General features: G+C 35.7%; 1 protein-coding gene, 1 long non-coding RNA gene and 1 other non-coding gene across 4 annotated transcripts; 1 reads left to right on the top strand and 2 right to left on the bottom strand.

Moving 5' to 3' along the window:
* Positions 1 to 14310: 14310 nt before the first annotated feature.
* LOC127119346 (WAT1-related protein At3g28050) lies at positions 14311 to 34573 on the bottom strand. 2 transcript variants are annotated; one of them, XM_051049569.1, is made up of 6 exons: positions 34164 to 34573; positions 33972 to 34085; positions 30367 to 30607; positions 14889 to 15047; positions 14648 to 14799; positions 14311 to 14549 (listed from the first exon to the last, which is right to left on the bottom strand). In XM_051049569.1, exons 1-6 carry the CDS (start codon positions 34406 to 34408, stop codon positions 14384 to 14386), a joined length of 1077 nt encoding a protein of 358 aa, XP_050905526.1. In that variant the 5' UTR covers positions 34409 to 34573; the 3' UTR covers positions 14311 to 14383. The 2 variants fall into 2 exon arrangements, with proteins under 2 accessions (XP_050905526.1, XP_050905527.1); XM_051049570.1 differs by having other exon boundaries at positions 33972 to 34077; positions 34164 to 34309.
* Positions 34574 to 40314: 5741 nt separating this feature from the next.
* Positions 40315 to 40421, bottom strand: LOC127124538 (small nucleolar RNA R71). Its single transcript, XR_007804018.1, has one exon. It is a non-coding gene; the product is annotated as a small nucleolar RNA R71 (small nucleolar RNA).
* Positions 40422 to 50171: 9750 nt separating this feature from the next.
* LOC127119345 (uncharacterized) lies at positions 50172 to 52105 on the top strand. Its single transcript, XR_007802761.1, has 2 exons — positions 50172 to 50544; positions 51837 to 52105. It is a non-coding gene; the product is annotated as an uncharacterized LOC127119345 (long non-coding RNA).
* Positions 52106 to 72089: the final 19984 nt, after the last annotated feature.

The following is a 72089-nucleotide window of genomic DNA, read 5'->3' as shown; positions in this document are numbered from 1 at the left end:
CAAACATGTCAAACTACTTCAGAAGTTCCTTGGTGTACTTACTCTTATGGATGTAAGTTCCTTCTAAACTTTGATTGATCTGAATCCCCATAAAGAACTTGAGTTCTCCCATCAGACTCATCTCAAACTCTGCCTGCATAGACTTATAAAATTCTTTACACAAAGTAGCATTAGCATAACCAAATATCATGTCATCAACATAAATGTGAACAACAAGAATTTCATTTTTGAATGAGTTACAGAATAATGTTGTATCAACTTTCCCTCTAGTGAAATCATTTTCTAAAAGAAAATTTCTTAGTCTTTCATACCATGCTCTGGGAACTTGTTTCAGACCATACAATGATTTCTTCAATTTGAAAACAAAATCTAGATTTTTAGGATTTTCAAAGCCAGTGGGTGGTGTATATACACTTCTTCAGTAATGTAACCATTCATAAATGAACTCTTAACATCCATATGATATAAGATGATGTTATGATTGACTGCAAAAGAGATTAAGAGACGAATAGACTCTAACTTGAAAATTGGTGCAAAGTTTTCTATATAGTCAATCCATTTTTGCTGACTATAATCTTGTGCAACCAGTCGAGCCTTGTTTCTAACTACCTCTCTCTGTTCGTTCAACTTATTCCTGAAAACCCACTTGGTTCCAATAACGTGAGTTCCTTTGGGTCTTTGAACTAGATCACATACATCATTTCTTGAGAATTGATTGAGTTCCTCTTGCATAGCCAAAATCCATTATGTGTTATGAAGTGCTTCATCAATTGATGTAGGATCTATCAGAGACACCAAACCCAAAAGACTTTCTTTTGAAGGCTTGAATGAGGATCTGGTTCAGCCTTGTCACCCATAATCAATTCTTCAGAATGTGAAGATCTTTGTTTGTGTCTTCTAAGAGTAGAATGATCTTAAACACGTTCTGGTTTAGGAGCTTCAGAGTCTTTAGCTTTAGCTTCTTTGGCTTCTGAATTCTTTCCTTCAGAACCTGAGTAAGTGATCTCCAGATCTGCAAATTTCTCAACTACCTTTGACTTTTCAGAGTCAAGCTTATCATTGAATGTAACATGAACTGATTCTTGAACAATATATGTCTCAATGTTATACACTTTATAGCCTTTTGAGCGTTCAGAGTATCCTAATATGATGCCCTTATGTGCCTTAGAATCAAAATTGCTCATATTTTCTTTAGTGTTCAACATCAAATAAGAACATCCAAAAGGATGAAAATATGAAATGTTAGGATTCATATTCTTCCACAATTCATTTGGAGTCTTACCCATAATAGGTCTTATAGAGATCATGTTTTGAATATAACATGTTGTTTCGACTGCCTCTACCCAAAAGTGTTTGTCCATATTAGTCTCGTTGATCATGGTTCTAGCCATCTCTTGTAGAGTCTTATTCTTCCTCTCTACAACTCCATTTAGTTGTGGGGTTCTAGGGAAGGAGAAATATGGGAAATGTCATTTGCATCAAAGATTTTTTCAACATCTTTGTTTTCAAATTCTCCATCATGATCACTTCTAACTTTTAAAATTATGAGATCTTTCTCATTTTTCACTTGAGAGTTGAAGGTAGAAAATACAGAATGTGACTCATCCTTGTGTCTGAGAAATTACACCCATGTCCATCTATTGTAGTCATCAATAATGACTAGTTCATACTTCTTACCATTGACAAACGAAGTTTTCACTGGACCAAACAAGTCAATATGAAGAAGCTCCAATGGTGTGGAGGTTGAAACAACATTCTTATCCTTGAAAGACGTTTTAGAAAACTTTCCTTTCTGACATACTTCACAAAGAGCATCTGAAGCAAACTTCAGATTTGGAAGACCTCTGACTAAATTAAGGTTGTTTAGCTGAGAAATCCTCCTTATGCTAACATGGCCCAATCGTCTATGCCATGTCCATTGCTCTTCATTCACAAAATATGACATGTTACATTTTGATTTTTCAAATAAAAAAGTCTTATCTTTTAAATGTTGTTCTTCCTCTTTCCATTGAAAAGAACAGAGCCATCCTTTTGACTGACAGCTTTACAAGACTTTTGTTTGAAAATAATATGATAATCGTTGACAATCAATTGACTTATGGACAACAGATTATGCATTAATCCTTCAACTAAAAGAACATTAGTAATGGAAGGAAGTGTACCATTACCTAATTTTCCTGGGGTAATGATATTCCCTTTCTGATCACCTTTGAAATCGACGATGCCTTCAGACTTAAGTTCCAGGCTTTGGAACATATGCCATTCTCGTCATGTGCCGCGAGCATCCAAAATCCAGGTACCATGACTGGTGTCTTAACTCCACTGCTAAGGATATCTGCAACATATACTATTTTATCCTTAGGTACCCATATCTTTCTGGGTCCTTTTGAGTTAGTCTTCTCAGATTTCTTAACAAACTTAGGCTTCTATGTAGGATATTTATACATGAATACATGATTTGAACGGACATGAGGTTTTGTTTTAGCCTTCGGTTTAGAAATGGTTCTACCTTTAGGCCTAACATCATTTTGTTTCCAAGAAGGATAAATATGTGACTTAAGAGTATTTGGCTTGTCATATTTTTAAGAATTAGATTCGTCATCAGAATCATAACCAATACCCTTTGTCCCATTTATGCTAACGCCATAAATTATGAAAGCCATTCGGCTTCTATTCGGGCTTCTAGCAAGAAATTTCTATAAAGATTTATCATATTTATTTATGATATCTCTATAATCTGTAGAGGCTTTAGAAATAATTCTCTTTCAAGTTTGAGACTCTTGCATTGAGGCACAAGATTGTTGTTTTTCAAAATAATATTTTCTTCACTCAAACTTGAAAAATCTTTCTGAAGCTTATAATAAGCTTCTGATTCAGATACATGAATCTTCTTCAGATCCTTGTATTTGTCCAGAGAATTCTATAATTTTCCAGAACTTTTGATAAACTAGATTCAAGCTCAAAATGAGATAGTTTAGAAAATACCTCTTCAGAATCTGACTCAGATTTTGACTTTGATTGAATCATTTCTGCATAAGCTTCTATGCAAGCCATCAACGCCATGTTAGCCTGCTATTCTTTAGGATCATCCTCTGAAGAATCTGAATCATCCCATATTGACATTAAACCCTTGATTTTCCTCTAAAGTTATTCCATGGACTTTCTTTCTTTAACTTGGGACATTCATTCTTGAAGTGGCCAGGCTCCCTGCACTCAAAGCATGTGAGTTCTTTGCCAGTTCCAACCTTATTGGATCCAGAAATGGACTCAAAACGACCACATATCCTTCTTTATCCTCTGAACTTGTCTTGCCTTTTCTTCTAGAGTTGATTAACTCGTCTGGACAGAAGAGACAATTTAACTTCTTCTTCTGATTCCTCTTCAGACTTTTCATTAGTTTTAGCTCGAAGAGCGTTAGTCTTCTCAAATCTTCCTAAAGACTTCAGAGTAAAAAACTTGCTCTTTCTCTTGGGCTCATCTTCCTTGAGCTCAATCTTGTGACTTTTTAAAGAACTAACAATTTCTTCAAGAGAAGTATTGTTAAGATCCTCTGATAACTTCAGAGTTGTTACCATAGGTCTCCAATGTTTAGGTAGACTATTGATGATCTTTATAACATGATCAACAGTAGAATGCCTTTTTTCCAGGACCTTAAGTCCTACAACAAAAGTCTAAAACCTTGAGAACATGTTCTGAATGGTTCCTTCATCCTCCATCTTGATTGCTTCATATTTTTGAATCAAGGCAAGAGTCTTGGTTTCTTTTACTTGAGCATTCCCTTCATATGTCATCATTAGAGAATCGAATATAGATTTAGAAGTATCTATGTTGGTGATTTTATCATACTTAGTGTATGAAATATCATTTAGCAAAATATTTCTTTCTTTCTAATGATTCTTATAGTCTTTCTTTTGTTGATCAATCATCTCTCTTCTTTCCAATTTATTGCCACTTGTATCTATTGGGTGTACATAGCTATCAACTACCATATACCATAGATCAACATCATGACCTAGAAATAATCTCTTTATTTTATCCTTCCAATATTCAAATATATCTCTATCAAAAACTAGAGGTTTAGCATTGTAATGATCTCTATCATTTGTTTGAGCAACTGGTGGGGGAAAGGAAACCATTGTGTTTCACGCTAGATCTTTATCTGACACTGTTAAGTGTTTGATATCTTATCAAAACCAGAACTGGAGCTTTGAAACCAATTTAAGGTGGAAAGAAACACAAGAAAAGGGGTTTGAATTGGGTTTTGAAAACAAAATCTTTTTCAAAACCAACTTAATATAGCAAAAATACGAACAAGAAAATAAAAAAGTTATTTTTATACTTGTTCGCTGATAACGAAGTTGCCTCCAGTCCACCCTACCAAGGTGATTTCAACTTCTCAAAAATAATTTAATCCACTATGATAAAAACCAGATTACATACACCACAAATACAAGTCATCCTTGTCTTCCTTGGTCTATCTGACTAAAACCTAGTCACTCAAGGAAACCACTCAAACAAATTTAAGATTTACAAGTTGTGTTTACAAAGAATGCTTCTAAGAAAGTAGAATAACACAAGTTAATACAATGAATATTTCTCACACAATAACGAGTAAAAACTCGTATGTGTTTACAAAACTATACACATAAACAATACGATTTCAATAAGACTGTCTGTAATAGTGTAGTTATGAGCATAATGAATTAGCGGTTTCTTCCAATCTTCAATTATCCTTTATATAGGCATATAAAAGAACCGTTGGAGGGTAGAATTGGAATATTGAATTACAACTGTCTTTTTCATAACAATTTGCATATGGGAGGCAAAATGGTACAGTAGTATTGTCCTTAGCCCACAAAATCAGGGTAGTGAAGGAAAGGGTGATCTTGTACTTTGTACTATTTCCCTAGCGTAAAACCTTTTAATATTATATTCTAATCTTCAGAGACTTCTGATGAAATGACGTTGAAGCATGCTTAGAAGAATCAAGAGACAATTTGACAGAATCTTCAGAACCTTGGTCTTCAGAGTCTTGACACAGTTCCTAATGCATATCCTAGATGTCGTACATGATGTCATTACACCAGGGTCAACATATTATCACACCACAAATAATTTTAAGATTTAAATAACAACACGATAAAAAATAACACAGGTAGTTGTTAACCCAGTTCTTTGCAACGTCTCCTACATCTAGGGCCTACCAAGTCAGGAAGGAAATCCACTATCACGTAATTAGTTTGAAGTTCTTAACAACCTCAGGTTTTACAAATTTCTCACATAATCTCTACCTATGGATGTTTCTATCTAAGACTCTCTTAGATATGAGACCCATCTCACTTCCCTTCAACCATACAACAACTTATAATAGAAAAATATAATCCATCCTTGCTTAAAAGCTTCAGAGGGATTGAAAGTTACCATTCAATAAACCATGTCCAATTCAAGCATCAAGGATATATTTGAATGGCTCACAAAACACAAAGACACGAAAACCTAATTTAGACAATATTTTGCACTACTCAGATGCCTCATTAGGTTTAGAAATGATCTATAGATAGCAGTGGAAAGACATGGGCTTCGGGCTTGATTCATAACAGGTCCAAGGACTCTACACAATCTTCTGTAGATTTGATTTCAATCAGATCAGATGTTTTCTAAAATGTTTTGACATCTTTACTTCGTAAACAAGTCAAGGTAAAAGTCTTTTGCTTTTTAGAAAACACTCTACATATTTCGTGAACTAAATCTACAGAGTATCTTCAAATATACCATAAAAGGAAACAAATCTCACAAGATACTAAAATAGGTCATACTCTAATATTGAACCAACATGTCAGGACATTTTGTTTAACATCTGACAATAATACTTGTTTTTCCAAAATGCAACCAATCACTACATATCAGACCTAACAATCTCCCCCTTTAGAAAATTTTGGCTAAAACAGTCTTTGCATATACCAACGGGAATGAGGGAAAGCATAATAGTAATAAACCCTCATGCAAACAACCAAAATCCTTTTTACCCCATGAACACTAGAGGCAGCTGTAACGAAAACAATTGCCTCATACTAGAGAGAAAAACTCTCACACGAAAATAAATTCTCTTTAGGAAGCATGTCAGGACATTGTTACTGACATTATTAACATCATCAGCCCATTCATAACAGCACATAAAATAAATGCTCCCCCTGAGTAGCAGATCCAGGGGTAAGAGCTACCCCAAGAGTTACTCCCCCTTCATACATGTTCCCCCTTAGTAAGGAAAGAGTAACAAATCAGATCAATAATCATAACAATCAATCATAACTATAATCACAACTATCTATTCCCCTTTTTTAGACATAAAGTTGACAAGAAAAACCAAACATCAGAGTTACCATATCAGTCAAAAGAGAGTTCACAAACCAAACATAACCAAGAGCACTTTAAAATGCAAAAATATTCAGGGCATAACCCACACAAAAAAAACATAAGAATAACCAACACTCAGAAGAACCAGAGTGCTCCAGTCCTCATCAGTGTCGGTAGTGTCTTCATCATCACTTGCACCATAACCTTCTTCATTTGCCTCTTATTCCCTTGTTCCATCACCTTTAAACATTCCTTCTTCTTCTTCAGACAAGGCCTTTATCAAAATTTTAGTCTTTCTTTTTCTCTCAGTACAACTTTTGATAGTTTCATCCAAGGTCTTGCAGGTATCTTTTAGCTCATCAAGGATGCTTGTTCTAGTAGTAGGTCTGGAAGATGTCTGTCCAGATGTCATGACAATGTATGGAACATGTTTCATAGTGAACAAACTATAATGTAATGAGACAGGATGGTCCCTTTTGCAGATGTTGACATGACTGATTAGGATACTTGGGTGTTGACTCAGAATAACACCACATATCAATTAGGGAAAAGCTATTGGCATCTTCACAGCATAAGAGGCAACATGCTTCACAGTTTGATCAAAGACATAGGATCCAAAATCAAAACTTTACTTGTCCCTACAATATAAATTAACTTACCTAGTCCTATAGAAATGTTGGAAGTGTGACTGGTTGGTACCCAATTAGCAACTCCAATTATGTGAAGTACAACATACTTCACACTCAAGGCATTTGCGGACCGCTTCCCTTTCCTTTGCCATTCCTTTACTTGTTTAGTAGTAATCTCTCTACAAATAACATTGTTAGAGACTTCTACTTCAGCTTATTCTTCTTCATTTCTGCCCAAAATCCTATTTATTATTTCAGGAGAAAAATCCACGCATCTTCCTCTGACATACACTTTTCTAAATTTCTGGCTCCTCTTGTTATCACATTCCTTAGAGATGTTCACAATAAATTCTTTAAAAGGCATTTCATAACACTTTCTAAACTCAGTTATAATTTTTATACATCCTAGTAAATCGGTCTTAAGGATAATCCCCCTAGCAAGTATCCTTGGAACTCATTCCCCAAGCAGAAAATACTTTGCAACATTGTACCCAGTATGCTCGAACGATATACAATTTCCTTACCAGATCCTTGCAAGGATTTCTAAAGACTTTCCTCGACACTTGTGCTCCTTATGGAACCTTTCCTAGAATCCTATTCCCAAGTAGACAATCATGATTATATGACACCAGTCTTCCCCAGTAGAGATATCGAGTTCCTCTCAATCTCCTTCTTACCCCGTTCTTCTCAAGAGAACTCCCTAGTAGAAGTTCTTGCTCTAGTACCACCCGTGATAATATCCTTCTTCCTCTGGTCATAACATGTACCTTTATTTCTTTTGTATCACGGTAGTGAGAGGTCGATTTAGAATCCCCACGGAATCCTAATAGGGATCTCTCCCTAAGTATAGAAGTACCTTTATACATTATTATTTTCATCTCTGGTTCTTACACCATTGTTCACGTTGGTTCTTACACCATTGTCATCCAGTCACTTTGGTTATTATATCATCGTCATTCATCCACTTCATTTCTTACACCATTATCATCCAGTCACTTCGGTTCATGCACTGTTGTCATCCAGTCACTTCGGTTCTTACACCATTACTCACTTTGATTCTTACACCATTTGAGTTTAGGGTTTTTACACCATTTATCATTTAATTTTACGGTTCTTACACTATTTATTATTTCATTTACAGATCTTACACCGTTTGTCATCTTGTTTTACGGTTCTTATACCGTTGTTATTTCTTTCGATTCTTAAACCAATATCACTACTCTTGGAACAAACCCCCATTTTCTTGCCAATGATGATTTATTTAGCATCGTTTCTTACACTGATGACGATTGAAGTCCAATCCCAAACTATATCACTATAGTTCCTCAAGTAGGTAAACTTATTGGTCTTCCCCAGTAAGTAACACTTCCACAAGAACCTTTTCAGTGAAGGATTTCCCCAGCAAACTCAATCACCGCGAGTCTTCCAAAATAACATATCCAGTAAACCGATCATCCTGAATGATCGTTATCAACTAGTGAACATGTGTTCATCTCTCACATCCCTAGCTTGGTAACCTATCCCACACACGGGATAAGCTCCATCAAATACATAGGATTCCACCAGGGTTTTATCAAACAACTAATGGAGGATCGTCACAAGCCTACCAGATTCCCGTAAAATGATCATATGAATCATATGTAATTTTCACCCAGAGGGGTTAAAACTAATCAAAAGGGTTCTACAAGGGTTTTATCTAGGGTTTCGTCAGGGTTCTACTCAAGGTTCTATAAGGGTTCCATTGAATGTTGGTTTGGATACCAACAAGGCATCAATGATTGATAAATTCTTGATAATCTCCAGAGTCTACTAACTTCGTGGTCAAAATTAGGATCCTCTATATATTTAATCATCTCCTTCCCGAAAAGATAAAGTTGATTAAATATGGGAAGTTGTCGTACCCCAAATTTTATCCATCCTTCATATGCTTTCTAGTGTCACTTAATTTCAAATAAATGAAATGGCATAATTGGTAGAAGAACATATGTAAGGAGCTACAAGGGAGAACTCTTTAGTTTGATTCTAACTTTCCCCACTTTTAGAGTTTTCACTCTTTCTGTTTTTACCTTCATTTACATTATTTTATAATTAAAAATTGTAAAATTTTATTATTTATTTATTTATTTTCAAATTTTTTATTATTTTATTTTTAATAATTTTTCATGTTTTTTAGTCTAAAAATCAAGGAAAATCAACATATAATCAAAAAATCAATGTCTTGTTATTATTACATTTATCATTTTATTTTTTATTTTCTTTATTATTACTATTTAAATGAGTTTTTATTCATTCTCAAAGGCCATGAGTTCATCCAGGATCATTGAATTGGCCATGAAGAAATAAACAAAATCAAATCAGATGAAATCATTTCAAAAATAGACAAATCTCATTCAATCCTTGATCTAATTTTTGTCTATATATAGCGCAAGTCTTTTACACTTTTTTCATCCACAGTTTATAAAAAATCACCATCCTTAAAGCTGTTTCTCTTCGCATCGAAGAACAACAACAGTAAAACTCTAATTTAAGCTTTAACCGTCCATGCAACATAAAAAAACAAGGAGAAGAGAGGCAGAAAGAGGAAAGAAAGAAAAAGAATGAGAAACTCCACCTTTGCTCAAACCAGGGAAATTCTCTTCCTTGTAGGTTGTTTCTCCATCCCTATTTACTTTTATTGTTGTTAAACTTTGTTGTCTTGATCTGTTGTTTAGTTGTATGTTTAGTTGTATGTTTTGACGTATGTTAGTACTAAGTCGTAACCGATTTTAAATAAAATTATAATAAAAATTTATTTTAATTCAAGAACCATAATTTATTTTAAATCAAATACCATAATCTTTTTGTAGATCAAGAACCACAATTTGTTTCACACCTAAATCAGAACTTATTTCAAAAAATATAATCATGTTTTAATTAAATTCAAATTAAAAATCGTATCAATTTTTTTACTAAAATCATAAATCAATTTTAAACATGTATCCTAAGTTAAACATTTTTTTAAAACTAATATCACAAATCAAAATTTGGAAATAAATATCATAAATTAAATTTTTTCTTGAAAAATATTCTGCATCATTTTTTTAAACTAATATCTTAAATCATTTTTTAAAACCTTTTTCAATTTATATCAATAACTTTGTAAACAATATCTTCATAAACACAAAAATGACAATTTTATATTTACTTTTATTATTAGATTTTTCTTTTCATCAAAATTAATTTAGGATGGTTTATTTGAATTATTAACATAAAAATTAGTTTGTTTCTTTCACCTTTTTCACTAATATTTAATTAATTACAAAAAATGTAAAAAAAAACATGTTATATTTTGTTTCAGCATGACATTTAAGTCACTTAATTAAAAATTAAAAATATCAAAAAAATAAAAATCTCATTTTTTCAATTAGATTATTTAGTTTTTAATTCGCAAATTTAAAAAAAAAACGTTAGATTGACTTAATTTCATTCATTAGTCTTAAATTAGAATTTCCCTTTTAGTCATCTAGTCATTAATAATAAAAAAGACAAAGAAAATATTTATTTTAATTCTAAAAATATAAAAAAAAACATCATAAATTATTTATTTAGCTATTTTATTACCATAAGATAAAATTTTAGAAATAAGTTCTTAAACCCAATGATAAATGATAGATAAAAAGAAAAACCCAAAATAATAAAAATATTCAAAACAATAAAAAAAATCTAAATCAAATTAAAACTATATTTTTCAAAATAAATAGATTGACAGGTGCCACACCTTATCAATCAAATAATCTAAAATCAATTAAACAAACTTTTCTCTGCCCCCGACGCGCTGAGATATTTTATTAATTAAAAAATAACAAACACACCAACATTTTATAGTCGAACTATGATACTCTAATCCCTCATAATGTTTGAGGGTACGTAGGTATAAAGTTGCAACACTCAAGTGAATACAATTATAAAAAGAAAATTGTGTCCCCTTTGTAATTAAATCAAGTCTTTTCTTAATAAATAATAAAAATATTTTTTTAAAAATAAATGAATAAGTAATCAAGCAAAGAATCAACTTTAGCGAACAAAAATCCTTAATCCTAGAACTAGAGAAGGCTTCAATTGAGTATAATGGAAGTGAGGGGTGCATAACACCTTCCTCTTGCTTAACTAACTCCTGAATCCTAGATCTTACCCTTAATTTTAGGTTTTATCATTATTTCACTGTTCCTTAGGAAGGAATAAAGGATGATGGCGACTCTATAATTTTCCAGTTGCGACAATGATTAACAAGCTGCTTTGGAGTTTATCTTCAAGGATTTAAGACAAAATTACAAATGCAACTTGATTTAGGGAACTTGATGACGAATCTCCTCCTCATTCCTCTAAGAAATCTCCCCACCTCTCTCTACCTCGATTCTTCACCCAAATTCTAATTATAAGAGAGAGAAATCAAGATGAAAAATGAGAAAAAAGGTTCCCATTTAGTCTTATATAATAAAAAAATGTTACGCACTACTTTCCCCACTCGACAAATAAATAATTAAAGACAAGCATATCACAATTAATTACCAAGCAGGATATTCCTCGCACAACCGAAAACCATTTCGAACCACATAATTTAAAGTTGAACCATTTGATAAGCAACGAAATTACAAAACACTTCGCATAAAAGCTCCAACAACATTATTAGTTTGAAAAACGATTCATCGTAGAATAAAATCAAACAAAAATATACGCAACATAAACAAACATAGGACAATCTGATCCCCTCGTATCCAATCACAATCATGTAATATAATGCAAAAAATGACTCGACTCATACTCGTCATGGTCCCCACTCTGAACTAGACTCACAACTTAACTCTATGTATGCATGCTGTACCGACTCAATATTTGGTTCTTCATATAAACTGAGTCCCAATATTTGCGAACCCCAAGCCCCCACTCAAGGTTTGGGACAAGTTACTAGTCCCCACTTTGAACAAGTGAACATGGCTCTTTCATAACAATAACATATATGATGAATGTCATATAAACATGCAATACAATGTCACTATAAATATACATAATTACTTGACAACAAATGATGCAAAACAACCTTATTCTTTATGTAAACAAATATATTCACTGCATCAGTAATAACTCACAGCTCAAATCAAACTTCTCATCAACTTATCAACAAGTATGCACAAAATTTACATCACATCATACTCGCATTTTTATCACCGATTTTCACACTTACACATATAACTCGTTTATGTATAGTTTCACTTCACAACACCCAATTAATTATATAATTTAACTAATTAACTCATGTTCGTCAAAATACACAAAACACTAGCCGATCATTGACTGCCCGACAAAACCACCCATAAAAACCAACTCAACTAGTCAAAAAACGCATTCTGACTCGTTGACGGGTAACCCGTTACCAGGATGACGTCGGTCATCCTTCTCATCACCCAACATGTCACACTGTGATAACCTAAAAAAATCATGTTATCCTGGAGGCCATGACGATCTCCCCATCATATGCTTGACGTCCGTCAACGCGTGAGCGTCATACGGCTAACGTCTGTCACCCTGATAACAAAAGCAGAATTTCGTTCTGCACTTGTAGAACCTCAAACTCACTCCAAACACTCTCAAACAGTGCATAAATATCACCCACATGATTACCACATAAAAGCATGTCAATTCCTATTAATCTAACATATTATTCAATTGATTTAACTACAAAATCTAGAATTTATTCTTGCTTTGAAAACACCAATTTCACATTCAAACTCATGTTTATGAACAAATAGCATATGCAACAATCACACAAATTACGATACAGGAATTTGTAATTAAAGCATGACATACAAACAAAATTATAATCATATTATTCATCACACAACTCAATCAACAAAAGGAGAAAAATTCTATTGGAGGTTAATGAAAATCTCTCTACCCTTTCATGAATTAAGCACTCATAGATGAAGAATCTCCCCTTACCTTGTAATTCCAGAAAAATCATTAAGGAAAACTTCAGTTGATCTCTTTTCTCAAGCCATAGCACTCGCTTTTCAAAATTCTTCTCTTCCAATATCCCTTGTTTTTTCGTCCTGATAAAATAACCTCTAAAACCCTAATTTGACTAACTTTAGAATATATATATTATCTTAATTTAATTTATCTTATTTGCACTTTTTGCCCAACTAAAGTTCAACTCTACTCCACTCACCATTAAACTCCCTTAATTCACAAAATTGGCTCATTTCTACATATTCTCTCTAATTTCCAATTAATTAGTTAGTTAATTACCACTAACCCGATTAATTAGCAAAAAAAACACCACAAATACTATCACCGACCAAACATATCATTTATTCACAAAAATAATTATTTAAATAAAAATACCCAATTAAATTAAATAAATTATTAAATAAGTGAATAATTAAATCGGAGTGTTACAACTCTCTTCCACTTAGAGAGTTTTTACCCTAAAAAATTATCTGACGAGAAAAACTTTGGATAAGACTCTCTTATCCTACTCTTGAGCTGCCACGTCACACTGCCACCAGCAGGACCTCCCGAAACAACTTCCACTAAAACGATGTCCTTACCTTGCATGAACACTGATTTTTTATTAAAACAAAGCTGGTTAAAGAAATGATAAAGTTGATTAATAAATACCCAGATATTAAAAATAATTTACAGTAATAAAATAAAATTGGTCAATAAAATATAAAAAATTGATAAATAAAGTTATGAAGTTGACTAATAAATATTTATATATATATAAATAATTTTTAGTAGCAAAATAAAATTGATTAATAAAATATTGATTAATAAATTATAAAATTGATTAATCAAACGATATTCTTTAATCTAAAATAAATAAATAAATTTTTACTTTTTTAATTATTTTATTATTATAATATTTCATCCGTGAATAGAAAAATACACCGTCATATATATTTTAATATAAAAATAACTTTTTTCTAATCATAGGTTCTATAACAACGAAGACATGATGACGTGGGACCATATTTGCATAGAGGTAAATTAAGTTGCATATACACAGTACAAGAAAAAAAATCACATGAGATGAAAAAAAGTTGCACAACAATCAAATTTATATTCTAATTAAAATATGGAACAAAATTCACGATAAAATAATACCATCGCAATTACCCTGTCGCAAATTTCTGAGGCCGAAATTTTAATGTCTGTCATTTGTTCAATATGGGGACAAAATTCTTAAATTACATCTCTATATCAGCGACGATTTTTCTACATTTTTAATCAATATTGAGACAAAGTTTGTGACCGTTATATAAAAAAATATTTAAAAAAGCACTAATATTACAGTTTGTGATTGATTAATTGCAGTAAACAAGTTGACTACAATATCATGGAAATAATCTTCAATAGTTTTATTTAGTGAAACAATAGCAATTACACTTATTATAAAATAAATCTGATAAAAGAGGGGCCAAAGAAGACGTGGGAATATTATTTTGGCTTGCTTTTTGTTCCTCTTGAGCTTGTGCCCACATCACAGCATAAAATCCAATGGCTATTATAGCAGCTCCAATCATGCTGCAACAATAAGTAAAACCAAATTTTGAATTAATACATTATTTAAATTATTTTTCACAAATTTGTTGTTCTTTAGTTAGATGTACTTATTTATATACCTTCCAAGATAAAGATTGTCTCCCAAAAATATTACCCCCGTGACAAGTGCAATGATCATTCCCAAAGGATTGAACATAGCTACATATATTGGTCCTTTCTTACGAAGCGCCCATGCAGAGACAACACTCCTCATTGAAACAAGAAAAATTGCCTATAAATAAAACCAAAAACATTATATGTAAACTATTTTGCACCTGCTTTTTTAAAATTCTCTTGACAACAATAAACTGTATAACTTACTGAATAACATATAGATACCAACTCCTTATCAGGTTTTAGTGTCCAAGCTTTAGAATTTCCCTCTGTAATGAAAGCTACAATTGCAGATAGGATTATCACCAAACTGCAACAAATGGTTGTTACCATTACCTCTTCAGGATAATCCCTCAAAATCCAAGTCTGTATATAGATGGAAAAGTAAAAAATGAAATAAGTTTTAGAATTGGTGTCCAATAGAGTAAGGCTTCATTCCCATAGGATTATATGAGCTGATGTAAATGAGGGAGAATGAGAAGGTTGTGGTTTACGTTAGATAAAACTTTTAGATTGAATGGATTCAGACTGTAATCGTGAACGAATCACTTTTTTTTATAGTATTTTAAACACTCTCAAATTTTTTAGAGTTTCTATGCAGGAATACCTATGATAATTCAACTTATACTCGAGTTTGCACAAGATGGATGAAAACTCGAATGTAGGAAAGAGAATCTGAAATTTTTCTTAAGAGGATATGTATCTTGTGATGTGATTTCTGAATTCGAAATGATTTATTTTTATATCATATTTGTGTTCTTTCACAAGGTTGCAACCCTTGATGAAACATCTTTTCAGCAACACTTTTAACAAAAGTTATGTTGTCTCACCTACAACAACGTTTTTCATGAGTTGCATATGATCAGTTTGCAACACTTTATGAAGTGTTATCAATTTTCGAATTCAAAATTCAAACTCAAGCAACAATCAAAAATAAGATCAACGGTCGTTTAACACATGCCGACCCAAGGTCGATCGTCTACTGCCGGAGCGCCATCGGCGCCGCCGTATAATATCGCGAGTAGCCTGGTTGCTCTGATGTGTCGTGCCTAAGTGCTCAAGTTCCACCTACAAGCCGCCTCTAACGCCTATACATCCATGCCCTCGGACCCGGTCTCGGAACCGGAGACGGTGTCGTCGGTGGTGACACATGCGAGCAGGTGTATGGAGGAAACAAATGGCATAATGCTTGAGACCACCAAACTTGTCCATGTGGTATTTTATCCTCTTTGTCATTTTTTTTGAGTTAACGAACATAACTCTTTATAAAAAGTTTTTAATGTGAGTGTCACTTTCTATGCAGGAATATTTTCCAAGCATTTATTAGCATTTACGCACTTCCTCTTTTTCTTGTCATATTGGAACATACCTATGAAATTTATTGTTCATAAATTACAACAATCTCCCATTTATTCTAATAATGACAAGACCAATTTCAGAAAACAGAAACAAACAATGTTAATATAGTTAAGTATCTTTCGATTTGACTTAACCTTAGTAAAGATAAATCAAAGTCTAATCACAAAGTTTAATTAGTCTATTCATAGTACTAATACCAATATGTGTTAATATAGAATTCCATAAAGAAATAGATTCAAGCATATAAGTAGAATTAGAATTTTTATTAAAAATATTATCAGTAGTATAAAGTTTGATCATTCCCTCAACGGCAATATCATTTTCCTACAAATACACCATTATAGGTGTATATTAGTTTGCCTAATTCATAAACAGTCTTAATTCCCGATTTTCCCAACAAGTCCCCACTAACAAGGTTCTTATTCATGTCGGGGACACGAAATACATTGACAAGATTGACTTTCTTTACTGAAGTGAAATTTAGTTCGACGGGTCATATTCCAACGACTCTAGATCGTACTTCATTTCCCAACTGCACTTCCTGTCCATCATGTACTTCAGAATAAGTTTTAAATGTTGTTTTTTCATAAGAAACATGCATGGTAGCACATGTATCATACCACCATTCTTGTATTTTTCCTTTGATTTCCATAATCTCGCTCACCGTAGCAATTATTCGTCATTGGCAGGAACAACATTAACTTCGTTTTTGGCCTTGTTATGCATGAAGTCTCGAGCAAAGTGGCATAGTTTGCCACACACATAACAACCTCCTTTTGATCCTTTTGGTATGCTAGACTTATTGAACTTTTTATGTTCCTTCTTAGGGCCAAGATGGTTCTTCATGCCATCATGTTTCCTCTTTCCTTTTGGAATTACATCATTTTCTTTAGAGTGTCCCGCAGATTCAAACTTGTCTTTATCCTTCGTCTCTTCCTCGATTAAAAGGTGTTTCTAAAGTTTCTCCAACGAGAAATCCTCAGAACTATGCAGCAATTTCTTCTTCTATCCTTTCCACGAAGGTAGAAATGATTACACCAACTTGAAAAGCTTCTGGAATGTCTATTTTTACAACTTTTATTTTATTCACGAGAACCTATAACTCGTGTTCTTGTGCAAGAATTTGCTTAGAGTCTAAAATTTTAAAATCAAAGTATTTAGATATTAAGAACTTTTTCATACCATCCTCTTCAACCTTGAATTTGAATTCAAGTGCTTTCCAGATCTCTGTTGCAGATTGGGTATTAGTGTATAGATCATATAAACGATCAGATAATGCATTCAGAATATATCCATGGCATAATCGTTCATCTTCCTTTTGTTTCTTTTGTTCCTTCTTAACTTTATCAGTGTCATTTTCGGTTGGTTCTAGAATTGGTGTCAAGTTAGGATCCAAAACATAGTGAATCTTCAAAGCAATTAAATAGAAACGTCATCTTGTCTTGCCAACGAGTGATATTTGTTCCATTTTTCAGCAACACTTTTATCAAAAGTTGTGTTAATTCGCCTACAACAACATTTTCCAAGAGTTACATATGTTTATTCTGCAACACTTTATAAAGTGTAAGTCCTCAAGTGTCACCTACAAGCCTCCACTAGCATCTTTATGCCCATGCCCTCGGACCCATAGCCAGTTTTGTCAGTGGCAACACCAGAGAACAGGTGTATGAAGGAGACAAGTGGCATAATGCTTGGAACCACCACATTTGTCCATGTGACACTTTATCCTTTTTTTTCTTTTGTTGAGTTAGTGAATATAATTCTTTATAAAGGGTTTTAATGTGAGTGTCATTTTCTATGTGGGACTATTTCCCAAGCATTTATTGACATTTATTCCCTTCCTCTTTTTCTTGTCATATTAGAACGTACCCATGGAATTTATTGTTCACAAATTACAGCATGCGTGTTAAGAATCCAAAAACTGGTGAATTCATTGGAGAACTCTAGTGAGAACATGATTGATCTAATATTCCTTGAGAAGGACGTGAGAGCTCTAAACCATCAATTTGATCATGTAGTTATATAAATGGAGGAATCAAGTTATATGGGGTATTGACTATTGAAGATCTTCAAGGATCATTACAAATTTGTGAATTAATAATTGTTTACAGGAAAGGTGTTAAAGAATCCGTTACAACATTGCAATGCCAAACATTGAAGATGAATGGTTAATATGATAAATTCAAAGGCAAGAAGAAGAAATTAAATTTGTACTAACTCAAAGGCAACATAATAATGGAGAAACTTGAATCCACCAAGAGAGTGGAAGAGACATCAAATCAGAATGATCTAAAGAATAAGCATATTCAGTCCTACAATTGTGAGAAATGGAACCATAATAATGATTATTACTGGTATGAAAAAGGAAAATAAAATATAAAGATAGTGGAAATGGTGAAAAATATGGTTTAGATGGTGAACTTGTGGTTTTTATGACACTCATTTATAAGGAAGACAAACAACCTTATATCAGTTTGATTAATGGAAAATCCTTGAAAGATGTACATGTAGAAAATATTTTTGCCAAGATAGGTGATGGTAAGAATGCAATTATATAAAACGTGTTGTTTGTTTATGGTATCAAGATTAAACTATTAAGTATTGTCCATTAATTGAAAAATGTTTCCTAATGACCATAAAGAATTATGCACTAGAGTTGTTTGATTCTTTAAATATCATTGTCTTGAGGTCATCTATAGCAAATAATAGAATCTTATAAACAAAGATTAGTGCAAATAAAGTTCATTACCTTCAAGAAGTGGTGAAAAACAAGATAACTTGGTTCTTTCTGGCATATATAAATGGTTTGGTTCCATAAACTTTAGATCCCTAATTTTGTTAGTATTTCAAGGAATTGTAACATATTTTGCCAAGATTTCAAATCCTAGAAAGATGAATTGTTTGATATGTTCAAAATTTTCAAGGTGTTAGTTAAAAATCAAAGTGACAAGAAGATAAAGGTGATAGAGGTGGTGAGTACACATCTAAATCATTTGAATCATATTGTGTTAATAATAATTTTAAACATAAGGTCACAAATCTATACACACCTCGACAAAATGGTTTGGTAGAAAAAAAGAGCATAATTATTTTAAACATGGCTAGATGCATATAGAAGCAAATGAACATGCCAAATTAATTTTGGGAAGTATAGAAGAAATAAACTAGGTAACAAAAATGAAGAAATGATTCTTGTTGGCTATCATGCAACTAGAGCCTATACATTAGACAATCCAGAAACTGAGAGGATTTTATTTAGTAGAGATATTTTCATAATTGAGTTTGAATCATGGGATTAGAAATTGAAAATCAACTCAAGTAAGCCAAAATTTAACTTATTATTATATGTTGATTAAGGTCTCATGATATGAAGAAAAAACTGTTGATAAAATTGACAAGCCTCGTAGAATAAAAGTGGTGTCAACTAGATTGTAGCATTCTAAGATGATGGATTGTAAATAAATATGAGATAAGTTGTATGGAAAGAAATCAAACTTGAGAACTTGTCAAGTTGCCGACATACAAGAAGGTCAATTGAATCAAATTGGTATATAAAAGTGAAACAAAATCTTGATGGATCCATTTCAAAATACAAGGAAAGATTGGTACTATGAGGCATTCTTAAAAGATATGACCTTGACTACTAAAGTTTATACACACAAATTGCAAGGACAGAAACAATCAGGTTAGTTGTTACTTTGCCACATGTAAGGGATTGATCCATGTTTCACTTAGATGTAAAGTCAATCTTTCTAAATGGTCTAATCGATGAAGTAGTGTTTGTCACAAAGATTCTTGGATTTGTGATCAAAAGGAAGGAGACCATGATATGCATGCTTCATAAGGTTGTAAGGCCTCAATCAGACCCTCAAAGTATGGAATAGAAGAATAACGAATTTCCATGTTCAACTAGTATTCACTAAGTGCAAGTATGATTAATATGGATATGCAAAACCTACAATATCAAGCATAATACATGTGTTCCCATGTTTATGATCTATTGGTAAGTGGTAATAATATTGCTGATATGAAGAGATTCACGGAGCTCGTGATGTCAAAAATTGAAATGAGAGACTTATGAATACTATCTTAGTTAGGATGATATTAGATAAAGTTTTAAAAAGACTAATCCCATAATATAGAATATATGAGATATGAGTTTTAAAGAGGTTTTATATGACTAATTTCAACTCTATAGTCACAACAATCGAAGTAATCCTAAAAATTAATAAGAGCGACAAAATTGTAAAAGTGGATTCAAGAATAATCAAACATCTTTTAGGATCTCTAAGGTACCTTTGTAATAGAAGGCTTGTCATATTCTTTGTAGTTGTCGGGATTAGAAGGTTTGTGGATGATCCCAAAAAATTTCACATGAATGCATAAAGATTGATACCAAAATAATTAAGTGGCACATCCGGCTATGGAATTTTCTTTCCATGACACACATATCAAGATGATCCAATTATCATATGTTTATTTGATGTCGATTGGTGTTAAGATAAAATGACCAGAAGAGCACTAATATGTACTTATTCAAGTTCTTAAGCACACTAAGTTCTTGGTGCTTAAGGAAGAAGCCAAATGTAGACTTGTCATCTTTTGAATTTGAATACACAACGTGATCATATTAAGCATTCTAGACTTCATGGTGCTAAAGGAGTTAAAGAATCAAGTTAAGAAGCCCATCACACTACAAATTAACAATATATTTACTATAAACTTAGATAAGTTTCAAGTTAAAGGGGTTAGATTTTGTTAATAGTTTATTAAAAATATGACAAATTACTATAGTTAAGAGTTTGTTAGTTGACTTAAACTCAAGCAACTTATCTAGCATGGATTTTTGTTTGGAAATAATCCAAGTCTCATATTAGGTAAAGATAGAGCCCACAAAGGTTTATATAGAATGCTATTCCTCATCTTACAAGTTGGTTTTGTATAAATGATAGGTAAAAGCTAATTCTGTTATGGTATTATGTGCCTATTTATTCAGGTCACCCACTATTCAAATGTACACCAAGTCCAATAGTGTTAGATGCAAGGGGATGTATTGGAAAAACCAAATTCCACACATCGATAATTTAGACCACCGATTGTTTACATTCGTGCACTAAACTTAATAGTGTTGGGTGTTCAGGGATGTATTGAGAAAAACCCAAATATCATATGGTTAGAACCTGCAAAAAGTTTATATGTTTCACCTCTTATCTTACAAGTCGATTTTGTAGGGATGAATTATGCAGAAAAAATTATAATTTTATTGCTTTGTGGTATATGCATTATTGTATGATTGATTCAACCATAATATAGACATAAAATTTTGTTAAAATATGACCTACGAAGAGATATTTGAATAAACCGTGTGTTTGAATAACACTAAGGAAGTTGTATTGTATAGTGAAATATACATCTCATCATATTAGTTACATAGGGAATATCCTAAGGTATATTCTAGAATGTTCTACGGATTATTTTCTCTATATATGTATATATAAGTATCAACACTTTCCCTCAAACTTGAACATATATGTCAAATGCACCAAACTTGCCAGATATATAATTAGTTATGGGACTTCATACGGATTTTGTAAACATGGCTGTCAATTGATCGTTAGAGTTGACAAAGCTTGTGACGATGTCATCTGATTCAATCTTCTCTCTAACAAAGTGGCAGATTATATCAATATATTTGGCCCTCTCATGGGAAGATTGGATTTGAAGAAATGTGCATTGCAACTTGATTATCACAAATAAGTGTCATTGGTCTCACTTCTTCAATTTGAAGTTCCTTTTAATCAAATGAATTCACATGTTTCCTTTTCCATGGTCATGTACTTTTCCTCAACGTTTGATCTTGCAACTACATTTTATTTCTTATTTTTCCAAGATATACGCTTTCCTCGAACAAGTACACAATACCTAGAGGTGGTTCGTCTATCAATGAGTGACCCTACCCAAAAAATATCATAGTACCCAACTATATTAGTATGTCTTTTATCTTCATACAAGATACCTTTTTCCTGGAGCATATTTGATGTATCTCAGAATCTGAATAAGATAATCCATATGTTCCTAACAACGAGAATTTAAGAATTGTCTTACCACACTAACTGCAAAAGAAATGTCTATATGAGTAAGTGTGAGATAATTCAAGTTTCCAACCAATCACATATACCTTCCAAAGTTAGATAGAGGTTCCCCAAGAAATAATGTTTACCAAGGTCTTTTGTCTGAAACTGATTTGAGAGATGTTGTTTCAACTAGAGTACTCCTTGTTGATTACAACTAATTATGACAATAGCATCCACATACACAATATGATAAATACACCCTTGGGCCGAGTGACGATAAAAAATAGAACGACCAATTTCACTACAGACCATAACGAACCGTTGTACTACAGTGTTGAATCTACCAAACCAGGCTCTCGAAGATTACTTAATACCATAAAGAGACATGTGTACTCTACAGACCACAGTCGACGACTCTCCCTGAGCAACAAACCCAGTTGGTTGCTCCATATATACTTCCTCTTTAAGATCGCCATGTAAAAATGCATATTTGATGTCAATTTGATGAAGAGGCTAATTTCGAATGGCTACAATGGCGAGAAGAAGTCTAACTGAAGCCATCTTAAATACGTGTGAGGAGGTATCTCTATAATCCAACCCAAAAATCTTAGTGTTTCCTTTGGCTACCAAGGAGCTTTAAATTGACCAATCTTACCATATAGACCAACCTTCACTATATAAAGTTAGCGATAACTTACTAAAGATTTCCCATGTGACAGACGTTAGGTGATGACGCTGATATGTTTGAAGTGGTTGAGGAGTGGAGGGGTCAATCGTAGGAATATCTAGTGGGTCAGGATCCCTAGACTTGTGGGGAACAATGTTAGACGAGACATTAATAACTTGCATGCGGGATGTGGGAGTGTTACCTTGGATTTTTCAACTTGACTATAAGTAGAAAGTATTAATGGGACACCAATGAATATGCTAGGTTGAAGGACAAGGTAAAATTAATCCGAATGGGAACAGAGTTGATGCTAGATGGGAAGTCACATATAGTTATGTCGATCGAAGTAACTCCATGTCGAAGGGCATTATAAGAGTTCAGGGACTTAGTGAAATTGAATATTATGCTATGTTGGATAAGGTTGGAGTTCATCATTACAATGGAAACAAGGTTGACTTGGGCATTGCATGTGGAAAATACTAGAGTGGGTTGTCATAGCATGATTGACATTAAAGACTTCGACGTGGGAAGTCAGTTCTTGATGACCAGTAAAAGTAGTTAAGATATTTGAATGGTGTTAAAAGATCGGGAACTGGTTTAACATAAACGGTTACTCAAAGACACGTGGAGGCTCGTCGGAGGGTACCGCTGCATGGGGATGAAACATGTTGTAATCGGGTTAGTCGATCGTTCTTGGGTAGTTATTTTAGAGTAGTATATAAAGAGACTTATGTTAATTTGGGAAGGGTTCTGCAATTGTACACCTATTCTGTAAACTCAAAGTATCTGTGTATTTGAGAAATGAGTGAGAAAAATGTAGGTAGGTGTTCCACAGTTTATAAATTTTAAGTCTTTTCCCATTTAAGTATCTTTTATGCATTGAGTTACCTTTTTATTTTTCTTTATAGTTCATGTTTCTACTTCACTTTGCATTTTGTTTTCAATCTTTATTCTAAAAATCTTTTATTCCAAATCTTGCTTCAAAGCAACATTGAAATAAATCGAAGAAGTTACCCTTGGATTTTGACACAAAATGTTGTTCAAAACCATAAATTCACACAAATATGTTCCGGGATATTTTCAAGTATGATCCCTTAAGTATTAATAAAAAACTTGTATTTGATTACCAAATTTCACAGTAAACAAATTGGCACACCTGGTGGGACACTTTTTGTGTGTGGTTTTACTTTGCATTTTTCGAAAATTTATAATTCTTAATTCCCTTAACTTCTCATTCTCTGAGTGTGAGTGTACATGAGATTAAGGTGTGGTAAAATAACAAAGAGAGAAGTTAGGAGACCTGTAAGGAGAATGATGACTCCCAAGAATAACAATGGAGAACAACCTACTAGTAGTGTTAGGACGGGCACGATTTCTACACCAATGGAGGAGCTTATTCCTTCGACTGCAAGTACTATGAAAACACTATCTACAAAGGTTGAATCGATGACTTTACCTGAAGGAACAACTTTGTCTCCAATTCCCCAGAGTCACCCAGTAACTCATTGACCATTCGTGGCGTCTGATTTTAGACCTTTTACCACAAATTTCACAATGACAATGTCAGGGCATAAACAACCTTATGGAATGCCAACGACAACGATGGATAGTTTACATGATAACCCAACAACATTTGTCAATAATGTTGCATATGCATATTCACCAAGCACGACGTTTGGTTCAGCCATAAGCAAACATGGTCGAATTATGCAACCCCGTGTGGGAATGGGATTTGGGTCTCAGGCAATGCCTGCTTTGATAACAAATTTGTCATGGAAATGCGACAACAAATGGATGAGAGTAACCATGAGATGGTAAATATCACTAACACAGTAGATGGGTACAATATTCAATCCATTGATTCAAAACATGAATCAGAGTTACCAAGAGTTGGCAACTCAAATGACTAGAATTATTGGGTTTTTTGGCGCTCCCCCGATGTAGGTTCAACATGTGGTTCAACCCCAAGTCGTTAAACAAGTTCGGAATGAGAGGTTGGTTTTGGAGGTAAACACTATGAACCAGGGACAGTAAGTACTGCCCTCAATTGGTCTAACAAGAGATACCTAGAGAGGAAGAGCGTCCACCTGTTATGATTATTATTCGAAATTAGGACATTGACCAAGTAGCCCATCAGGTTCGACATGGAAATCTGTTAGGGGGAAATAACCTTGCGACCATTGTCGAAAAGGTAATGGCACAAAATGGGGTGAACATGGGCCTGCAGAGGCCTAATTACACATCTCCCCTTTCAGAGTTTGTGTTGCAGACTCAACTGCCAGGGGGTTGGAAACTCCCTAAATTTACAAAGTTTTCTAGCGACACTAAGAGTCTATTATCGAGCACATTGCCCGATACTTAACTGAGGCAGGTGACATAGCCAACAATGAGAATCTAAGGATGAGATATTTTCCTAGTTCCCTAACTAAGAATGATTTTACATGGTTTACCACCCTATCTGCCATTTAATTAATGATTGGTCTCGATTAGAGAGGTTGTTTCATGAGCAGTTTTACATGGGAAATCTAAGATTAGTTTAAAAGAATTGTCGAGCGTGAAGTGAAAGTTCGATGAGTCAATCGACGACTATCTGAATCGATTTTGGTTTCTAAAAACAAGGTGCTTTACTCAAGTACTTGAACATGAGCTTGTCGAAATGGCTAATGAGGGGTTAGATTATTCCATTAGGAAGAAATTAGACACGTAGTGTATAAGAGACATGCCTAAGTTAGCTGACAGAGTTTGATAAGTCGAAAGACTAAAGGCCAAAAAAGCTAGAGTGAGTAAGGGTAAGAAAGAGCATGTGGTTTATGTTGACATAGAGGATCAAGACCTAATTTCTGAGATTGAATTAGGCCAAATCGAAGAATCTGAATTTGACGTGGCTAAAATAAAACCAGGTCCCCCATTTGTGTGTAAGTTACTTACACCTGCAAGTGGGAAGAATCCTTCGGAACCTAAAGAAAATGATAAATTCGTTAAGAAAACTTACACCTTTGATGTAACCAAATGTGATGAGATTTTTGATTTGCTGGTTGCAGATGGACAAATACTTATGCCCTTAGGTGCAAAACTACCACCATTAGAAAAAAGAAAGAAACGAGGGTTTTGTAAGTACCATAATTTTCTAGGGCACAGGACCTCATAATGATTTCTTTTCAGGGATCTTGTTCAGAATGCACTAAATAAAGGAAGATTGAGGTTTTCTAAGTGAAAACCACCTATGAAGATTGACTCTGGCCCCTTGTAAGTTGAGGATGTTAGCTACGTGGAACCTGTGGTAATCAATACAGTCAAAATTATTGAAGATTTCGACATAGCTGAGTTTGAAGAAACTAAAAATCAGATCTAAGTAGTATTCCCAAAGGCTGGTGAAGGATTGGTGGAATTTATTTATAGGTGCAAGGCTTAAGACTCATAGGTGATGTTGTGTCCTCAACATAGTGTTATCTTTGACAAGAAGGCTACGAGAAAGGTTGAGATTGCTCAGAAAGAAAAAGAGAAGGGGATGTGCAGGATGAATAGGTCACAGTCTCACTTCGACAAGAGAGCGGTGCCCCGGAGAAAAGAATAAGCTCCTGCTTAGAGAAAGGCTAGGCCCAATACTTTCAAACCTACGCCTAATACTCCTCAAGGGAGGGAGACTAAGCATGCTGGAAACGAGTATGCTAGAAATACTAAGTGGAGAAACTTTGAAATGGGACAAGGGCCCTCTATGACTTATCGAGAGAATTTCCAGATGTCAGAGAGGTGTTCCTATGGACCTAGCAATTACCAAGGGAAAAACCTCATTTCAAGGATGCAATGAAGGAGGTTTTAGTGGAAGAAAAAGGATTAGAGAGATGTTGGAGTGTCATGTAAAAATAATAAGCAGTACCAAAATTAGGCAAACGATCAAGCAAAGAAGCCAGTAGGAAGGAAGTTGTTTTCTCCCAAGACAACTCAGACAAAGACAAAGATCAAGGAAAAAGAGCAGTCGAAAGAGGATGAAATGGTCATAGACAACTTCTACTGCAGGTCAGAGGGGGATTTCAATGTCCTATGTAATATGGTTTATGTGCTCTCTAGGGAGTAGAGTTGTGTGACGGAAGTTGCTGAGATCGAAGATTGTGAAGAAGAGGAGCTGGGGAAACACAAGCCAATATGTTATTTTATAATGAACAATGGGTGTATTGAAGAGAAAAATGTGTACTTTGAACGACCCCATTAGGGTATGAAGAACTACCTAAATCCCTTTTTTATAAGGGAAAAGGTTGAAGGTACCACAGTGAATAGAATCTTGGTGGACGGTGGGGCAGCGGTGAATTTAATGCCTCATTTTTCGTTGGCTAAGATAGGGAAATTTGATACAGATTTAAGGCCCCATAATATGGTATTGTCCAACTATAAGGGTAAAGTTGGCCAGACTATGGGGGTCAACAGAATGGGGAGACGAATTTGGTGATGATGACTAAATTCGATGTGTTAGTTCGAATCACGACCTACGTGGCAGAGAATAGACTTAAAGGGGCTTTGGAAGTCTAAGAGATAGAAGTGTTCGATGTAAGACAAAGAGTCGATGTTGAACCCTAACCAGTCGAAGAGCTACGAATAGTAGTGGGAGATGACAGCCAAAAAGGCCAGAGCCTCGATTGTATTACGATGACGCGCCTTTAGGTTTTTAGAAGAATTCGGAAGCGTCGACTACAAAGATGCATCCTCAAGATCCATTGGAAGAAAAAAAATTGGGTGATGGATCGAATAGAAGGTCGATTTACATCAGCGCCAACATAGATCCAAATCTCAGGATAGAGATGAGGATGTGTCGAAGATGACATTTTGATATCCAGGAGCTTTAAGAACCTATGAATGTGCAGTGATGCCATTTGGCTTAAAGAATGATGGGGAAACTTACCAAAGGGTGATAAACTCTATTTTTCATGATTATATCAAAACATTTATGCAAATATATATCTATGATATAGTCATCAAGTTTGTCTCAAGAAATGGACATCTCGACCATCTCCGACACACATTCGAAATGATGAGGAAACATGGACGAAAAATGAATCCTCTAAAATTAGATCATTTTGATAAACTTGGCACCAACTTTTGTAGTTTGGGAATACCTGGATGACCTAACTGAGCATGAATTATGAGTGGAGAATCTGCGGTTGAGCATGTCATAGATTACACAGAGAGGTAGTAAAGGCCTTAAGACTCACATCTGATGCCAATCATCCATCCCAAACTCTGATCCTACAGGGTAACATTACTGTTAATGAAGGTGATAATACAATCAAAAGAACCAGTTAAAAGACTGACTGAAATTAAATTAAACGGACAATTAGGTACATAAAGAACAAAAGTAACAGAGAGAGAAGATAGAATTTGAACAGTATCAATCCCTTTTGATCGGGTTTGAGAACCATTAGCATAAGTTATAATAAGTAAGAAACCAGAGGTAGATAGGGAAGATAAAATACCTTTATTACTAGTAACATGACCAGACACACCAGAATCAGGGATCCAAAGGCCAAAAGGAGATGATTGAGAGACGAAAACATATAAATTATTAGTGTGTTCAACCGAAGTAGTAGAACTAGAGTTCTTATTATTCTGACACCATCTGATAAAATCATCGTAGCTTGACGTAGTGATCAGAGGAGTAGGTGAGGTCTGAAGAATGTTTAATTGATCAATATAAGCCACATTCACCTGGCGTGAAGGTCGGCCATGCAACTTCCAACAATGGTCAATAGTATGCCCAAGTCGGTTACAATGTTCACACTTATAACAAGGTTTAGGGTTGGATTACCCTTCTCGAATGTGATTCTGGTTGTTTCGAATAGATGCAAGGGTAGAAGTGTCACCTGGTGTAGGGTCAGAAACATACGGAGGAGCAATATGTGGCTTAAGTGATTGTTTTACATGTACTCAAATAAGAATAATAGAGGTAGCAAACATATTTGGTACAGTAACAGAACTTAGAATTTGATCACTAATGGAGGAGTACTTCTGAGGGAAACCATGTAGAGAAATAAGCATGAAGAGAGTGTCACGTTATTCACATGACTTCTCTTGTTCAGGTGTGGTGCATCCAACCTGAGGTAAAAGCTTGTTAATATCATGGAGTGCACTGTACACTTGACCAATATATGTTGACATAGATCCCTTAATCTTTTTTGGAGTAACGATATTTAATAATTTGTGACACACTTCATAAAGACGTTGAGTGTCATTCGTATAAAGTTGTTTTAACTGCGTCCAAACCAATTCACACATTATATGGGGACGAAAGGTCGGTTTCATATCGGGATGAATGGTGAACTTGATTACACTGCATAGTTACGCATCGATATGCTCCCATTTTGGCTTTTCAGCTGCAACCACGGTGTCAGATTTTGTTGTGAGGTGATCCTTGTAGCTTTAAGCATGTACCCATAATTCGATATCACTGACCCAACTATTGTAATTGGATCATGTCAGCTTTTCTATTGAGAGTGGAGAGGTGACATAGTTGGTGAAAATACTCTTTGAACTAGAGGAATAAGCAGAACGAACCATGAGTATCTAAAGGAAGAGAAATATCACATGAACCAGATGAATAGAGGTTGTTTGAACATGAAATCGTATTTCAGTAGATGGGAAAAAATAATTTAGGGCAGATCTGGACCGCTGACGGAAAATCGAGTACATCGACGAAAGAGGTGTCTTGATCAAAGGTGGCTTGTGGCGTCACACACAGAGGGGAAGGGTAACACGTGGGCCCACACGCAGAGGAAGAAGCGACGTGTATGAGCATTAGCGGAAGTAGTTTATGACAGTTTTTTTGGGTATAGGTCGGATCGGAGTAGACACTTCTTTCTGTGGGAGTAGTGTGCCGGAAAGTCGTCAGAATAATAGGCGCCAGTGCCATTGCGACCGGAGAATTTTGAAAATTGATGTCAGAATGAGTCGCGACAGTAGATGGAAGGCAAACTAGAGTTAGGACACAATTTATTGGAAAAAAATTCCCACTGAAAGACAGTGGATCAACCAGATAGAGCACGGTGAAAGGTTATCTCTCAGTAAGCTCTAAATACCATATTAAAATACGAGACACTAAGAGATATTTAAATAAACTGTGCATTTGAATAACACTACGAAAGTTGTATTATATGGTTAAATATATTGCTCGTCATATTAATTACATATGGAATATGCTAAGATATATCTATTTAATTCTAGAATGTACTATGGATATATATATATATATATATATATATATATATATATATATATATATATATATATATATATATATATATATATATATATATATATATATATATATATATATATTTTTTTTTTATTTGAGCTTTACTCTCTAGTTATTATTATAAAAATAATACAAATATATTAAATAATAGATGTAGTTAATATATATATATATATATATATATATATATATATATATATATATATATATATATATATATATATATATATATATATATATATATATATATATATATATATATATATATATATATATATATATATATATAAAATGATTGGAGAGAACATCATTTCAATAGTAGGGATATTCAAATTATTTAAATACCTGGACAATATATAAAACTGAAAGGCAAAAGCTAGCAACGGTAAGAAGAAAAGCACCAAGTATCCATTGTGAACTCCCTGTCAAGTACATGCCACTTGCTCCCATTCTTATATTTTGAAAAGCATCATTAATCAATGGGATTCCTTTATATAATGTCACAGTTAATGCTCCTGCTATGGACACCATTGTACCAATAATTTTAGCACGGCTGCTATGCTGTTTCAAATTTAGATTTTCCATCCTAAAAGATTAAATATATTTTTGACTTTTAGAAACTCATATAGTTCACTTCTTTTTTAGTTTTTAAATTTAAATACTAAACATTTTTTTAATATTTTATATAGGCAAATTATTGAATCAAAACCAAAAGAATGAGAGATATTAAATTGAACTCCTCAAATAGCTTGAAAAAAATAATAGATTGACACGTTCATCTTATCCCTAAAATAGAAAGGGAATTTCACCAAGTACTATTATAAATAAATAAAAACTGCATTAATTATACACATGTAATTTCTTCTATGAAAATATGAGATATCTTGAATCTAAAAGAATATATAATAGGTAAAGTATTCTTTAATTATTTAAAAGATGTCAAGGTACAATATTCAAATTAAAAAAATGCACGAATGACCAGCATTGAGTCAGCCAAGCCAAAGATTTATACAATTCCTTATATTAACATATTCTATAGCAAATATTATTTCATGCAATTCAATTTAAAAGGAGGTCCAAACTTCAATCTTAGTTGAGAAGGTTGCTTAGAATATTTCTAAATTATCCCTAAATATACCATCATAAGTTGATATTCCAAGATTTTCTCTTGAACCTCCATATGTGTTGCACTTAATTCAATTATGATTAGGAAAGTACCAATTAAATTATATGATTCTAGGTGCGAGAGGAGATTGACATTTGTTGTCAAAGCATGAAGTAGATGTCATATATAGCAATTGTTTAACATAAAGAATGTCACAATCGAAGACAATTTGACCATTTTGAAATATGATATTATTTCTTGTGTGCTAAGTTTTCCAAAAAAAATATTATGATGAGAGTCATGATCAAATTTTGAATTTGAGAGTTTCAGCTTCTACCAGTAAATTTGAATAAGCTTTCATAACTAGTTATATCAATGTTCATGCTAAGCAATTGATTCATCTAATGCCAAAAGAGTAATGTGTACTTGCAACTAAAAAATAAATGGTATGTGATTTCCACGTCATGAATGTAGAGAGGACACCTCAAAACCATACGCATTTCCCTTCAAATCAAGTTTTCTTTTATTGCAATATTATGTATTAGCTTCCAAGTCACTAATGACTTAGCAGAAGATATATAAAGATGAAAAATAAATTTTGTCTAAGAAAGTTCAATGTGATCCCTCTTGATACAGTTATAGATATCTTTAAAAGATAGATCACCGTCTATAAATCATGTCCTGATGAATTCATCACCAGTAGTATTATCATATGACAAGTTAAGCTTTAAAATGTCTTCAAGAATTTGAGGAGTCAAAATGGATAATCATGAGGAATGTTCCAATTGATATCTTGGATAATTGAATTGACCTTAGTAGTTTGGATAAATTGAACATCCATTGGCATACTAGGTATAAATCTTTAATTTTGTATCCCAACTAATTGCCAGACCATAAATTAATGTCATTTTCATTAACAACATGCCATCTATTATCTTCCTCTAGAAAAGAAAATGAATGCTTAATATGAGGCCATATTGAAGAAGTAATAAAATGCATAAATGGTTTTTTGTGCATGAAGTATCCAATAATAAGCATAGAAGATCATTGACTATTGAGTCAACATCTTCCAACAAAGAGATAATCAACTAGCATTGTTTGTTATCTTAATATCTCTCATACCATAACCTCATTTAGACAAAGGTGAGCAAATGACCTTGCAAGATATATTAATCATCTTTGTATTGTCTATGCTACATGTCAATAGATTTTTTTTATGCAAGAATTCAGTTTGTTAAGAATATTGATTGACCATTAATAAATCTTACAACTATATAAAACCATGTGTTATATTACTGACTACACCAATTGAACCTTAGTCATCATAGAAAGAAGGTGGTTGTTCTAAGTATTTAGCTTGGGGAATACTCTATCTGCTATGATTTGAAGCTGATGAGTTATATATTTTCCTTTAAAAATAGGAACTTCGAGATAGTTAAATGGTGTTTGTCTCACAATAAATCCAAGAATATATGCAATGTGCCTCAATCTAGATCCATAACTACCTCAATCATAAAACTTACACTTAGTTTGACTTATATGTTGACAAGAACTCTGACCATATTCCTAAAGGAGATGGTTAACGGCTTGTCAATTTTTCCTAGTAGCTTTGCAAAAGATGATAAGGTTATCTGCAAAAAAAGTGGGTGGCTAGGAGTGGTTTTCTTTACCAGTGATATGCTTGTGAACTTTCCCTAATCCACTAACATAGATAATTGTCTATTAAGTGTCTCTTAAACAATACATGAGAGCAAAGGAGACATGGGATCTTATTACCTCACTCCTCTAGAGCAAGAAAAAATATTTCAACTTTCCCATTTATCATGATTAATAATTTGGTTGAGTGGAAAATAGTAAGAATTCAACTACAAAACTTTTGATCAAAGCCAAATTGAACAAGAAGTTCTAAAGTGTCATAGGTTTTTCTAATTTCTATCTTCAAAGTCATACCACCTCAAAAGAAGTTCTTGTCTAACATATTAATGCTTCCTGAAATAATCTCAATGTACTCATAAATATATTTGTCCTTAATGAAGCCTATTGGTGCTCTTGAAAAATAATTATGAACTAAGATGGTCAACCTGTCTACCATAATCTTAGTGATGATTTTGAATTGAAAATTTGTTAGTGCAAGAGGTCTATACTGCTCAATAGAATCTAATCCATTTTATTGAGGTATCAAAATCACATTGACTTAATTGAGATTATAATGATCCAAACTTTTTCAAAGAATTGATCCAGTCAGACCACTAGTATATCCCAATAGGCTTTGAAAATAACATTACCCAAAGCCATCAAGACCTGGAGAAGAATTATCATTCATATTATACACTATATTCTTAATTTCCTCTAATTTAGGCATTCTAGTAAGATATTATTATAAAGAAAATGAGTGATGCATCCCGTCAAATTAGACTGAAAATTTTAAAATATTTGTATGACATGGCAAAATGATATGTTTTTATTGGATAATAGTATAAAAAAAAATTATACTCTCAGAGCATCACCATTAAATCCTTCATTATATACAAGAGTTATAAATTGTGGGATAATTCTCTCTACAAAATCAGGATAACTGCAATTTTAAAAACATAATTATCTAATTCAATATCATTCTCACAAAAATATTGTCATGTGCCTTGGTCTATTGATTTTGTTATTATCATAAACTATTACGCACTTAATATAACACAATATATATATATATATATATATATATATATATATATATATATATATATATATATATATATATATATATATATATATATATATATATATATATATATATATATATATATATATGACCTTGCTGAGTAACATAACTTAAATTTAAAAGACAAACCTTGAAATTAGAGCAAGTATGAAGGTAAAAGCCGGGACAAGGTCAACCATAGCAGATGCCAACGTGGGAGAGCTGCATCTAATTCCAGTGTTCATCAAAATCTGCACTGAAGTACTACACACGCATGTTGTTCATGATCAATCAAACGAATAATAAATATTTTCGCATATACTATGTCAATTTGTTCGTTACCTTAGGCAACTGAGAAGAAACAATCTGCAGTAAATTGATGATGAAATAGGAGGAGGAGCTCTTTTTCTATGGTAGAAAAGAGTGGATGGTAGAAGAAAACATAGAGCAAAAAGGTTTGAGTAAAATGTGAAAACATAAATACTCATTCCATCGTTGGTTGCTGCTTTGATTAGAGTGCTGCCTCCAATATCCGCGAACTGAACTGCAACCATTGCTGATGTTACAATTGCTCCTTCGCTTACCATTTTCCTCACTCTTTTTTTTTCCTGCAATTTTCTTTTTCTCAATCTCACGTTATCAATCTGTTTTTCTTTTCTTTGACTTTTCTTCCTTTAATGTATAACTTTATTGTCTTGTCCATTTTTCTATGATCACATGTGCTAGGCTTTTTATAAAATATAACATAACTATTGCAAAGATACGCTGTCACCAAATTATTTTATCGCCAACTAACGTGGCAAAAAGAAATTATAATAAGATAAACTAATTTCTAAGTATATATAATGGATACTGCTGATTTTTTAAAAAAATGATCTATATGCTTTAAATATGTTTTCACGTACTAAGTGTGGCCGCAATTGAATATTACAATCCTTTAAAAACAGTCACACACACAGCGTGGCCTCAATTGAATATAAGGCATGTTGTCTTTGTTTATGAGAATGGTTTTAAGGTCTTGTCAAACCGAGGCCGATTGACTGAAGGTCAACCTGACAGCAAGCTGAGCAACCCATATTCAACAAATTAGAGGGTCTTTTCATTTTATAAGTTTAAATACATTTTTTATCCCTTTAATTTGACTGTTTTAAATAATTGATCTCCTATTACAAAACATGCGATTTTGATCCCTTATATTTGATTGTGTTTGGATTTGCATGATCTTCTATCCAATTTTGATTATGTGTCAATTCATTAATGACGTGACAGGTACTATTTGGATACATGTCAGCATTTTCAAATATGTCAATTCTCACCCGGATATTTTAATGTAGAAAATATTAAAAAATATTTTGGAAATTGAAAAAACAAATTATAATCTAGTGAAATAGGAATTAAATTCATCCTCGTTCATTGCCTTTACTTGTTCTTCAGAAATTGAAACCCTAATCCCCTTTTGGCAACCCCCTAATATCCTGTTTTGTATTCGTGCAATTTGTTCAGAAATTGAAACCTAATTTTATTACATATTGAAATTTGTGAAGCATTCGTGCAATTCGTTACGAAGATGAAGAAGTTTGGAAGTCAAAAGGAGAGGGTCATATACTGTGTAAGGTATGTATTATTGTCTTTGTGATCCTCTTAGTTTAGTATTGTTGTGGTTCTTATGGTCACTGGTGTTAGTTTATATTTGTTTGATTCAATTTTTGTCAATTTTTTCCAGGTCTGATATGAGTAATAAGATAAGGTTGAGAATACATCATAGGGGTAAATTCGTTGAGACACCTGTAAATTGGTATGTAAATGGGAAAGTTACTGAGATGAACTGGAGTTGAGATGTTGATTATATGTCTTACATGGAGTTAGAGGATATGATTAAGAGTGAGGCCTATGTAAATATAAAGTGCTTGTGGTATTGGCACCCTGCATATAGCTTTTCTCGTGGTCTTAGACCCTTGAACAATGACCAGGGTGTACTGCAGTTTTCAAAAGATGTTGTAGGATATGATGTAATAGATGTGTATGTGGAGCATAGTGTGGGGATTCCACAGATTATTGATGATAGTGAACTGGTTATTGAACTAGATGTTAAAGATGATGTATAATGCATTAGATTTAAAAGCGCAGATGTTACTGAGGAAGTCATTATTGCTGAAGAAGTCAGTACCGATCCTAATGGTATTCCTGAATAAGGAAATATTAATCCTAATGGTGTTGCTGAAGATGGTGTCACTACTGATCCTAGTGGTGGTGTTGCTGAAGAAGAAAGTACTGATCCTAATGGTGTTGTTGAAGATGATGTCAGTACTGATCCTAATTGTGTTGCTAAAGAAGAAAATATTGATCCTAATGTTGTTGCTGAAGATGATATCACTATTGATCCTAATGGTGTTGCTGAAGATGATGTTACTATTGATCCTAATGTTGTTGCTGAAGAAGGAACCACTGATATTGATGAGGATTATGTTGCAAGTGAGGGTAGTTTTGAGGATAGTGAATATCAATTTAGTGAAGAATCTGAGGAGAGTGAGATGGACTGGACTAAGGTACTTCCCCAAGAGATTTTAGGTAAGGCTTCTAGATGCCAAAACAAGAAAGACCAGACTGAGATGGTTCATGGTGACGTTGAGGATTCAGACCATTTATATACACCACTGATAACGCGAAAATACATCGTATATTTGCCTTGATTTACACTCAAAAATCATAACACTTTCATTTATATTATGATTATTCCGCAAGTGTTCGAGTTATTTTTGCAGGTATTTCAATCCCCATGCTTAAATGAGCAAAGTATAGAAAAGGAAGGAAAAGAAGAAGAAATAGAAGAGAAAGCAGTAGAAAAACAGAGAACACAAAAATTGTGGATGTGACGACCATCACAAAGCATGTCACGACCGGCACGCCCATCCTGTGGCGACCGCCACAGGCTCATCACGAACGTCATGCGGCCAAAATCAGCGCCTTGAAACAGTCAACAGAAGTGACCCAACATTTGTTGGCAAACCACTTTCTTGTTTGGTCAGCCGCTTGCTCGTGATTTCCTCACTCAACAAAGTCATCCTTGTTTCTCTCAACTGCCAAGACCTAATGGGGGGATATAAAAAGATGGAAGTTGGAAACCTACGGGGACGCTTAATTTTTTTCTTTTGGAAGCCAGCTTTGAAGACCTTTTTCTCTCTGCACTTTTGCACGGCAATTCTATTTTGTCTTTTACTTTTCTTCAGCAACATTAATTTTCCTTTACCATTCAGAGCTTTGATTTTCCCTTTTTCCTTTCCGTTTTTCATTTAGCCAAAGTAGTAGTTTCCTACACTAAGGACCTACTATAATTTATTTAATTTAGTCTAAGCGATTACTTCGAAGAAGCAGAATCCTACCGACATGTGGAGGACTGCTTAAGTACTTCAAGATTCGGTATATTCTATTAATCCAATTTCCAGGTTTTTATTCAATTGTTATTGCTTTATTATTATTGTAATCATGTCTGTTTTATTGTTGATCTGTTTATGTTCGTCTGTGTTTGCATTGTTTAACATGTCCGGCTAAACTACCGGTATCGGTATGTAACAATTTAATTAGACAGGATTTAATAATAATCGGTGTAAAACTTCTTTTCTCAAACAATCTTTTTGACTGTGGTTTTTAATTTAAATTTAATTAACTTTGTCACAAGTGTGAGCTATTTAATACGATTTTGCCACGAGAGTGGGAAATTAACTAAGGTGAGAACCGACAATCGCGAGAGTGTGAGGGTCGAACTGGATAGTAAAAACTAGGCATTGATTTTAAAAACAGCGAGAGCACTTTAAAAGCAATTAAAACTTATTTATTTTCAAAAAGTATTTTTAACTTCAAATGGGACAGCGATAGCGTACATTCTGACTTAAAGGTATAGTCCAAATCAACAATCACGAGAGTGTGAGATAAAGTCTTTTAAATAAGTATTTTATACTGAAAGATATTTGGTACTTAAATTATACACTGGTGACTTATCGAATCCCTGACGATTAATGCGTTGCATACTGATATCCTTATATTAATATTTTCTTAAAACTTAACTTCCCTTAGATTTAATTTTCTTCAACCAAACTTCTAAAAATCATTCCCTTAGCTAAACATAGTAACATCAGTAGCATTAGTTTGACCATCGGTCCTTGTGGGTTCGATATCTTTTAAAACTAAAACGACTGGACTGTGCACTTGCAGTCAAGTATCCGATAGACTATATTCTATATACAGTCACGAGACGTATCAACCACCAGGGAAAGTGGCTTGCCAAAACAAGAAAGTGGCTTGCCAACAAGTTTGCAAGCATACTTAGACATAATCCTTCTATGAAACCATCAGGCATCGGAGCTGAAGCTGTTGAGAGATGGGGAGTGAAACTATCACATGATCAGGAATACATGGCAAAGAGGAAAGTAATGGAGTTAGTTCAAGGGGATGGTATTGAGCAATTCACTCATTTGAGAAGTTATGGACAAGTGTTATTAAAATCAAATTCTAATAGTACTGTTGTAATACAATATGCTGATAGTAATGGCAACCATGTGTTTGAAAGAATTTATTGTTGGATAAATAAATCCAGCGTCACCCTTAGGGATTCGAATGGGCTTAACATCCCAACCCATGGCGCTTAGAGGGAGCTTACAAACCTCGCTTTAGGTGCAGCCCCTGAGGGCTCATACTATAAGGAAATAAAGTTGCACCCTCACTAACAGCAATTGCTTTTAGCTCAGTGGTAAGCGCTTGATCCTACAAGTGGTATCAGAGCATGGTCATGGGTTCGAATCCCCCCGGCTGACACTGGGGGGAGATTGTTGGATAAATAAATCCAGCGTCACTCCTAGGGATTCGAATGGGCTTAACATCCCAACCCATGGCACTTAGAGGGAGCTTACAAACCTCGCTTTAGGTGCAGCCCCTGAGGGCTCATACTATAAGGAAATAAAGTTGCACCCTCACTAACAGCAATTGCTTTTAGCTCAGTGGTAAGCGCTTGATCCTACATTTATGTCTGTTTAGAGGCTTGCAAGGCAGGGTTTGCAAGGACATGCAGGCCTTTTATTGGGTTGGATGCATGTTTCTTGAAAGGGGATTATGGTGGATAATTAATGGAAGTAGTGGGGAGGGATGGCAATAACCAATTTTTTTTAATTGCATATGTTGTAGTTGAAGCTGAAACAAAGGATTCATAGCAATAGTTTTTAGACCTTCTTATGCATGATTTGGAAGGATACAGTCAGAGGTCCTATGCATTTATATCAAATCAGCAAAAGGTAAAGCACTTATACTTATACTTATGCATTAACTTGTTTATATATTATGCATTTAAATGTTTACATATTATCCATATTTTGCATGTGACAGGGACTAGTTCCACATGTTCAAGGCATCAGTGCTAATGTGGAGTCCAGATTATGTGTGAAGCATTTATACGGCAATTGGAAGAAGAAACACCCTGGATTGGAATTAAAGGAAGTGTTGTGGGAAGCTGCTAGGGCAACAACAGTTCCAGCATGGGAAAGGGAAATGTTGAGGGTGAAGGCAATGAAAGAGGATGCAGGAAAGATATGTTAGATGTCCCTGCATGGCATTGGAGCAGATCACACTTCAGAACATATTCAAAGTGTGACTTACAAGTGAAGAACATGTGTGAAGCATTCAATAGGGCAATACTGGATCATAGGGAGAAGCCTATTATCACTCTATTGGAAGGCATCAAGCATTACATCACCAAGAGGCTGACAAGTCAGAAGGAGTTGCTACATGGCTACACTAGATCCATATGTCCTAGAATTCAGTTGGTTATTGAGAAGAATAAGAAGCAAGCACAGGGGTTGAGTCCCATATGGCATAGTGATGATGACCTATCAATATTTGGTTTCACCAATGGAATTGAAACTTACTGTGTTGACCTGAAAAAGGAAGCTTGCTCATGCAGAAAGTGGGACTTGTATGGTATACCTTGCTGCCTTGTAATTGCCTGCATATGGAACATCAAGAAACAACATGAGGATTATGTTACTACATGTTATATGTCTGTTTTTTTTTCTATACTTGGTCTATTTTGTTTATGTATACTTGGTCTGAAAAACCAACCATGGTTGCAGTAGATCCACAGAATCGTCCTCTTAAGTTCTACGCTACCCCGTCCCAACAAGAACCTCACAGCAGCATTGTTGCCCCTGCTATGAATCGAAACGATTTCGAGCTGAAACCCTCATTATTATCAGTCGTCGAACAACATCAATTTGCTGGAAATCCTACAGACGACCCTAATGAACATTTGACCAAGTTTGTGCAGTACACAGACATTGTGAAGGCGAATGGTGTATCTCAAGATGCGATAAGACTACGCCTCTTTCCTTTCTCACTAAGAGACAGAGCTTGGGCTTGGTTGCAATCCTTGCCATCCAACTCAGTTACAACATGGGAAGAACTGAAGAACGTTTTCTTATCCCAATATTTTCCGCCAAGCAAAACTGCTATGCTGAGAGCTCAAATCAATGGATTTCGATAAAAAGATGTAGAATCTCTCTACGATGCGTGGGAGAGATACAAATGCATGATGAGGATATGTCTACATCACGGTCTCGAATACTGGGTGATCATTCACACATTTTACAATGGGCTTCTGTATAACACAAGACTGACAGTAGACGCTGCCGCAGAAGGTGCACTTATGGACAAGCCATACAACAAAGCCTATCAACTCATTGAAAACATGGCCCAAAACCATTGCCAGTTGGGAGGTGAAAGAACTCCAGTAGAAATGTCCCAAACAAAAAGTGGAATGTACGAAATCAGTAGCCTTGACCACGTCCATGCAAAAGTTGGTAAGAATATTAAAACTCTTCGATCATATCGAGGTGGTGAGTATTTAAGCCTAGAGTTTGATGACCATCTGAAAGAGTGTGGGATCATATCCCAACTTACTCCTCCTAGAACACCCCAATGGAATGGTGTATCTGAGAGAAGAAATCGAACCTTGTTAGACATGGTCCGATCCATGATGAGTCACGTCGATCTTCCAAACTCCTTTTGGGGACATGCATTATTGACAGCAGCTTACACACTTAACCGTGTTCCATCCAAAAAGGTTGAGAAGATACCATATGAGATATGGAGTGGTAAGAAACCACATATGTCTTACATGAAGATTTGGGGTTGCGAAGTTTATGTGAAACGACAAATTTCAACTAAGCTTGAGCCCAAATCTGACAAATGCTTATTTGTGGGGTATCCTAAAGAAACAAAAGGGTATTACTTCTATAATCCTTCTGAAGGCAAAGTGTTTGTCGCTCGAATTGGAGTTTTCCTAGAAAAGGATTTTATTTCCAAAGGAATCAGTGGGAGGAAAGTAGAGCTTGAAGAAATTCAAGAATCACAAAGCATCGATACACCTATGGAGGAATTAGAGCAGGAAACACAAGTAGTTGTGGAAGAGAAACCTGCTCAAGTAGAACAAGACCAGTGTAGGTCAGGCAGGATACGTCACCTACCTGAGAGATATGGATATCTCATAAATGATCAAGGTGATGTATTACTCATGGATCAAGATGAGCCTGTGACCTACCAAGAGGCCATAACTGGTCCCGAGTCTGAGAAGTGGCTAGAAGCCATGAAATCTGAAATGAATTCCATGTACACAAACCAGGTTTGGACCTTGGTAGAGCCTCCTATAGGAGTTAACCCTATAGGATGCAAGTGGGTCTTCAAAAAGAAGACTGACATGGATGGTAAGGTACATACCTATAAGGAAAGACTAGTTGCAAAAGGATATAAACAAATTCATGGGATTGACTATGATGAAACCTTTTCACCAGTTGCAATGCTTAAATCTGTTCGGATTTTACTTGCTATCGCTGCATATCATGATTATGAAATATGGCAGATGGATGTCAAAACTGCTTTCCTTAATGGGAATCTTCTTAAGGATGTGTACATGACACAGCCTGAAGGATTTGACATACCAGAAGAAGCCCAAAAGATATGTAAGTTACAAAGATCAATCTATGGATTGAAGCAAGCTTCCAGAAGCTGGAATCTTTGTTTTGATGAAACAGTAAAACAATATGGATTCATCAAGAATGAAGATGAGCCTTGTGTTTACAAGAAGGTTAGTGGGAGCATGATCGTTTTCCTGGTATTATATGTAGATGACATATTACTCATTGGAAACGATGTCCCTACCCTGCAACAAGTAAAGTCTTGGTTGGGGAAATGCTTTTCTATGAAGGACCTAGGTGAAGCAGCCTATATATTAGGAATCATAATCTATAAAGATAGATCACAAAAAATGCTTGGCCTAAGTCAGAGTACATACATAGACAAAGTGCTGAGACGCTTTAATATGCATGATTCCAAGAAAGGATTCATACCTATGCAACATGGCCTGTGTCTATCAAAAACACAATCCCCTTCAACTAAGGAAGAAAGGGATCACATGAATAAGATTCCATATGCATCTGCAATAGGATCTATCATGTATGCCATGTTATGTACTCGACCAGATGTCTAGTATGCTTTAAGTGCAACGAGTAGGTACCAATCTGACCCTGGTGATGCTCATTGGGTAGTTGTCAAGAATATCCTTAAGTATTTGAGAAGGACTAAGGACTCATTCTTAATATATGGAGGTCAGGAAGAACTGACTGTAATTGGATACACCGATGCTAGCTTCCAGACAGATAAGGATGACTTTAGATCACAATCTGGTTATGTGTTCTGCTTAAACGGTGGCGCTGTGAGCTGGAAAAGTTCAAAGCAAGATACAGTTGCTGATTCTACTACCGAGGCCGAGTATATTGTTGCCTCAAGTGCAGCAAAGGAAGTTGTTTGGATCAAAAAGTTCATTAGTGAACTTGGCATAGTTCCTAGCATTGTGGATCCCATTGGTCTCTATTGTGATAACGATGGTGCTATCGCACAAGCTAAGGAGCCTAGATATCACCAACGATCCAAACACATACTTAGGCATTATCACCTCATTCGAGAGATAATAGATAGAGGAGATGTGAAAATATGCAGAGTACCTACACTTGACAATATTGCTGACCCACTAACAAAGCCTCTTGCGCAGCAGAAGCATGATGGCCATACTAGATCTATGGGCATTAGGGATATGCCTGATTGGCTCTAGTGCTAGTGGGAGATTGTTGGTGTAAGCCCTAGAGGCCAATACTTTTGGTACTTGTATCGAATTATTTATTAATAATAAAAGACTTTTTCTTTATTATGTTTGTTTAATAAAGTCCCTAGAATAACTAATCCGTTTAATGTATCAGGTATGACTTAATCATGAGATCACATTAAACATAAGGACACTATTCTTAAAGTATCTGTAGTCGAGCTTTATTGTGAAGTGGGATAACATTAAAGCATTAAGACTATTATGTATATAGACTGATGATCACATCTCATGGATCATGGATAAGGAGTTATCAAGTCTTAAACATAGGTATGAATGTTAAGAGTAATATTTATACTGGATTGACCCGCTATGAGAATACTATATAAAATGTTATGCAAAGTGTCATAAGTTATTCTCATGGTGATAATGGTGTATACCACCCTTCGACCTGAAACCACTATGGACCCTAGATGTAGAGTCAAGTGCTTTATTGCTGATCAAACGTTGTTCGTAACTGGATAACCATAAAGATAGTTGATGGGTACTCCACGAAGCATGCTGAGGGACATGAGTGACCTAGATGGAATTTGCCCATCCTGCATAACAGGATAAATATCTATGGGCCCAATATTGAATTGGACAAGGATGACACAGTCTATGCCTTGTGTTCAATATAGACATAAGGGCAAAAGGGTAATTATACACATAAATATTATCACAGAAGGATTTGTCAGATCACATGACATTTTTCGTGTCTTGGGTAGCAGTGATGTGTTGCTAGATACCGCTCACTGTTTATTATGTTAAATGTGTTATTTCATATAATTGCCAATGTCGCGAAAACCTACAGGGTCACACACAAAGGACGGATTGATGAGAGATAGAGTAACTAAGGAACACCGTAAGGTACGGTGCACTTAAGTGAATTGTAGAACATCGTAAGGTACGGTGTACTTAAGTAGAATACAAAATATGGTAAGGTACCATGCGCTTAAGTATTTTGGGCATATCATAAGATATGGGCCACATACACTTAAGTGGGCTTTTTAGCTTGAAGCCCACATGAGTGGTTCTATAAATAGAACCCTTGTGCAGAAGCATTTAGTGCGGTTGCATTTTCATTTTCTCTTTCTCTCTCTCACACACTCAAAGCCTTCATTCATATCAGCTAGCACTGAGATTGAAGGAATCCGTTCGTGTGGACTGAGTAGAGGCGTTGTCATCGTTCAACGTTCGTGATCGCTCCATAGATCTGCATCAAAGGTTTCAATCGTCACAAGAGGTAACTATTCTATCACTGATCATGCCCATTCGTAAGGATCACTAAAGGAGAAAAAATTTAATTTCCGTTGCATTTTGGATCGCCGTTCTCCTTCAGTAGCACATAGAGATTTAAAGATAGTCTTTGCAGTAGACTTATCAATAATATTTATGTACTTAGAATGAGGTAAAGCATAAATAAGAGTGCATCTCACTCTATGATGCTTTCTATAAATAAAAAATTTGATCAGGGGTGAGAGACTTTCTGTCAGAAACCATTCCAACACCATTGACATGAAAGTCAATGCGGTCTTCCAAGATACTCTATAACTCATCATCCAAACCAATTATGTGAGTGTACATCTTGCTTTTCCACCATTCAAATTCAGTGGAGTCTCCACTGAATATTGATGGTATAGCAGTATAGTTGTTTTGATCAGATGTACTTTGATCATGGTTACTATCACCATAAAAAGATCCTCTAACGGGGCTAGTTAATGCAGAACTTTCAACCACGATGGAAAGATTATTTTTCTCAAGATCTTTTTTATACCATGGTTAAGTGTATAGTATAGACTGTGCTCTGATTCCAACTGAAGGTGAGAAAATACACAAGATAGGGGGATGAATTATGTATGGCCAAATATCAAATTCACTTCTGAACTAGCAAGTTCAGATTTTGAACAAAGTTCAGACACTAATATCTGAATTAAATACAGCAGCAGAAATAAAAGGTTCAGAGGTAAATGCAAGAAACACACAAAGATTATCCTGGTTCCTCTCCTCAACTGAGAGTAGTCCAGTCGCCTTGCCTTAACAAAGCTTACCACTATAACCAAACTGAAGCTAGCGGAAATATATCCATGCACATCGCACGCTCAAAGATACAACAAAGTCGCCATCAAACTTTATTTATTCCCGAAGGAAAGGGAAAACATCAATAAAACTCGAGGAAGAGAAAAGGGGTAAGGAAGTCAGTTTTGCAAGGGGAAGGTATTAGCACCCCTCACATCCATTATACTCAACAGGGATTATTTTGATTGTTCTATGATCGAATGGGTGTTACTATCTAAATATTACTCGTAAAAGGATAAAGGAAAAATTATAGAATACATAGAGTTCTCGGTGAGGATTATGGCCCTCATGACTATGTATCCTTATATTGCAATAAGGAATTCAGAGCTCCGTAGTTCATAGAACTAAAGGTGAGAGATGAAAGAAGAATGATAAAGGTATGGTTTGAACTAAAGGATGTTGTTGTTTGAAGCCATTAAGGGATAAAATCTGAAATAGATAGTAAAGGTGGCATAAACCAATACATGGTATGACGTAAGCATGAACCACTATATGGTGGGGCCGAAAACAAAGGGAATTCAAAGTTTGGCATAAATACAAACAACTCTTGGTTCGAAGGCAGACACTGGATGGAGCTCAAAGAAATGGTGTATTTGGCTCAAAGAGGAAGTATATCACATGGGTGAATGATTGGTAGAAGATATTGAATGAAGGTAGTGAATAGTGAATAATGAATGGTGAATGATATGATAGAGAGAAATAATGAAAGTGGAAAGAAACAGAAAGGTTTGGCAGAAGTGACAAAAAGGTATAATTGGAACTAAAAGATAAAGGTATTATTGGAATCCATAAAGGAATGAAATTTGAACCCAAGAGTAAAGGTGACATGAACTAATACATGGTATGGACGAAGCATGAACCAATACATGGTGGGGTCAAAAATAAAGGGAATTAAATGTTTTGCATCAAGACAAATAGCTATCAGTTCAAAGGCGGACATTGGATATGTCCCCAAAGGGTATATATGGAATCCAACAAAAAATGGTATTCGATTCCAAAGAAACAGTATATCACTAAGATGAATGGTTATGGATAAATGATATGGATTATGAAATATATGGATGGGTCCATAAGGCAGAAGAAAGAGTAAATATGCTCACCAAGGGTTCAAACCCTTGTGCCTATATATTCTTATTGTGCAATGAGAAAGTCAGAGCTCCGTAGTTCGTGGAACTAACATGAAAAAAACTGAAAGATTTGATTAGGTTGCCAAAAGGCGAAGCAAAGTGCTTGAATAGTAGGAGCGTAGCATTAACTAATGATTGATGTTTAGCCAAAGTGAATTTGTGAAGGCATGGTCTGAACCTATGGTGCTACCAGAGTTTGAGACTCTATAAGGTAGGAAAAGATGTTTTCCAGGGTTTGCAACCCCACAAGGCAGAATGAGAGATAACCAGCGTCTGTAACTCTACAGGGCAAAATAGATGAATGTCAGAGTCTGTACTCTATAGGGAAAATGAAGGTAGGCAGGGTGCAAAGATGCTTGCCAGAGTCTACAATTCTATAGGGGCAAGAAATAGATTGTTAGAGTCTGTAACTCTAAAGGGCTAGATGAATGGTGTGCCATAGTCTGTAACTATATAAGGCAAAAAGATATGATTGCCAAAGTTTGTAACTCTAAAAGGCAAAGGGATGTTGTACTTGAGTCTGTAACTCTACTGAGCATAAAGAAATTGCCAAATTCTGTAACTCTAAAGGGCAAGGAAAAAGACTGCCAGAGTATGTAACTACACAAGGCAAGAGCGCAAAGATGTGCCATAGTCTGTAACTATATAAGGCAGATATAAGTGATTGCTAGAGTCTGAACCTCTACAAGGTAAAATAGAAATGATGCCAAAGTCTTTAAGTTTATAGGCATTGAAATAAATGTGCGCCAGAGTCTGTAACTCTATAAGGCAGAATGAAAGAGTGTTAAAGTCTGTAACTATATAGGCAGAATGAAATGGGGCTTTACCGAAGTCTGTAACTGTATAGGCAGAATGAAATGGGGCTTTACCGAAGCTTGTAACTCTTTAGGGGAAAAAGCAGGGTTACCAGAGTTTGTAAATCTATAGGGAAAAAGAGAGCTTGCCATAATCTATGACTATTGAAGCTAGCGAAAATATACCCGAACGCATCGCACGCTTGAACATATAAAAAAGTCGCCATCAAACTTTATTTATTCCAGAAGGAAAGGGAAAACATCGATAAAACCCGGGGGAAAGATATATCTGGGTAAGGAAGTCGGTTGTGCAAAGGGAAGGTATACACATTCATTACATCTGTTGTACTCAACGAGAATCGTTTTGATTGTTCTTGCTCGAACATGTGATATATCTAAAGTGACTCACGAAAGAATAAGGGAAAAGGAAGAAAATAGATAGAGTGCTCGGTGAGGATTGGGGCCCTCATGCCTACGTATCCTTATGGTGCAATAAGGAATTCTGAGTTCCGTAGTTCATAGAACTAGTGATGGGAGGTGAAAAGAGGTTGTGATAAAGGTATGGTATGAACCAAAGGATTATATGATTTGAACTCCAACAAGGGATGAAATATGAACTCAAGAGTAAAACTGGCGCAAACCAACAAGGGAGGGGACTAAGGCATGGTATCAATGTATTAGAATAACCGAAAACAAAGAGAACTTCCTGTATACAACTGCAAAGTAAGTAAGGAGATGTTCGTCTAAGCAACGAGAGGACTAACAAGACAAACAAATCGGCTCTTGGTTCAGAGGCAGACACTAGATACTTGCCTAGAAGTATGCATGGAACTCAAAGAAGAATTGCATTTGGTTCAAAGATAACAGCATATCACATGAAGTGAATGAAGGTATAAGATATTGAATGAAGGTAATGAATAATGGTCTACGGATATGGATGGAGGAATAGAGAAATAATGAATAAATATGGAATAATAATTAGGGTGCTCGCGGAGGATTCGAACCCTCGTGCCTATGTTTTCTCATTGTGCAATAAGAAAATCAGAGCATTTGTAGTTCGTGGAACTAATGCGGCATAAGGGAAAGATTAATTGGATTGCCTAGAGGAAAAGTAAATTGCTTAACAAGCAAGAGTGTGACATTAACCAATGATGGTAATCAACCACAGTGACAAATGAGATATGATTGGCCTACAAACGAGAGGATTTATAAGGCAAGAGAGCTTCATCTAAGCACGAGAGGTCTTATAAGTCGAGCAATGAATAATAAATGATTCACCTACACACGAGAGGATTTATAAGGCAAGAGAGCTTTGAGACGAGCAATGAATAAGAAATGATTGGCCTACACACGAGAGGATTTATAAGGCAAGAGAGCTTCGTCTAAGCACGAGAGGTCTTATAAGACGAGCAATGAATAAGAAATTGTTGGCCTACACACGAGAGGATTTATAAGGAAAGAGAGCTTTGTCTAAGTACGGAAGGTCTTATAAGACGAGCAATGAATAAGAAATGATTGGCCTACACACGAAAGGATTTATAAGGCAAGAGAGCTTCGTCTAAGCACAAGAGGTCTTATAAGATGAGCAATGAATAAGGAATGATTGGCATACACACGAGAGGATTTATAAGGAAAGAGAGCTCAAATGATTTGCCTAAGCACGAGAGGTATTAGAAGGAGAATAATGACTAGGGGATAATTTCCCAACACACGAGAGGGTTTACAAGGCCAGAGATCTCAAAGGGTTCGCCTAAGCACGAGAGGTCTTAGAAGGAGAACAATGACTAGGGGATAATTTGCCAACACACGAGAGGGTTTACAAGGCAAAAGATCTCAAAGGGTTTGTATAAGCAGAAGAGGTCTTATAAGACAAACAAATGATTGAGGGGTTTGCCAAAGTATAAGAGGACTGATAAGGCAAACAATGATTAACTAGGGTGAGCCTAAGCACAAGAGGTCTGACAAGGCTCGCAATGATCAAATAGAGGTTTGCTAAAGCACAAGAGGACTAACAAGGCAAACAACGATTTGATTGATTTTTTTAGGATTCCAAGAATTGATCACAAAGGGTATCTGAATATTAAGGAGAGTACGATTATCGATTCAAAGAAGAAAGAATGATTAGTGATCCACTAAGGAGAGAATGATTGATGTGCAATGGTGTTTAACTTGTTGAAGTGTTGAATCATTGGTGTTTGCAGAAGACTTGTAAATTATATGATTCAAATTGCACTAAAGTCTATAAACAAGGATGAATGCTTTGAATAGCTAGGGCTTACGCCCCGTACGCAAAGTCACTATAGACAAGGGTAAGAGAAACTTTGTCTCATCATTCCTATTTACTTAAGACTCATGGCGTACAATTTGAATCATACTTGCCAAGTGTCGATGCCTTTGATGTGCTTGAAAAATAATTCACTTTATTGGCTATGCTTGATTATTGTTGACTTTGAAGTCTTGATCTTGCATTTGAACCTTGAGGTCTTGAGCTCCTGAGATTCAGCATATCCAATATAACTTGAGCACAATGGACTTGCCATATCAAGTGATCAAGGGTCTTTCGATTACTTGAATAGGCTTGGGGAATCACATTATAATACAAAGGATTTGGTTAACCAAAGTGACCTTTGGTCAACACTAATCAGTGAGATTGAAATGATAGTTTAATTAGGTACAAAATAAACCCATTGAACTAATCAATAAAATCATACAAATCTAATTAAATCCCTAAGCTAAGGGAACATGAATTAAAATCAAGATTTTTCAACCTAGGGGTAAAATGGTCATTATGCTCAATTTGGTTAATGTTGAATTAATTTCAACAATTTAAAATTTAATTAAATTCAAATAAACCTAATTAAATCTAAATAAATCCAATCATGTTATGCGATAAAAAAAATTAGGATAATCTAAAAATCAACCTAAATCTAACATATAATTATGCACAATTTGGTTAACAATTAAAACCTAATTAGAATCAATTAAGTTTAATTAATTTTAACTAAACCTAAACCTATTAAAGAATTTGGCTATTCTGAAATTAACATAAACTAACATTGGATTATACACAAAAATGTAAAAAAATCAGCAACTACAAATGATAAGAACAATAAGATAAATTCATATATATATGGGCAGGGGGCATGAATCTTGCCTGGAGGTGCAGGAAGAAAGTTTGGGCCCTAGGTCCAAATAGAACCAAGCTTGAAAGTTGGAACCGAGTCCAACACTGAGTTCAGGCATAAACGAACTGGGTCGAATCTCTAAGTCTAAAATGCGCAAGTCTCCAACAGTAACGTAACCAAGACTTTGTTCATAATCTCCATTTCGTGTTTCATTCTCAAGAACGAAAAGATGAAAAACACGGTTCCAACGTCAATCAACCTTTGAAATCCACATCAATATCCACCGTTCACGTTCAATATCATCTTTATCCATTGAAACCGAAAACACAATCGCAACGCATCGAAGGGGAACACAAACTCGAGACGAAACGCGAATTGAAATAAGAAGAACTCACCGGCTTCGACGCGGTGGTAAAAAACCAGGTAACAATCTCTTGTACGCTTATTTTTCTTCTCCGATTCGAGCTCCTTTTCTCCTTCTGTTCTTCCTCAATATTCTTCTTCAATCTGTTAATTGCGTATGTGTGAGAGAATTTCGTAGATTCGAAGATGAGTGAGATTGATGCAGATTTAAGAACGCATGAATCTTGAGGGTTGAAGATTACATAGTGCAGAGAACTTGCAGGTTGATGTTGTAGAGCACTTGGAGCTTGCAGAGCTCTTGAAGATTGAAGTTTGCAGATTTTCCCCCCTCTGAACTGCAATCAAGTTAGCTTTTATAGAGCTTCAGAGTTAACAAAGTGAAACTCTGTTAACTTTAGGCTATGCCAGTTTGTTAGATGTTAAAATTTTGTTAACCTTCTGTTAGTTAGTTAGAATCTGTAGTTAGTTTGTTAGAAAATCTGTTAGGAGTTAAGTTCTCTGACTAAAATGGCTAGCCATGCTGTTATGTTAAGTTAGGATAGTTGATTGTTAATTTTGGTTATATTCATGCTTGTTATTGATGTATGCTAGTTGGTTGGCAATTGGTTATGTGTTATTGGTTGTGCTGTAATCGAAATATTAAGACCCTGCTAGCATATACCTACTGCATTGTTGTATTGATGGTAGTTAAGTTGGCTATTATGAAATGGTTAGTGATTTTCCTGTAGGTTAATGTTTGTAAGAGTCAGTTGAAAGTTAGAAAATTCATTAGTGCAGAGGATGCTAAAATTCTGTTATGCCAAGTCTATGTTTGTTGTAGTGGAGTCACACTTAAATGTTCTGTTAAAGGTTATGCAAACCGAATCGGTTCAAGCCTTCTACTATGCATTTTACGATCGAATTGCTTGGTAGTGCTAGGATTATACTGGAGAATGTGAGATTATGAATGGGATTGTGTTGAGAATGCTTTTATGCTACTGTTATGAAAATTGTTATGAGCTACTGCTAGTGAATTGATTAAACATGTTAGAAGTTGATTGAAAATTGTTTATGTATTAGTTAGGACATTTGAAGTGAGATTAATAAATGTTAGTTGGTTAATTGTTAGCATTGCTTATGTTAAGAAAAGGTTATTGGTAGTGATAAAAAAACTAAATGGATTGCCTTATTTTGATTTTATGTTTAAAAAGGTGGTGTGAATTGCAAATGTTCATGACAAATATGCTTCAATTACTTGACAAGTTAAATAGTGCATTAATTCGATTGTGTATTGTGTATAGATTTGGTTTGTTGGTTAAGATGCTTCTTGTTTTATATGAACCAAAAACTCATAGCCTTGCCTTATTTTGTAGGTGGTTCAAATGGAGAGGAAGCATGAAATGAATGGGGATGAAGATGATGAAATGAAGAAGAAAATGGGAAATGGTTTTAGAAATTAGTGGTTGACTTTGGTCAACTGTTGGCCAAAAAATCAACGGTTGACTAAAACTCAACCTTACCAAAATATATATTTTTTTGTAATTGTTTATATGGATATTTGTAAGCTTGGCATTTGTAAATGATATGAACAAATTTGAATGAAAAATTATTTAAGGCAAAATACTTTAATTTTCAATTTGAATATTCCCACCAAAATTCATATTTAGATCACCTTGAACCTTGATCTTTGTATGCATTAATAGACATGAAGAAATGGATCATGAATGAGATTCATGAATCAAGAACCTACCAATGGCCTAGGAAAACCATAAAACACGAGCCAAACCATTGTCGCATTACGCGAAAAATCGGCGGGAAAAAGACACAGAGCCGCCACCGTGCGTTATTTATCCCAAAGGAGGGAAAGAAAACGCTCGAAGTAAACCTGGAAAGGAAATGGTCTCGCGACCAGAGATTGCAAGGATCGGGAGTCGGTTATGCGAAGGGAAGGTATTAGCACCCCTACGCATCCGTCGTACTCGACGGGATCCACGCTCAAAAGAGTAGAATAAAGGTTGCTAGATAACTGCTCAAACACTACACACCCGCTGGAATCAAACACAGATGAAAGACGGAAGAAGGGGACTCGGCAGGATATCGCATCCTGGGCCTACGTAGTTTGTCAGACACAAACATCAGAGTCGACGTAGTTCGGGGGGAAAGCGGAACATGCTCGCTAGGATGTCGCATCCTATGCATACGTATCTTCTCTAACCAGAGAAGAATCAGAGCACTCGTAGCTCAGCTAACACACGCCAAACAAAACACAAACAGGAAACCGACTGTCAATCGCTGGACTTATGTCAGACTCCACACAAACAAACCCACACAGGAAACCGACTGTCAATCGCTGGACTTACGTCAGACTCCGAACAAACAACCACACACAGGAAACCAACTGCCAATCGCTGGACTTATGTCAGACTCCAACACACGAACAACACACAGGAAACCGACTGCCGATCGCTGGACTTATGTCAGACTCCAAACAAACACAAGAGGGTTGAAAAAGAAAAAGGGCGCCCGGAGAGATCAGCTCATCTCCTGCCTACGTACCTCATCTGGTATGAGGATCAGGGCGACGTAGTTCCCCTTAACAGGGAAAGAAATTTCTATCCTAACCAGAGACTAGGGAGATAACAAGCTACTAGGGAGACTACGACTCGAGCCTAGAAGTTGTCATGCATACGATCCCTATGTTGAGGTCTCTAATCCTAACTTGCACAGGAAGCAAGCTAGCCTAAAAAGCACATAAGCAAACACAAGCACAAGAGAGCAAGCACACACACTATATGCAAACAAGTGGCTCATACAAGGCTAGGCTTTAGTCAAGGGGTCAAATCAACCTCGACAAACAAGCCAACTGGAAAAGGGTGTTGTTAGCTCTTAACCCTAACATTGAGAGTTAGGGTGAAGCAGATGAAATGGGAAGTGAGGGTAAGACCTCACAGCTCTTATCCCTGGCCTGGGAGAGCTTCAATCAATGAAAGTGTGGGAGTCCAGAATGTGGGACTCTACTCCACATGACTGACACAACAAGATTTTGGGTTTTTTATTCAAAGTGCATCAACACATGGTGTGAGCAGGATGAATGACACAACTGAATAGCAGGGAATGGATTGCACATCCCTTTTATCTGCCAACGCCTCTTCACTTAGGAGGTCTTTGAATGTACAAGGCACAAAGCAAAGTTCAAATGAACTTAAAGCAACTTAGGTACCTGTGTAAACAACTAAACAAATCAGTACAGTATTCAGACAAATAGTCAACAGACAACAACAATCAGACAACTAATATACACAACAAGTCAAGCCAACAAGTGGCAAGCAATCAAGTGAATTCCTCTCCAAGGCACCTACAACACAACAAATTTTAGTGAAGCACATCATTTTGCATCTCAATTTATGAGATCAACATCAACCATCAAGACTTATTGCTTGCACCTGAAATGCACAACTCAAAATGTAAGTCCAAACCACTAGGTCAAAGCCTAGGGTCAAAAGTGGATCAAAAAGCCAAAACAAAACTTGATATTCAACACAAAGCATGTTTATTCAATCAAGAGCATGTCCTAAAAAGGACCAAATCAAAATCATTAAGCATGTTCATTTCATGAGTAAGACATGGCAAGGCAAGCAAAAGGTAGTCACATTTGGACATCAAGAAGAGAAAATGCACATTAAATCAGAAATGACTCAAACAATTTTGGCAATTTTCATGAGCACACAACACGTCCAATACAATCATCATACCAAAAATTGTAAACAGAAGAGATCAATTGGTCTATCAATGAAAATGATCAAATAGGACATCCAATTGTGTGACATGCATTGTCACACCATATTAACATGTACATAAAACAGGGATGGAACATGAGAAAAATGTCAAACCAAGCCTAAAATGTCAATCAACATGTTAAGAGTCAACACACAAAATTTCATGGCCATTGGATTATTTATGAGCATTTCATGATAAGATGAATGGAGCAATATCACAAAAGCACATATGTTCAATCATCCTAACACAATCAAAAATTCAGGCATGGTAAAAATCAGGAGATCACACCAAAAAAAAACTAGACATCACAAGGATCAATTGGCAAAAAATTGGGGATGATTTGGAGCATTTTTCAATTTATTAGGGATTTTTGAAGTTGGCATAAAAATTTGAAGTCAAATGAATCATGAACATGTAATTTGGAGGGAAAAGGAAGCATGAGAAATAAATTTGAAAAAAAACGTAGCCACCAGGAATCGAGCCATGTCCAGATTTAAATGAAGCGCTGGAAAGAAAATAATATCCAAAAACGTCACAGCATGGAATCGAAGTGAGGTATATGGATCAAACGCATTCTGTAGCGTGTTCTTCAACAAGAACCCTAGCGCCATCCCAGATTTGAACCAGACGGACGCAAATGGACGCTAGGCGGACACTACATCGTCTTCCTCGCGAAGACGATGATGAACAGTACGAAGCTCAAAATATTTTTCCAAAAACACGAAATAATCATACCAATCGAAAGCTCTTACATCACACATTCCAAATCAATGATTAATTCAGTCTAAAACCTCATAACAAAGTCAAATCGAAGAAAAACAAAATGATCATACAAACTTCTACTAAGCATAACTCATGCAACATTTCACCATTTTCCACGAAATTCATACCAGAATCATCAATGTTAAAAGTTCTACACGTCTATGTACATGAATTGGCAAATAATGGAGATCGAAATTTCACCTTCTTGAAGAACAATGCAATGAAAACGCGTGCTACAACTCTCTCTAGCTCCAGATATTCTTCTCAACTAGTATACTGAAGCTTGATGTGAAGTTTTGCAGCTAAAACCAACTCAAACGAGCTCAATCTTCAAAATTCATCTCCATCTTCAAGCTTGTGGTGTGTATGGTTCTGGCATGAATTGGACAAAATAACAGTTGATTCTTGCTCTAAACTTCACCAGGATCAACAATCCACCAAGAAAAATGGTGTTTATGCATGGAATTTGAGAAATCAAAATGAAGAGAAAAATGAGAATGGAAATGGATTTCTAGATCTGAAAGCTTGTGTTCTCTCCAATACAGTTACAATTAACCTTATATATGTCCTCCTAATCAATCTGAAATTATCACTAAGCCAAGGTTAATGGAGATTAGGAAGATATAAGGTGTATGCACCAATTGCCATTTTCACCTCATGCATGAAAAACCCACGTGAACAGTGCACAACAAAGCCCAAACTCACTCAAAATCAGCCCATGCACACATTGGAAATGGAATTATGTTCATGTGATCAACCAATTTTGATTTTAGCAATTTCCCTTCAAAAATAACATGCATGAGCAAATGGTTGTATGAGTGAATTTCATGCCATGTAATGAATGATTTGGAAAATATGAGTCATGAGGAGAACAATGCAAGAAGAACCACCAAATTTGGAGTTTTGGTTCAAAAGATATGGCATTTTGAAGTTTCAAGCACACTTTGCAATGATTTGATCATAACTCCTTAACCATTCATCATAAATTCATGATCTTGGACTTTTTGGAAATGGGAGAGAAAGATCTTCAACTTTCATGCTTGACAAAATTTCATTTGAAGCTTCTTTGATGTTGGAAAGTCAAGTTGAAGTTGGTCCAAAAACTTGCCATTTTTGGAAACTTGAAATTACAGGTCACTTTCCATTTTAGGAAACTTTTGATCTGGCTTCAAAATCTTCAAGGTAGATGTTTGACATGTTTAATAAACCTCTTTGGGACATGAATGAAGTGTCTCAAACCATTTCTCCATCTCCTAGCCCTCAGTTGACTTGCAGTTGACTTTCATGGGCCCCAAATGACCTGAAACTGCATTGTGGACTTTGAGCCTCTAACACTTGGTCAAGTTGCTTCAAAATGACCCTTGGGTTCACACAAGCTCATGGGATACTCATGTGGCCTTTATCTCATGGAAATGCTTGGTCTTTTGCACAGATGAATCCCTCTTGATACCAGTCTTGATTGATGAAATGCAAAGTACTATGCAATGTTAATGCAATGTTAATGACCTAAAAATGAAATGAAATGTACAATGACCTAAAAATGAAATGAATGTACAAATGGGGGTGCAAATTTGAGGTGCTACAACCATGCACCAAGAAGCCTGAATCAATGAATGCATCAAGGGCTTAAGTTAATGAACTATGATATTTGAATGAACCATGCCTTATGAGAATCTTGAATGTGATGGATTATGAAGTATAGATCAACAGACTTGAATGGTAAATTGAATAAAAAATTGAATGAGACTTTGGATCCAATGAATCATCAAGCATGTAGGTATGTAAATCCAATAGTCAACTTGTTAAAAGAAACTTGATGATTGATGATGCCTGATAATGACCAAGAACCATCCTCTAGTGAATTAGGGTTTGAAACAATCACAAGGTGAAAGTCCAAATAAAGGCCCACTAGGACCAAGGCTTCCTGATTAGGGTTTCATTATGCATCCAATCTAATCAAGGTTTTCAATCCAAGCATGAGGCTCTACAGACAAGTCCCCACCATATTGGCCCATGATTAGGGCTTAAATGATCCAACTTATGCTCAAGATCCAATCATAAGATCCCATAGCATCATAGCAAGGAATTAGGGTTTGAATACCATGAGGAATGAATCCATATCTCAATCAATTAGGGTTTTGAATCTATGAATGAATGTCATTATTGTAATCTTCTTGCACCAAGGTCCAAATGGGATGAAATTAGGGTTTCACCTCATATGATGAGCAAGTGTCACAAAACTCAAGCAAAAACCCTAGTTTTTATGCTCCACCAGCTTCGAATCTATGATGATTATTAGCAAGTACTAACATGAGTGAATGATGCACATGAATGAGGCATAAATGGGTACAGATGAATCTCAAATCATAGATTGGGAAAAATATGAAAAAGGGGAGGGCAAATTTTGGGGTACGACAACTATACAAGGAAAAGAACAAGAATGCCAAAGTATGTACTTTATAGGCGAGGAAAAAAGATGCTAAAGTTTGTAACTGTATAGGCGATGAAAGAGTGCCAAAGTCTATAACTTTATATGCAAAAAGAGGATGCCAAAGTCTGTAACTGTATATGCAATGAAAGAATGCCAAAGTCTATAACTTTATAGGCAGAAAAAGGATGCCAAAGTCTGTAACTATATAGGCAATGAAAGAGTGCCAAAGTCTGTAACTTTATAGGCAGAAAGAGGATGCCAAAGTCTGTAATTGTATAGGCAACGAAAGAGTGCCAAAGTTTATAACTTTATAGGCAGAAAGAGGATGCCAAAGTCTATAATTGTATAGGCAATGCATGAAGCAATTGACTCTGAGATGGGTATTTAACCATGAGGTGATTAACCCAAAGGATGTATGGGTAACAAAGAGGATTGTTGTGTTTGATCATTGATGATGAAGATTGAACATATTGAATGAGAAGAGTTTGAATATTGGAAGATTTGTATGCTGCCCTAAGGCAAAAGAATATCTTTGATTTGATTATTATAATCATGAAATTTGTTTTATGAGTTTAATCATTGGTGCTTAGAGGGAGACAAGCATCTAACCATTGACTAAGTGCGGTCGACAATCAGAATACTCGGGAGTTGAGAGGACAGTTTCATCCTAACCACTCTTTCACTCTCAGAGCAACGGATTAGACTCGCGTTTATTTGTGAAGTGTTTTGAAGGGATGACAAGCATTGGGCCACAAGCTAGGCACGACCGACAACCCAAGTACTTGAGTGTTGTGCACAAGCACGTACACCCCACATTTTCATCCAATTTTATTATGAAAATGATTTAATGAATAGGATTGGATCGAGAATATATTGAGATGGGAGTAGAATGGATTGAAAGAAGATAAGGATATAATGGATACAAAGGAAAATGAGATATTTGACGTTGGATCAAACACTCGTGTTGCATAAGATTTGATTTAATTTGGAAACCACTTGACATTGGATCCAGTGTGCTTTTTGTCTTTTGAAAAAGATTTGTTTATCATTTGGTTTTATCTTTTTTAGTTAGCATGCATGGAAAATAATAAGAGAATGTAAACCTAAGCTATTAAACTTTCATGGGATGGGGGGACATATGACCCACAATGAAGGGATGGTACCAAATAATACAAGAAATAAGAATGGAAACCACACAAGTTACAATCCAAGTACCATGCCTAAATCAATCAAGTGGCATGGTATCCTCAAACAATACAAGGCCAAAGATAAGCAATAGTCATAATAGGAAAGTAACTTGGATAGAACTTGAAGTATCAATGGTTTATGTAAACACATAAGCAAATGAGTTAGTGTAGAATCAAGTAAATGAAAATAATGCATCAAATGTAAACATGTTCCATGGCATTTATCAATTCAAAATGGAAATGGATCAATATGGACGAATATCATAAATGAACCACATGATCATGGTGAAAGAAAGTGATCTATATGATCGCGACTTAGTAAGTTTATGGGAATCGTGACTGTAAGTGCACAGTCCTATCGCGTAGTTTTAAAGATTATCGAACCCACAAGGACTAATAATCAAACGTATCGTGGTCTAATGTTACTATGTAAATCTAAGGGTGATGATCATTCTAAGATTGGAGGGATGAAGAGAAATAACTATAACGTAAATAGAAGATTAATAAAGATATATGATAAAGGGATATCGGTATGTAACACATCAAACTCCGGGGATTTGATAGATAGTTGGTGTAATCTTATTGGTCAAAATATTCTTCAGTAAAAATTATTTATAGAAAGGACTTAGTCTCACATTCTCGTTTTTATTGACTCTGACCATACTCCTAAACCAGAATGCTTGGCTCTCGCTGTCTCATTTTGAATTTAAAAGTAATTTTTGAATATGAATAAAGTCTAAGTTATCCTAAAGCGCTCTCACTGTGTTTAGGATCAATGCCTAGTTTTAGCTATCTGGTTAAAATCTCAAACTCTCGTTCTTGTTGACCGTAACCTTAGTTTGTTTAAAATCTCAAACTCTCGTACGAAAAACAGTTTAATTAAAATAAGAAACTAAAAACCGGAAAAATAAGTTTTAAAAAAAAACTCACACCAATTATTTACGAATCTCGTCGTTTCGACGGTCTTTACATACCGATACATAAGGGTTTAGCCAGACATGAATCCGATAACAGACATGGTATTTGGGAAATCAAACATGCAATAAGGCATAAATAAATAAAACAGCAATCAAAATAAAACCTGGATTACGAATTGAGAATTGGAACTGAATCTTGATTCTTCGATTAAAATAATATTGGCAGGCTTTGGCAATGATTAACCGTTACAATTGAATTCAAATGCGTAAATAATAAATCGCAATAGTCCCCGATGTCGAGAACTCTTACTTTTACAAAGTAAGAAAATTGCCTAGCAAACTAAAAGAAAATAATTCTGACTAAATAATTCGTAGATTGAAAACTGGAAGAAGAGAGAGCCTCTAGCGAGATTGAGAGAGAGTCCTTAATATTTTCTACATCCCTAATTTGTAGCGAAGATGGGTGGATTCGTGGATAGAAACATGGAGAAAAAGAGGGAAGACTAGGTTGTAGCGGTTGCCACAACCCTAGTCTTTGACTCCATGGCGAGCGCCACAAATATAGGGTTGAGCGCCACATTTCCTCCTGCTTGGTGACGGGCGCCACCACCTCCTTGGGTTCATGTGGCGGGCGCCACACACCCTAGATGATGAGCACCATAAGCCCATTTACTTTGGTGGCCCATTATCTCTATTTTTCTCCATTTTCTTCTCTTTTTCTTTTCTTTTTGCTATTTTCCATTTTGCTTGCGGTAAACCTTTTAATCGATAAATACCTGTAATAAATATAAAATAATGCGTAATAATAAGTGTTAATCAAGTAAAAAGTAATGCATATGGAGCCAAAAATACGATACATTTTCGCATTATCACTATACAAGGCATACATCCATCAAATTAAAATAAAATTTTCAATTTATAAGATAACCAAAAATCTATAGGCAATTCAAAATGGACATTAAACCTAGGGTCGAAAATCAATCTAACATGGATTATTGATCAAATTAACCAAAGGCAATCAAGGCAAATGGAAAATTAGCAATCTAAATCACAATCACATTTTTACCTTAATTAGCATATGACCATGAAAATTAGATCAATCGTGTAGAAATACCACAATCAACAATTATAGTAATCATTCAAGGTAATAAAATGTTCAATTAAAAATGAATTAAAACTTAACAAAGATTCTAATGGAAATTAACAAGCATACCAAACATCAAGTTTTCATGGTGAATAATATATAAAGAAAATATGAAATATGGTAAAAAAAATATCAAAAAAATCTTGTAAAAAATCATGAAAAAAGTATATTAAAATTTGCATAAAAATGGAGGTCAGAAGTGCAAACAGGGGTGCAATCAGTGGCATGCGCATGGGCCAAGAGTGAAGCCCAAATCAATTCTAGCCATCAGCCAGGGGGTGCGTAGGCAAACACAAGACAATGTTCAGCATAATTGGCCAAAGTCCCAGCCACGCATGGCCCAAAACAAAATTGACATTGCAATATGGAATGGATAAGGCAAATGTGAGTGGGACAATGAGTCAAGAATGATGAGCATTAACGAATCAGTAATTAAATGCACGTGCAAAAAAAACGTGAAACATTTACTTGAAAGAACTCAGAGCAACATAAAATAAATCAAACACATATCTCTCCTCTCTCAGTTTTGTTTCTCCCTCCGTCGTGCCGGAGGCCACCTCCATCAGTGGAGGTGCCTCTAATCAATAATCCAAAACATCACATGAACCAAGTCTAAGCGTTGAACACAAATATACCAATGAAATGACCTAATTCACCACGAGTTGCTCGAATCGAAGTGAGAATATGAAGATCCCTAGCTCTAAGATTTGAAATTAAATCGAAACGGAGGGGAATTAAGTCATTCCACCTTAGGGATTTGATTCCCCTCATGGAGAGCTACATATTGGTAACCTCAATATGCAAAAATATGAAGATAAAAGCGAAGGTTTACCGGAACGACGGTCTTGCAACTATTTCTTTGTGTTCTTCGATTCGCCTTTTCCTTCCTTTATTCTATGTGTTGTTGATTCTGAATTGAGTGTTGTTATTGCTCGTGTGCATGGTGAGGATTTTATGAATTCGTGTAGGTTAAAGTGTGAGTGCAGAGAGTGGCTTTGTGATGAATGAGTGGAGAAGATGATTGTTGAATGCCAAGTCAGAGAGTATGATGAAGGTGGTAAAATGTGTTTGCAGTGAAGATGTAAAAGCGAGGGAGATTATGAGATTGGTGAGAAGTGGTGGATCTGAGATTGGTGATTATCAAAAGTGATGGGGTTTCTATTTGTGAGAAGTTTGTGGTGATTCTGAAAAAATGAGAGTTGAAATTGATGAAATATAGTGTGTTCTATTTATATTCTCATCTCAAATTCTGTTATACAATCTCATTTTTGTTAGAGCTTCTGCTTAATTCTGTTATAGGTTGTTGTTAGGTTAGTTAGAAAATGATTAGAAATGGTTACAAGTCAGTTAGGTTAGTTATTTGGAATGAAGAGATTGTTAGTTGGATAGAGTGAGGTTAGTTCTTATGTGCTCTGAGTTTAGTTAGGTCAATTGAATGTAAATGGTTAACTGTGTAAGAAGTGAAGTGAAAGATGTTAGTGTTATGAAAAATATGTAGGGTCATGCTACTTTTGGTTTTCATCATGGAACTAAGTACTGAATTAAATTATACATGTATTACATTTGGACTAAGTTGCCTGCATTTGTTTGCTCTGTTTGAAAAATGTGTGAAAGAATTCTTTAACTTGAATTAACTTTTAATGATAGCAAATTGTGTGAACATCATCCAAATTGGTTGTGCATTGCATTACATGATATAATTGTGTTTTTACTTTGTGATTCATCCCACTCTATTGTTGCATAACCACACATATATATGTACATTGAAAAATTCCTTAAAATAACTATTAAAATGCATTTTGTAACAGTATGTATCAATACATGAATCTGTGCATCGATACATGCAGCCTTGATTAATGTCAAAACAAATTATGTTCAGTATGCATCGATACACACGAGCCATGCATCGATACATGGAAGGGCAAAAACTCTGTGCATCGATACACACGACTTCTGCATCGATACATGACCACTTGAGATAGCCTGTGCATCAATACATGAGCATTAAGCATCGATACAGATTAGTGTAAATACCACATGCATCGATACACACGACTCCTGCATCGATACATGATTAATTAATTTGACCAAATTTCATACAACTTACAGTATGCATCGATGCACACTCCTGTGTATCAATACACAAGGTTGTCTCAAGTCATAACAGAATCTGTTTTGCAGCACATATATACAGGTTTCAACAGCAAATGAGAGACACGAATTCATTGAGCAAAAAGACAATTGAACACAAGATCAAAGAAGTGTTGGAGCAATTGTCAGTGAGCACATAGAAACCTGAAAGAGACTTCATCTTCTTCATCTTCTCAATCACTCTTCTTTCAAGAACATTTACACATAACAATTCTTGTTCGTTGGATCAAAGAAGCATTGAGATAACGTTCAGTGGTGTGATCAAGGATCTAGCTGTGGGTTGCAGTGGAACGATCGAGGATCTAGCTGAGTCGAAGATTGAAGGGGGTTTCTAGGAAAAACCTACTGGTTTGTCCTTCAAGAACTGGTGTGTTCTTGAGGGTTTCGGAGTCACATTTGCAGAACAGATTCAGCCGCAGCGTTGCGTTTGGAGATCGGGGGATTTCTCAAGCAGGTCGTGGAACCGGTGAATTGTTTGCAACTTTGTGCAGGAAAATCTTGATCAAGCTCAGATCAAGTGAAGGTTTATACAAGAAGAGGTTCTTGGAGATTAGAAATTCTGTCTTTGTATCAAAACCTTGTATCAACGGATTCGACAATAATTGATAATCAAAGTTCTCAATTTCATTTGAAATTGAGAGGGAGACGTACCCACACGCGAGGACGACGTGGGGAACTTCCTTAACAAATCTCTGCGTATCTTACTTTTACCTTAATCTTCTTTACGTTTCAAATACTGTTTTGCAAATTCTGTTAGTGTGTGGTGATTGATTATATTTCTGGACAGCAGTGATAACAAAACCTTTAGTCATACACCATTGTTGTTTATCATCAAACACTCACACACCAACTGTTTGACAAAACGGTTAACTTGATTGTGTTCATTGGAAATAGTATTTGAGGATAAGCGCATTCAATCTGTTAATATTCTGTGTGTATTATTTCTGTCATTCTCATTAAAATCCAGCAACTGCACTTGCGTGTCCGGCTTTCTAGTAGCAGTTCAGAATAGACGGAAGTCGATTCGGGACTGCTTTTTCCGCTGTTTTTGAAAACTCTGATTAAACGTTAAATCCGTTAATTTTTAAGAGGTGATCTATTCACCCCCCCTCTCGATCACTAGCCACACCGTCTAACAAGTGGTATCAGAGCGCCGGTTCGCTGGTGCTCTGTGGCTGCCTGTAACAGTATGGATTCTGAACCAAAGGGGGCGTATAATAGAGCGCCTATTTTCAACGGTGAAAATTATGGCTACTGGAAAGACTGCATGCGAGTTCATATAAATTCTGTGGACAGGTTAGTATGGGCTGCCATTGAAAACGGTCCGTTTCAAATTACAATGACCAATGCGGCTGGCGCCATAGTACCTAAACCAGAAGATGATTGGAATGAGAAAGATGAGAAAAAGTGGTCGTGTGATTGGAGAGCTCGAAACATGTTAATTTCAGCACTTGGTGTTGATGAGTATTATCGAGTATCACATTGCACGACAACTAAAGAAATGTGGGACGCTTTAGAAGTTGCCCATGAGGGTACTACTGAAGTAAAACAGTCCCGCATTAATACACTCAATCAAGAATTTGAGCTCTTTCGCATGAAACAAGGAGAATCCATCTCCGACATGCAAAAGAGATTCACCCATCTAACTAACCGATTGAATGCTCTTGGAAAACCTATTTCCAATGAAATTGCTACTAATAAAATTCTCAGGTGTCTTAGCAGGGAGTGGCAACCTAAAGTTACAGCAATCAAGGAAGCCAACGATCTCACAAGACTTACGATTACAACACTGTTTGGAAAGCTGGAAGAACATCAACAAGCTTTGGAAAGTCTTGAAAAATATGAGAATAAAAGTAAGAAGGAGAAGGAAAAGAAAAGAGACAAAGAGGGAGAGAAGAAGCCAATAGCTCTTGTGGCTTCTAGCTCTAAGTTCTCACGAAAAGAGCAAAGCGACAATGAAACAAATAGTGACAAAGACTCGGATGATGAGGAAATGGGACTGTTTGTAAGGAGATACAATAGATTCATTCGAAAGAATGGAGTCAAGCATTCCGACAAAAATCTCATGAAGTTTCGAAGACAATCCATAAATTCGAAACAAGAAGAAAACAAGAAGAGTAGAGGAAGAGGATCATGCTTTAATTGTGGTAAATCCGGACACTTTAAAACGGAATGCCCTATGAAGTATAAGGACCAAAGAAAAGACTCACCAAAAGGTCACAGCAAGCAAAGGAGAGCGTATATTGCATGGGAAAGTGATAGTGAGTCATCAAACACACAAAGCTCAAGTGATGATGATGAAGCTGCAAATCTGTGCCTTATGGCTCACTCAAAAATTCAGTCCTACCACAAGAAGAAAAGCAATGACAAAAAGGTAAAACAAGCTTACTTCAATAACTTCTCCTCTATGTCTTTTTCGGAATTGAAAATAGCTTTTGAAAAACTGCATAACGAAGCTGTAGATGCTTTTAAACGACTAGCTTCCGACAAACATATCTTCTCCTTTTTAGAAGGAAAAGTGAACAAAGCTGAAATTGATTTAGAAGCATTGAAAACTAGTATTGCAGAAAATTCAAAAACTATTGACATTGACGGATGTAGTAGAGTTAGGTATTGTGACGCTTGCTATGTTTGGCAAAAAGAGGTAAACACTCTTAAGGCCAAATTAGAGAAAGCGCTACAACCTAAAATTACTTATGCCGTTGACCCCAAGTTGTTTAAGAAGTCATTGAATCCTCCTTATGCAAAATACTCTTTTATTCTAAAGGATTCAATGAACAAGAAACAACAAACACATCATCATGGTCTATGTCATTATTGTTGTCATGCTGGCCATACCATTGAAAAATGCAAATTTAGGAGATTTCTAGTCCCTAAAGGTATTTATCAATGGAAGCCAAAAGGCAACCATGTTAACACTTACCCTCTTGGACCCAATGAAAATTGGGGACCAACTTCTCTCTTTTGATGTTGTAGGATGAGTGCCTTGCCTCCGTAGATAGAAGGTGGTTTCTTGACAGCGGCTGCTCAAGGCACATGACCGGTGACATATCGCTTTTTATAGACTTCAAGGCGAAGAAAAAGGGATATGTTACTTATGGAGACAACAACAAAGGAGCTATACTCGGCAAAGGTAGTGTAGGTAATCCCTCCACCACTACTATTTCAAATGTCCATTTAGTTGAGGGACTTAAACACAATTTGTTAAGCATAAGTCAACTATGCGACATGGGATATAAAGTTTCGTTTACAAAAGCTTGCTGCATAATTGAACATGCTGAACAAAACATTGTGTTTAAGGGTGTAAGAGTAAACAACATCTATATGCTTGACTTGTTTGATGTACCGTTAACAAATACTAAATGTCTAGTCACCTTGAATGATGATTCTTGGCTTTGGCATAGACGTTTAGCTCATGTTAACTTCGATTTGCTAAACAAGGTTGTATCTAAGGATCTAGTAGTTGGTCTACCAAAATTAAAATTTTCAAAAGACCACCTATGTGACGCGTGCCAAATGGGAAAGCAAACAAGGGTGTCTTTTAAATCTAAAAACGTAATTTCAACTTCACGACCCCTTGAGCTTCTCCATATGGACCTCTTTGGACCTTCTAGGACAAAGAGCCTAGGTGGAAACTACTATGGCTTTGTAATAGTTGATGACTACTCTAGATTCACTTGGACTATATTCCTTCATAGCAAAGATGAAACTTTTTCTGCTTTCAAAAATTTTGCAAATCTGTCCCAAAACAAAATGAATTCCAAAATAGTTACAATTCGTAGCGATCATGGTGGTGAGTTTCAAAATTATCACTTTGAGAAGTTTTGTGACAAGTATGGCATTGAGCATAACTTTTCAGCCCCTCGCACTCCACAACAAAATGGCGTTGTGGAGCGGAAAAATCGTGTTTTAGAGGAGTTGGCAAGAACAATGCTTAATGAGGGTGGATTACCAAAATACTTTTGGGCTGATGCTGTTAGCACAGCCTGTTATGTCCTAAACAGAATTTTAATTCGCCCTATTTTGAACAAAACTCCTTATGAACTTTTGAAAGGAAGAAAACCAAACTTGTCACATCTTCACGTATTCGGTTGTAAATGTTTTGTTTTGAATAACGGTAAGGAAAACATTGGGAAGTTTGATGCAAAAGCGGATGAAGGTATTTTTCTTGGTTACTCAATGTCAAGTAAAGCATATAGAGTGTATAATAAGCGTTTACTTACTGTTGAAGAGTCGGTTCATGTTTCTTTTGATGAGTCTTATCCGAAAAATGTCGGAAAAGGTATTTCTTTTGATGACGCAGGTGTATCTACGGAAGACATACTCAAGGAAGCTGTTGAGGAAATTGATCAGTCCAAAACAGCTGCCCATGAGAAGGAGGAAGATACAAGTCATGAAGAAATTGAGGAAGAAAAGACAGCTGAAGTGAATGATCTTCCAACAGCTTGGAGATCCTCAAAAGACCATCCCATCGACAACATTTTGGGAGACATTTCAAAGGGAGTAATGACCCGGTCTAAGATAAGTAACTTTTGTTCTCACTTCGCGTTTGTTTCACAAGTTGAGCCTAAAAATGCCAAAGAGGCCTTGATTGATGAGTTTTGGCTAATGGCCATGCAAGAAGAGCTTAATCAATTTAAAAGAAATGACGTTTGGGAACTTGTCCCTCGTCCGCGAGATCATCATATCATAGGCACTAAGTGGGTTTTTAGAAACAAACTTGATGAAAACGGAGTGATTACTAGGAACAAGGCACGCTTAGTAGCACAAGGATATAACCAAGAGGAGGGCATAGACTATGAGGAAACTTATGCTCCAGTTGCTCGCCTCGAAGCTATACGTCTTTTGCTTGCCTATGCGTGTTCTAAGGATTTTAAGCTTTACCAAATGGACGTAAAGAGTGCCTTTCTTAATGGTGTCATAAATGAAGAAGTATATGTTTCACAACCTCCCGGTTTTGAAAATGCTGAAAATCCAGATCATGTTTACAAATTAAAAAGAGCTTTGTATGGTCTTAAACAAGCCCCTCGGGTTTGGTATGAAAGGCTTAGCAAATTCCTAATTGATCATGGATATTCAAGAGGTAAAGTGGACAATACTCTCTTTATTAAACACAAAGGGAAGCACATTCTTTTAGTTCAAGTTTATGTCGACGACATCATATTTGGTTCAACTAACATACACTTGGTCGAAGAATTTTCTAAGGTTATGCAGGGTGAATTTGAGATGAGTCTAATGGGGGAGCTAAACTACTTCCTAGGACTGCAAATAAAGCAACTTGATGAAGGTACTGCAGTATGTCAAACAAAATACTGCAGAGAACTACTCAAGCGCTTTGGAATGAATGACTCAAAATCAATCGACACTCCAATGCCTACCAACGGAAATCTAGAAAAGGATGAGCACGGTAAGTGTGTAGATGTCAAAAGATTCAGAGGTATGATTGGATCTCTCTTATATCTTTCTGCTTCCAGACCCGACATCATGTTTAGTGTTTGCATGTGTGCACGCTATCAATCAAATCCTAAAGAATCGCACCTAAAAGCGGTGAAGCGCATATTTAGATATCTTCATGGAACATCTAAATATGGGCTTTGGTATTCTAAAGGAAGTGATTGTAGCCTAGTAGGGTACTCCGATTCTGATTTTGCGGGCTGCAAATCAGATAGGAAAAGTACAAGTGGTACGTGTCACCTATTTTCAAACTCCTTGGTCAGTTGGCACAGCAAAAAGCAAGTTTCTGTGGCTTTGTCAACTGCAGAGGCTGAATACGTTGCAGCCGGTAGTTGTTGCGCTCAGATTTTATGGCTGAAGCAACAACTACAAGACTTCAACATTCAACTCAAACGTATTCCTATCAAATGTGACAACACTAGTGCCATAAACCTTACTAAAAACCCTGTTTTACACTCACGCACTAAACACATAGAGATTAGACATCATTTCCTTCGTGATCATGTTGAAAAAGAAGACGTTGTCTTTGAGCACGTTGACTCCAAAAATCAGCTTGCTGATATTTTCACTAAACCATTGGCAACGGAACCTTTCTTCAACATTCGTCGCGAATTAGGAATCTTAGATCTATCTCATTTGATGTCATAAGCATGTTACATCTTAATTATATTATGCCTCACCGTGTGTGACAAGCACTGTTTTAGATGTCAATTATCCTTCACAAGATCTCTCCAATAGAGGTAATATCAATCCTTTCTACAATTTTCTTATTGATTAGTGATTGTGTTTGTTAGATCAAATGTGCTTACTCTAGTTGATATAAAGTTTGCTTGAATATACTTCCTGTCTATAATGTATGCTCATTAACACTCTGATTTTTGAGCAAAATTATCATGACATAGTGCAACTGCATAATCATACTGCATTAAAATCCATTAAAAACCAGTTCAGCATCAGTATGTATCGACACCTACGAAGCCTGCATCGATACACATACTCTGAAATTCAATTTTTGAAAAACTGCTTCAGTATGCATCGATGCATCTATCGCATGTATCGATACACAAGGCAATTGTAAACCCTTGGCATCGACGCATCCATCGTATGTATCGATACAATGACAATTTTCAAATACTTGGCATCGACACATAACTCTCTGCATCGATACTTACTGCTGTCATCTGAATTAAATGCATTTTTTTCTCTCTCATGCATCGACACATCAACCAATCATATCATCTCTTATCTCATTACTTCATCTCATCTGCCCTCAAAAACCCCAAAACCAGTGGCTAACCCTAATCCTTCTCATCTTCACTCTCTCACAAACTTGGTAAAACCCTAAATCTCACATCACCATGCCTCCACGCACTATTCCAGCCAGAGCCAAAGGAAAAGGAAAGGGAAAGGAAGCAGCCGGTACGTCTCAGCAACCACCAGATGTTCCTTCAAATGCCTTAGACATTCTTCATCCTGCCATTGCTGCTGAATTTGAGGAATCCTTCAAGGCCAGGTTGGTAATGAAACCTCATATCTTTGATAAAACAGATGCTGTTCACCTGCACCTAAATGAAGTAGTTAAACTGTTACATGCACAAAAACTTGGGTCCTTTCTATCTACAAAAGATGACTATCATGAGGATTTCATCCGGGCCTTTTATGCTGGTTTACACACTGGTCCAGGCTATATGTTCCGGTGTTCTATCGGAGTCAGAACATATACCTTTGAAGCCGCTAATTGGGAAACGGTGTTTCAAATGCCGCTTCCGTCGATGGCTTTCAAGTCCTGGCATGACCTGCACTTTGATCCTGAATTTGACCTGAGGGACTTTACAACTTCTATCCTAAAGATTGATAGACCGTTGAGTGAGGACGAACACGTCACGTCAGGTATGATCAAACAAACTTCGCGTATTCTACACTGGATCATTACACACATTCTGCGTCCAACCAACAGTGGCCACTCTCGGTTGGATAGACCTAGCATACATCTTCTCTACATTCTGCAAAATAAGATTCACTTAAATTGGGTGAACTACTTTGTAAAACGTCTATTTTATGTGCGAGACAGCAAAACTGTAGCGCTAGGGTATGCCTCTCAAGTCATGAAAATTCTAAAGTTTTGGAAAGTTACAATCCCTATTGTTCCTCTTCTATCCCCGTCTGCTGCTCAAGAGTTTGACTCTGCCACTCTTTCGCATATGGGATATCGATGGGACAAAGACCGCAAGTGCTTCTACTTTTTTGAAAGAAAATCCAAAACCAGAATTTACAACTTTGACGTGCCTTCTGAACGCATCCATGTTGCTGAAGAACAGCCTGATGAAGAAATGCAGGATGCGCCTGAAACAGATGTGCCTCAAGCTGAGGCCAATACTGGTTGGGGTGAGTGGGTGCCACGAAGGTGGTCTCCCACCAACTACGTACCTGAACCTACAGCCCCTCCATTCGCCGGTGGTACTTCAGCCTCAACACCAAATGCGGACATCACTCACATGCTTCAACAGATGGAAATCGTCAACAAAGAACGCCATGAAGAAGCACGGTACTGGCATGTTCAACAAACTGAATGGCACAATGAGCATCGGGAGTGGCATGATGAGCACACACGGATGTATCACAATCAACATGCTTGGCACTAAGACTTGGTCAAATGGCATCAAGTGTTCTACAACGAAATGTCCAGCTTTATGGATGACTGCCGTGAAAATCCTGGGATTATGGACAGCTTTCGAAGCGTTGAGGTTCAGAATCGGTTTAGGCAATACTCCTTCATGGGACATAATCCAGACACGATGCCTCCTCCTCCACCTCCGCCAAGCTACCGAGACCCCGACAGACATGATGAGGAATCCTGTGGTGGCCACAATCCAAATTAACCCACCATACCTTTCATTTCAATGCATTTCATTTCATTTGGTTGCACATTATTTGTTCTAGCTTATGTAACTCCTAAACTCGTTTGCACACTTTAAATGCTTTTAAGTTTCTGTTTATCTCTATTTGTTATTGCCCTTACCTTTTGAATGATTCTTTGTGAATGATTCTTTAACTTGCAGCTTCTTTCTGTGTGATTGATAGCGTATTATCCTTTTTGCCATGCCCTGCTTCACTTTCTACTTGATAACTATAGTTCTTCCTCTTTTTGATGTTGACAAAGGGGGAGAAAATGCAGATATGCACAAACTCAGGGGGAGTATCACACATCTTGCCAAGAATTTGCCATCATCAAAAAGGGGGAGTTTGTGAAAGAATTCTTTAACTTGAATTAACTTTTAATGATAGCAAATTGTGTGAACATCATCCAAATTGGTTGTGCATTGCATTACATGATATAATTGTGTTTTTACTTTGTGATTCATCCCACTCTATTGTTGCATAACCACACATATATATGTACATTGAAAAATTCCTTAAAATAACTATTAAAATGCATTTTGTAACAGTATGTATCAATACATGAATCTGTGCATCGATACATGCAGCCTTGATTAATGTCAAAACAAATTATGTTCAGTATGCATCGATACACACGAGCCATGCATCGATACATGGAAGGGCAAAAACTCTGTGCATCGATACACACGACTTCTGCATCGATACATGACCACTTGAGATAGCCTGTGCATCAATACATGAGCATTAAGCATCGATACAGATTAGTGTAAATACCACATGCATCGATACACACGACTCCTGCATCGATACATGATTAATTAATTTGACCAAATTTCATACAACTTATAGTATGCATCGATGCACACTCCTGTGTATCAATACACAAGGTTGTCTCAAGTCATAAC

Source organism: Lathyrus oleraceus, chromosome 2, assembly GCF_024323335.1.
Source record: "Lathyrus oleraceus cultivar Zhongwan6 chromosome 2, CAAS_Psat_ZW6_1.0, whole genome shotgun sequence".
NCBI classification, from domain to species: Eukaryota; Viridiplantae; Streptophyta; class Magnoliopsida; order Fabales; family Fabaceae; genus Lathyrus; species Lathyrus oleraceus.
Note: the sequence above shows the minus strand (reverse complement) of the source record. Positions and strands in the feature narration are given on the sequence as shown.

Bases quoted from the DNA above. Each gene is read 5' to 3' on its own strand.
- LOC127119346 (XM_051049569.1), bottom strand. From the start codon at position 34,408: ATGGTAAGCGAAGGAGCAATTGTAACATCAGCAATGGTTGCAGTTCAG. The intron at 15,048-30,366 runs GTATTTAAATAA...ATCTATATACAG, and splicing joins CAGTTTTATATATTGTCCAG to ACTTGGATTTTGAGGGATTA. The intron at 14,550-14,647 runs GTATATAAATAA...TTATTGTTGCAG, and splicing joins GACAATCTTTATCTTGGAAG to CATGATTGGAGCTGCTATAA.